General features: G+C 49.5%; 3 protein-coding genes across 3 annotated transcripts in view; all 3 read right to left on the bottom strand.

The window, feature by feature from the left end:
* Positions 1-5,657: 5,657 nt before the first annotated feature.
* LOC306768572 (multiple C2 and transmembrane domain-containing protein 1-like) lies at positions 5,658-38,762 on the bottom strand (the record flags this gene model as incomplete). Its single annotated transcript, XM_079256980.1, has 21 exons — positions 5,658-5,729; positions 8,230-8,327; positions 8,405-8,514; positions 8,606-8,715; positions 9,126-9,179; positions 9,553-9,663; positions 27,272-27,391; positions 27,501-27,575; positions 27,672-27,773; positions 31,126-31,228; positions 32,355-32,457; positions 32,534-32,627; positions 32,698-32,884; positions 32,962-33,092; positions 33,413-33,580; positions 33,957-33,995; positions 37,584-37,628; positions 37,797-37,920; positions 38,319-38,398; positions 38,487-38,629; positions 38,702-38,762. The coding sequence occupies 21 exons, from the start codon at positions 38,760-38,762 to the stop codon at positions 5,658-5,660; spliced, it is 2,130 nt and encodes a 709-aa protein (XP_079113106.1).
* Positions 38,763-54,256: 15,494 nt separating this feature from the next.
* Positions 54,257-58,679, bottom strand: rpl17 (ribosomal protein L17). Its single transcript, XM_079257083.1, has 7 exons — positions 58,618-58,679; positions 58,030-58,079; positions 57,809-57,849; positions 56,383-56,517; positions 56,107-56,205; positions 54,493-54,684; positions 54,257-54,328 (listed from the first exon to the last, which is right to left on the bottom strand). Exons 2-7 carry the CDS (start codon positions 58,067-58,069, stop codon positions 54,281-54,283), a joined length of 555 nt encoding a protein of 184 aa, XP_079113209.1. The 5' UTR covers positions 58,070-58,079; positions 58,618-58,679; the 3' UTR covers positions 54,257-54,280.
* Positions 58,680-62,287: 3,608 nt separating this feature from the next.
* mfhas1 (multifunctional ROCO family signaling regulator 1) overlaps positions 62,288-72,089 on the bottom strand; it is a 28,698-nt gene continuing 18,896 nt past the window's right edge. The window contains exon 2 of the mRNA XM_079257120.1: positions 62,288-62,462. Coding sequence (XP_079113246.1) covers positions 62,338-62,462 — 125 coding nt within the window. The 3' untranslated portion in view covers positions 62,288-62,337. The remainder of the gene's footprint in view (positions 62,463-72,089) is intronic.

Below are 72,089 nucleotides of genomic sequence, written 5' to 3' on the forward strand. Positions count from 1 at the left end.
AGCAAGAGTTGTAGTACTTGAAGCAGTAATGATTGTAGTACTTGAAGCAGTAATGGTTGTAGTACTTGAAGCAGTAATAGTTGTAGTAATTGAAGCAGTAATGGTTGTAGTACTTGAAGCAGTAATGGTTGTAGTACTTAGAAGCAGTAATTGTTGTATTACTTGGAAGCAGTAATGGTTGTACTACTTAAAGCAGTAATATTTGTAATACTTGAAGCAGGAATAGTTGTAGTACTTGAAGCAGTAATAGTTGTAGTACTTGAAGCAGTAATTGTACAGTACTTGAAGCAGTAATAGTTGTAGTACTTGAAGCAGTAACAGTTGTAGTACTTGAAACAGTAATGATTGTAGTACTTGAAGCAGTAATTGTTTTAGTACTTGAAGCAGTCATGGTTGTAGTACTTGAAGCAGTCATGGTTGTAGTACTTGAAACAGTAATGATTGTAGTACTTGAAGCAGTAATTGTTTTAGTACTTGAAGCAGTCATGGTTGTAGTACTTGAAGCAGTCATGGTTGTAGTACTTGAAGCAGTAATAGTTGTAGTACTTGAAGCAGTAATAGTTGTAGTACTTGAAGCAGTCATAGTTGTAGTACTTGAAGCAGTTATAGTTGTAGTACTTGAAGCAGTCATAGTTGTAGTACTTGAAGCAGTTATAGTTGTAGTACTTGAAGCAGTTATAGTTGTAGTACTTGAAGCAGTAATAGTTGTAGTACTTGAAGCAGTCATAGTTGTAGTACTTGAAGCAGTTATAGTTGTAGTACTTGAAGCAGTAATAGTTGTAGTACTTGAAGCAGTCATAGTTGTAGTACTTGAAGCAGTTATAGTTGTAGTACTTGAAGCAGTCATAGTTGTAGTACTTGAAGCAGTAATAGTTGTAGTACTTGAAGCAGTTATAGTTGTAGTACTTGAAGCAGTAATAGTTGTAGTACTTGAAGCAGTAATAGTTGTAGTACTTGAAGCAGAAATTGTATAGTACTTGAAGCAGTAATAGTTGTATTACTTGAAGCAGTCATAGTTGTAGTACTTGAAGCAGTAATAGTTGTAGTACTTGAAGCAGTAATAGTTGTAGTACTTGAAGCAGTCATAGTTGTAGTACTTGAAGCAGTCATAGTTGTAGTACTTGAAACAGTTATAGTTGTAGTACTTGAAGCAGTTATAGTTGTAGTACTTGAAGCAGTCATAGTTGTAGTACTTGAAGAAGTCATAGTTGTAGTACTTGAAGCAGTCATAGTTGTAGTACTTGAAGCAGTTATAGTTGTAGTACTTGAAGCAGTTATAGTTGTAGTACTTGAAGCAGTAATAGTTGTAGTACTTGAAGCAGTCATAGTTGTAGTACTTGAAGCAGTTATAGTTGTAGTACTTGAAGCAGTAATAGTTGTAGTACTTGAAGCAGTCATAGTTGTAGTACTTGAAGCAGTTATAGTTGTAGTACTTGAAGCAGTTATAGTTGTAGTACTTGAAGCAGTAATAGTTGTAGTACTTGAAGCAGTCATAGTTGTAGTACTTGAAGCAGTAATTGTATAGTACTTGAAGCAGTAATAGTTGTAGTAATTGAAGCAGTAATAGTTGTAGTACTTGAAGCAGTAACAGTTGTAGTACTTGAAGCAGTAATTGTTTTAGTACTTGAAGCAGTCATGGTTGTAGTACTTGAAGCAGTAATAGCTGTAGTACTTGAAGCAGTAATAGTTGTAGTACTTGAAACAGTAAGAGTTGTAGTACTTGAAGCAGTCATGGTTGTAGTACTTGAAGCAGTAATAGTTGTCATAGTTTAAGCAGTCATGGTTGTAGTACTTGAAGCAGTCATAGTTGTAGTACTTGAAGCAGTTATAGTTGTAGTACTTGAAGCAGTAACAGTTGTAGTACTTGAAACAGTAAGAGTTGTAGTACTTGAAGCAGTCATGGTTGTAGTACTTGAAGCAGTAATAGTTGTCATAGTTTAAGCAGTCATGGTTGTAGTACTTGAAGCAGTCATAGTTGTAGTACTTGAAGCAGTTATAGTTGTAGTACTTGAAGCAGTTATAGTTGTAGTACTTGAAGCAGTAATAGTTGTAGTACTTGAAGCAGTCATAGTTGTAGTACTTGAAGCAGTAATAGTTGTAGTACTTGAAGCAGTCATAGTTGTAGTACTTGAAGCAGGAATAGTTGTAGTACTTGAAGCAGTAATAGTTGTAGTACTTGAAGCAGTCATAGTTGTAGTACTTGAAGCAGTCATAGTTGTAGTACTTGAAGCAGTAATAGTTGTAGTACTTGAAACAGTAAGAGTTGTAGTACTTGAAGCAGTCATGGTTGTAGTACTTGAAGCAGTAATAGTTGTCATAGTTTAAGCAGTCATGGTTGTAGTACTTGAAGCAGTAATAGTTGTCATAGTTTAAGCAGTCATGGTTGTAGTACTTGAAGCAGTCATAGTTGTAGTACTTGAAGCAGTCATAGTTGTAGTACTTGAAGCAGTCATAGTTGTAGTACTTGGAAGTACTAACTGCTGTTTGGCGCCCTATGGTGGCCGAAGCTGTAAATTACAAGATGCATTCAGAGCCTGAAAGCAGTTTGAATGCTGTAATTACAAACATGTCAAAGTTCTTCCAGGCGTTTCTTCTAGACATGATGTCTGCATCACTTCACCTCCCTCTCCTTGTCCTCTCACACTCCCATCACTCAGGGTTTCCTCCTCATCTATTGATCAGGGCTGATTGATCCCATCAGGACTAAAACCGGCGGCTGACCTCCACATTCATGTCTGGTTCAGTATTTATCCACCGGTTTACAGGTAAACTGTTTAGTTTTTAAAATGTCTCATTGTTTTTTATTGTCTTTTCTACATTTATATGACAGATGGGTGAAAGTTGCTTTGGATGATGACTGTCTTCCGACCCGTGTGTCATGTGAGATAATTAAAATTAGATGTATAAAAACATGGAAAACTGGAGCTGAACTTCGTGTTTTCCATCTTATTTTTATGTGAACATCATTTCTGCAGAGTCAGCATCAAGCTGACGCAACACGAAAGAGAATCACATCAGACACAGGACACTGCAGGTCGTGTAGAAATATATTTCCTCTCTGTAAAGAGTTTACATGCTTTACATCAACGTAACATTCAGTGTGTCACAAATGCTGTTTCATTTATGCCGAGTCATGCAAAGCACGGACAGACATGCAAGAGATTCGACCCGAGACTGGGAACAAACTGGAAGACGGGAGGTTCCAACGGGAAGGAATGACACCTTGAGTTTGAGAAAACTGGAACAGGTCGAATGTCACATTTACAGCTCAGTTATTGTTTCAGGAGGAGCAGCTGCAGCTTTTCATCCTGCTGGGTCGAAACAGAATCCTGTCTGTCACATTTCCCACCCAATCAGACCATCACAGGTCAAAAAAACATCTTCATCTGGGTTTGCTTCAGGTAAATTTCTGTCAGAACTTGTTCAGAAATTTATATTATGTAAATATTTTGGCACTTCTCAGCTGCCGTAGGTTTAATAATATTATTTTTTTTATGGGAAAAAACTTAATCAAACTGCATTTTCAGGGTTGAAACAGGGTTTTCAATTTGGATATGAAGATTATGTAAATAGTCTGATGGAGCTGCTGCTGCTGTGACCTGAGGAGACTCAGTTATACATCATCATCATCAATCTGCTGGTCAATCAGATCATTTTCTGTCAGTATTTTTTGGTATCTTTGTTTTCTGTCATGTAAACAACATTTTCTTCAAGATAACTTAATAAATGTTGAATATTCTTTTCTGAAAAAAACCTTTCTTTGTCTTTTCTGCATTAAGTGACTTAAACGAGTAAATAAAATGTAAAAAACTTCAAATAAAGACTCCGTTTTATGGAAGCTCTGGAGAAATCAGGTTACAGAATGGCGGCAAACAGGAAGGCTTTTTTTCTCTAGTGTTCAGATATCAGCTGGGTCGACAACATCAGCAGCAAATGTCTAAAAACCAACATATAAAAAAACCCAGAAATCTTCAGCTGGTTTGTCCTGATAACGGTTTCCACTCAAAGTCATGAAAGTCGATGTTAGATAGATATCTGAGTGGTATCAGATGATACCAGCTGTGTTACTCTAGTCTTTATGCTGAAAGTCACAATGTGAGTACAATCTGGCTTTTGTAGCAGCGGATTTTAGAGTAAAAACGGAGTAAAACATTTACCTGTAGTCTGTTTAGCTCTCACATTAGCAGCTAATGCTAACACAGGCGGCTTGCAGGTTAGCAGCTTAAAAAAAAAAAATAAAAAAAATTAAAAAAAAAAAAATTATATATATATATATATATATATATATATATATATATATATATTAGCAGCTACTGCTAAAAGTGCAGGTTCCTACATTAGCAGCTAATGGTAAGACTGCTGGTTCCTATATTAGCAGGTAATGCTAAGACTGCAGGTTCCTACATTAGCAGCTAATGCTAAGACTGCAGGTTCCTACATTAGCAGCTAATGCTAAAAGTGCAGGTTCCTACATTAGCAGCAAATGCTAAAAGTGCAGGTTCCTACATTAGCAGCTAATGCTAAGACTGCAGGTTCCTACATTAGCAGGTAATGCTAAGACTACAGGTTCCTACATTAGCAGCTAACACTAAGATGATGGACTCTGTTCAGCAAACATTGACTATTTAGAAACTAACAGGAAGTGAACTCCGCGCTTCACGTCTGTACTCTAACATATCTGATAATGAAGCTGTAAATGTAGACGACTGTCTTTCTATCATATTCCAGAAGTGCATGTAGACATGTCAGATCAGCTTGTTCCACTAATCTGATTACCATCAGATATCTGATTTTGATGCTCATGTAAACGGACTCAGTATTTATAAAAATAATTATCTGCTAACGTCTTTAATATTCAAGCTGATTAGTGTTAGATGTAAATCCACCAAAGAATCCAGCTGAAGAAGGAAATTAGCGGTGACGCACACACTTCTCATTTTCACTATTTTATGCCATTTTCCAACATTTCTGCTGCTTTTTCTTCTGCTGCTGGGGAAACAGGCCGAGTTCAGCCCATGTTCCTGCTTTCCAACCTCAAAAACTTAAAATATTAAATAAGTAAGTATTAAGTAAAATATTAAGTAAAATATTAAAAATAAATCAGGAAAATAACTTTGAACCTGAGGAACTGCATTTATGTTAATCAGGTGGTAAATGGAGAAAATTGTGGAAGACCTATTTCTGGCCAAAAAACTTGAAATTATCCAAACAGATTTAGAGTCTAAAAAACATTTTTACAATCAGAGGACATTTCATTGGACTTGCTTTGGTTACCATAGCAACACCTCCTCCCTGACAACGGATGGCATGCATCTACAAAACAATGAAGGAGGTTTAGCATGCATGTTAGCGTGGATGTCGCCGGGCAGGAGCGTTCACTATCCCAAACGGCGACAACACGTCCGGCGACGCAGCGACTCATGCAACGGCAGCACGCCGCTGTCAACACGGCAACGACACGTCCGGCGACACACAACACAACACACATTCATAAACAACAAGTCTGAAATAAAAAACTGTCTTTTTTAGAAAAAAATCAGTATCTTTCCACAGAAACGTAAAAAACACCAACAGCTGCAGCTGCAGAATCGTTCAGATATACAAGAATACCGCATAGAAATAATATTGTTTACATTGTTTACAGTCTATGTTTACAGCTAGTTTAGGTTTGTCCTCCGACGTTTGTTGGGACTTTGTCCAGGATCCACTTTCAGCTCGTGATACTGCATCTGTCCAAAACAAACACAAGACGAAGAGGACCGTTTACACACATAACACGTCTAACATGCACATAAACAGAATCTCTTCTGCTAATATTTCATCCCCAGAGGAAGATAAACAACACAGAGCGAGACGTTTTACTGTTTCATGGAAAAATGAGCTGATTGGACACAGCGTTTCCATGGTTTCCATCCCTCTGACCACAAAACAGTTGTCCACTTTTTCTCAGAACATTTTAAAAGAGCTTTGGTCCAGAAAAGACGGTGTGCTTCTGGATCCTGTTCACATATGATGGAGCTTTAACCGGCGTTTGTGGATTTCAGGGGGAACTGTGTCCAGACAGACGTCTGGTTTTCGGTAGAGAGACCGAGACGTGCGGTGTCCCACAGGGGTCAGTGTCAGGCCCTTTGTTGTTTATCTTCTTTTTTTTAAAACATTTTTATTTTTGTTCTTGCACGGATCATACACAGAGTAATGCAACATCTCTAAGCAGCGAAAACATCTGCACTCACAAATATTCATAAAAAGCTTGGTTAAGTATACATCCAGCCATTATTTGTATTTAGCAGACAGAGACTCTAGTTTCTCTCAGTTCCGTCTGCCTCCCCCTTTCTCTTTCTTTTACCAACTACTCTCTTTTACTTCCCCTTTCTTTTCCATTAATCCATCCATTCATCTATCCATCCATCCTCCGCCACTTATCCGGGGTTGGGTCGCGGGGGCAGCAGCCTAAGCAGGGAAGCCCAGACTTCCCTCTCCCCAGCCACATTTGCCAACTCTGCGGGGGGGATCCCGAGGCGTTCCCAGGCCAGCCGAGAGATATAATCCCTCCAGCGTGTCCTGGGTCTTCCCTGGGGTCTCCTCCCAGAGGGACGTGCCTGGAACACCTCACCAGGGAGGCGTCCAGGAGGCATCCTGACCAGATGCCCGAGCCACCTCAACTGGTTCCTCTCCATGCGGAGGAGCAGCGGCTCTACTCTGATCTCCTCCCGGATGACCGAGCTCCTCACCCTATCTCTAAGGGAGAGCCCGGCCACCCTGCGGAGGAAACTCATTTTAGCCGCCTGTATACGAGATCTCCTTCTTTCGGTCACGACCCACAGCTCATGACCATAGGTGAGGGTAGGAACGTAGATCGACTGGTAAATCGAGAGCTTCGCCTTCTGGCTCAGCTCCTTCTTCACCATGACAGACCAGCGCAGAGTCCGCATTACTGCAGACGCCGCACCGATCCGTCTGTCCATCTCACGCTCCATCCTTCCCTCACTCGTGAACAAGACCCCGAGATATTTAAACTCCTCCACTTGAGGCAGGACCTCACTCCCGACCCGGAGAGGGCAATCCACCCTATTCCGGCTGAGGACCATGGTCTCAGATTTGGAGGTGCTGATTCTCATCCCAGTCGCTTCACACTCGGCCGCGAATCGCTCAAGTGAGAGCTGGAGATCACGACCAGATGAAGCCAACAGGACCACGTCATCTGCAAAAAGCAGGGACCCAATCCTGAGGCCACCAAGTCGGATCCCCTCAACACCTCGGCTGCGCCTAGAAATTCTGTCCATATAAGTTATGAACAGAATCGGTGATAAAGGACAGCCTTGGCGGAGTCCAACCCTCACCGGAAACGGATCCGACTTACTACCGGCAATGCGGACCAAGCTCTGACACCTGTCGTACAGGGACCGGACAGCTCGTACAAAGGGGTCCGGTACCCCATACTCCAGGAGTACCCCCCACAGAGCCCCCGCGGGACACGGTTGAACGTGCTCGTACCCCGCCCCCCAGGCCTGCCTCCAGAGGGCCCTAGTGACCTGCTTCGGGCAAGGGAACCCTAATACCCATGCTCGTCCTAATTATAGGGGTCTTTGAGCCACATGTGGTCTGGTCCCTCCCCTAGACACCTGTTTGTCAGGGGTGACCCTGCCAGGGGCATGAAGCACCCAACAACATAGGTATTGGGATCTTCCGGACAAACAAACGATACGCTACTACGATAAGGTGGCGGCTCAGGGAGGGGTCCATCGGTTCCAGACGTGATAAATCTGTTTTACGCTGTCTACCTTCCAGCAACGTCCACACGTTATACACAGATTCTGGAGGCATGGATGATATTTAAGCAGGTTTAGGGACAGATGCAGTTTATCTGAATTCATACTGTAGCAGATAGAGCTTCTCCAGCAAAACAGTTGGTTTTATCCATGAAAACATGTGTTTGGCAAACACTACAAGGTTTAAGTGGTTAAAAAGCATTTCTAACCCTGTTTTATATAACTTTTTTTCATATCATTATGTGTTTATCTCTATTGTTATTATTTAATGTGAAGCTATTTTTTAAGTTTAACTGATGTTTGGGAGATTATCTGATTCTCTGGTTTGCTTATGGACCTTGTGTTTTCTCAGCTCCAGCCTGAGGACCCCATTTTGCTGCTGTCCTCCTTCCCCACTCCCTGGCAGACACACTGAGGAGGTCTGTTCAGGCATTCCTGCCTACATAACTGGGTTACCCACCACTTGAACATCTGATGGCACTCTGGACAGGAAGTCAAGAAGCTCGTTGTTGTCGATCATGTACGGATCACGAAGCTTCTTTGTGAATTTGTTCACACCTGCAGAATAAAAGATCAGTGATGAGCAATCTGCAGCTACACTCGGTCCATCTGTCCATCTGTGTGGGGGGACTCACCCCAGGCAAGCACCAGGTACCGCAGAGGAATGAGGTAGAGGAGCAGAGTGGCCAAACATAAAGCAGTGATTGCCAGCCAGCTGAGGAAAGGCACTGTCCAGTTAAAGGTGCTGCAGGATAAACACAGGACATGTCAGTCCATGCTAGCTACACATGTAGGTGAGGGATTTTCTGTCCTCCGTGTGTCAGAAACATACGTACTTCTTCATTCGCTCTCCGAACGAGGCCACTTCGTCCAGAGCGCTCTGCACGCTGATGAACACGTCCTGGATGGCGTACAGTTTGTCCATGAAGCCTCTGTGTTCAGAGTCCTAGAGGGACGTGAAAGGACAGAATCTGTCAGAACCTCTGAGGAACCCAGATAAGTCCACATGTAGGTCTGTAAAAACCCAAACCGAACTAAAGTCGAATCCTGCAACTGTTTATAAAGTTCAATTTCACTGTTTCCAAAGAGGTTTAATCAGTTTCTGATGATCTGCAGTCAGGAGGAGGTCTGAACCCTGACTGGACCACACTGAGACCTGGTCCTCCTCCAGTCCGTCTGGTTCCTGCAGTCAGGAGGAGGTCTGAACCCTGACTGGACCACACTGAGACCTGGTCCTCCTCCAGTCCGTCTGGTTCCTGCAGTCAGGAGGAGGTCTCCAGGTGTTCAGCGGGATCTGTCCAGGTTCAGGACTTGGTGAGACCAGATGATCTGGGTGTACTTTGTGTTGTGAACTACCTTGTCTTCTTTGTCCTCCTCTTCATCCTCCCATTCAAACATGGCCTCCATGGACTGCAGCAGAGAAGAACCGGATTAATTCCAGGTGGAAACTGGGATGATGCAGGTCGTTCCCACAGAGTTTAACATCCTGGCAGCCTGGAGAACCAAGCTGCTGCATTTCCACCTTGCTGACATCGGATAACTTCTTCACATCATGTCTATGGACCGATAAGGTTTAGGGATGGTCTGATGATGTCAGAATGTGAAGAGGATGATGAAGGTTTAGCATGAGAACCTTCAGTTTGTTTCTATGTGGTTTATCATCTAGAGAACAGCTGAACACGAGCTTCAGACGTCCAGCTGGGTTCACCTGAGGAGGTGGATTTCTGCTCCATTCTGACATCATCCAACGTCCCAACTTCACATCATAGAAACGTTTCCTCACCACGGCGTCCATTTCTCTGCTGGAGGAGAAGAAGTAGTTCCAGACCAGCAGCAGCAGCAGGGCCAGAGGCAGCATGTAGAGCTCGAAGTTCCACACCACCACCACGAAGAGCTGGAGAACCAGGAGAACATCACGTCAGGAGAACATCACGCCGGGAGAAAATCACGCCAGGAGAACATCACGCCGGGAGAACATCACGCCAGGAGAACATCACGCCGGGAGAACATCACGCCAGGAGAACATCACGCCGGGAGAACATCACGCCGGGAGAACATCATGCCAGGAGAACATCATGCCAGGAGAACATCATGCCAAACAAGAACATCACGTCAGGAGAACAACACGTCAGGAGAACATCACACCGGGAGAACATCACGCCAGGAGAACATCACGCCGGGAGAACATCACGTCAGGAGGACATCACACCGGGAGAACATCACGCCAGGAGAACATCACGCAAGGAGAACATCACGCCAGGAGAACATCACGCCAGGAGAACATCGTGCCAGGAGAACATCATGCCAAACAAGAACATCACGTCAGGAGAACATCACGCCGGGAGAACATCACGCCGGGAGAACATCACGCCAGGAGAAAATCACGCCGGGAGAACATCACGCCAGGAGAACATCGTGCCAGGAGAACATCATGCCAAACAAGAACATCACGTCAGGAGAACATCACGCCAGGAGAACATCACGCCGAGAGAACATCACGCCAGGAGAACATCACGCCAGGAGAACAACACACCGGGAGAACATCACGCCAGGAGAACAACACGTCAGGAGAACATCACGCCAGGAGAACATCACGCCGGGAGAACATCACGCCGGGAGAACATCACGCCGGGAGAACATCACGCCAGGAGAACATCACGCCGGGAAAACATCACGCCAGGAGAACATCACGCCGGGAGAACATCACGCCAGGAGAACATCACGCCGGGAGAACATCACGCCGGGAGAACAACACGTCGGGAGAACATCACGCCGGGAGAACATCACGCCGGGAGAACATCACGCCGGGGGAACATCACGCCGGGAGAACATCACGCCGGGAGAACATCACGCCGGGAGAACATCACACCAGGAGAACATCACGCCAGGAGAACATCACGCCAGGAGAACAACACGTCAGGAGAACATCACGCCGGGAGAAAATCACGCCAGGAGAACATCACGCCGGGAGAACATCACGCCAGGAGAACATCACGCCGGGAGAACATCACGCCGGGAGAACATCACGCCGGGAGAACATCACGCCGGGAGAACATCATGCCAGGAGAACATCATGCCAGGAGAACATCATGCCAAACAAGAACATCACGTCAGGAGAACAACACGTCAGGAGAACATCACACCGGGAGAACATCACGCCAGGAGAACATCACGCCAGGAGAACATCACGCCGGGAGAACATCACGTCAGGAGGACATCACACCGGGAGAACATCACGCCAGGAGAACATCACGCCAGGAGAACATCACGCCAGGAGAACATCACGCCGGGAGAACATCACGCCAGGAGAAAATCACGCCGGGAGAACATCACGCCAGGAGAACATCGTGCCAGGAGAACATCATGCCAAACAAGAACATCACGTCAGGAGAACATCACGCCAGGAGAACATCACGCCGAGAGAACATCACGCCAGGAGAACATCACGCCAGGAGAACAACACACCGGGAGAACATCACGCCAGGAGAACAACACGTCAGGAGAACATCACACCGGGAGAACATCACGCCAGGAGAACATCACGCCGGGAGAACATCACGCCGGGAGAACATCACGCCGGGAGAACATCACGCCAGGAGAACATCACGCCGGGAAAACATCACGCCAGGAGAACATCACGCCGGGAGAACATCACGCCAGGAGAACATCACGCCGGGAGAACATCACACCGGGAGAACAACACGTCGGGAGAACATCACGCCGGGAGAACATCACGCCGGGAGAACATCACGCCGGGAGAACATCACGCCGGGAGAACATCACGCCGGGAGAACATCACACCAGGAGAACATCACGCCAGGAGAACATCACGCCAGGAGAACATCACGCCAGGAGAACATCATGCCAGGAGAACATCATGCCAAACAAGAACATCACGTCAGGAGAACATCACACCGGGAGAACATCACGCCGCGAGAACATCACGTCAGGAGAACATCACGCCAGGAGAACATCACGCCGCGAGAACATCACGCCAGGAGAACATCACACCGGGAGAACATCACACCAGGAGAACATCACGCTGGGAGAACATCACGCCAGGAGAACAACACGTCAGGAGAACATCACGCCAGGAGAACATCACGCCAGGAGAACAACACGTCAGGAGAACATCACGCCAGGAGAACATCACGCCAGGAGAACATCACGCCGGGAGAACATCACGCCAGGAGAACATCACGCCAGGAGAACATCACGCCGGGAGAACATCACGTCAGGAGAACATGTGTGTGTATGTATGTGTTTAGGACGCGCTGACGTTGCGGTAACGTATTGTGTCATTTCCTGTTTCCCTAGCATGTATCACTGCGGATTGCTACGAGCCGTTGGCTCCTTTAACTTCTTTCTAACTTCTATCTACTGTTAACCAACCACTCACTTTAGCGCATAATATCTTCCCAAACCACTGTTCTATATATTGCATTTATTTTTGGGATCTTTGGCTTTCTGTTTACTGACTTAAACAGCTCAAGCACTCGGTTTTAGCATGGCTGCTAGCTCTCTTCCCACACCCCAGTCCCCTGCCTTTTCTTGCTCGGTGTGTCTGATGTTTAGCTACTCCTCCGCCTCCTTTAGTGATAACGGTAGGTGTATTAAGTGTAGCAGCTCGGCAGCCTTGGAGGCGAGGCTCTGTGAGTTAGAAGCCCAGCTCCGCACTCAGTTAGGGAAGCAGTTAGTCAGCAAGCCCCCATTAGCCAGTGCGGAGCTACCAGCCAGGGCAGCCATCCCGAGCCGTCCCTCAGCAGTTCCCGCGCAGCCGGGAGCCGAGGCGGGCTGGACGACGGTCAGGCGGAAGCGTAGCCCCAAACCAAAACCCACTGGCCACCACCGACCTGTTCACGTTTCTAACAGATTTTCCCCGCTCGGTGACACACCCGCTGAGGCAGAAACCCTGATTATAGGTAGTTCCATAGTCAGAAACGTGGCTCTAGAGACACCGGGGACCATAGTCAAATGCATTCCTGGGGCCAGAGCGGGCGACGTCGAATCGTATTTGAAACTGCTGGCTAAGGCTAAACGTAAATACCGTAAGATTGTAATTCACGTCGGCGGTAACGACACCCGGTTACGCCAATCGGAGGTCACTAAAATTAATGTTGCTTCGGTGTGTAACTTTGCCAAGAGCATGTCGGACTCCGTAGTTTTCTCTGGTCCCTTGCCAAATTTAATCAGTGATGACATGTTTAGCCGCATGTCATCCTTCAACCGCTGGTTGTCTAGGTGGTGTCCCGATAACAACGTGGGTTTTATAGATAATTGGAGCGCTTTTTGGGGAAAGCCTGGTCTTATTAGGAGAGATGGCATCCATCCCACGTTGGATGGAGCCGCTCTCTTATCTAGCAATATGGACTCTTTTATTAGTCAGCTAAATTGACAACTCAGGGTTGGGACCAGGAGGCAGAATTGTAGTCCTACACACTTTTCTGCAGCTTCCCACCTGCCGCCGCCCACCCAAAACCCCATTCCGACCTTATACAACTTCCCAGCAGTAAGAATTAAACAACACAAAAACACTTCTGGGGTTAATCGTGAAAACCTCATAAAAATAAAAACAATGGATCTAATAAAATCTGAAAATAAGACAATAAAGTGTGGCCTACTGAATATTAGATCCCTCCCAAATAAGTCTTTATTAGTCAATGACTTGATAGGTGATCACCACATTGATTTATTCTGTCTTACGGAAACCTGGTTACAGCAAGAGGATTATGTTAGTATTAATGAAGCTACGCCAGCTAACTATTTAAACTTTCACATTCCTAGAACTACAGGCAGAGGAGGAGGTGTTGCAGCTATTTTTAAGTCAGAATTTTTAATTAATCCTAAGCACAAAACTAACTATAAATCCTTTGAATTCCTGACATTAAATTTATCTCATCCAAAATGGAATTCAGAGAAACCGCTCCTTTTAGCATTAGTGTATCGCCCACCTGGACCTTACTCCGAGTTTCTGACCGAATTCTCTGATCTCTTGTCTGAGTTAGTGCTGACTACTGATAAGGTCATTGTACTAGGTGATTTTAATATTCATGTTGATGATGAAAAAGATAGTTTAAACATTTCCTTTAGCTCTATTCTAAACTCAATTGGGTTTTCACAAAATGTCAATGGAGCCACTCACTCTCATGGTCACACTCTTGATCTGGTTCTAACATCTGGTATTGAGACTGATAAGCTCAAAGTATTTCCTCAAAACCCTGTCTTGTCCGATCACTTCTTATTAACCTTTGAATTCACTTTATTTGATTACTCACTGACCAAAAATAAATTCTACTATAGTAGATGTTTATCAGACAATAATATTACAAAATTTAAACAATCAATTGAATCAATTTTTTCACATCTACCATGTGTTAGCATGACCGAGAGTCCCCCTTTAAGCCTTACTCCTGCTCAGATTGATCAACATGCTGATACTATAACAGCTTCAATGCGTACAACCTTGGATAATGTTGCTCCCCTAAAGAAGAAGAAATTAGGTAAGATTATGAAGGCTCCCTGGTTTAATTCCCAGCTTCGAGCTCTAAAACAGGCATCAAGGCGTTTGGAAAACAGATGGCGTTCATCAGGACTAGAGGAGTCTCACTTAACCTGGAAAGAAAGTTTAAGCGTATACAAAAAAGCCTTACGTACGGCAAGAACAGCTTATTATTCATCATTGATAGAGGAAAACAAAAACAACCCTCGGTTTCTTTTCAGCACTGTAGCCAGGCTTACTAGGAGTCGGAGCGCTGTTGAGCCATGTATTCCTTTCTCACTTAGCTGTGATGATTTCATGTATTTTTTCAGGAATAAAATTGACACTATTAGAGATCAAATTGACAATATTCTTCCTTCTACTTATAATGTTGAGCCTGTTGTGGTCTCCGAAGCATCCTTAGAACCAGGATCTGACTTGTGTCTAAATAGTTTCTGTCCTGTCCAACCCTCTGAATTAACTAAAATAATAGCTTCATCTAAACCATCCACCTGTCTCTTAGACCCTCTCCCAACGAGCCTCTTTAAGGACATTTTCCCTTTAATTAATACATCACTACTAAATCTTATCAATATGTCTTTAGTGACAGGATATGTACCACAATCATTTAAAACTGCTGTAATCAAGCCTTTACTTAAAAAGCAATCTCTGGATCCAGAGGTGATAGCAAATTATAGACCTATATCTAACCTCCCGTTTATGTCCAAAATTCTGGAGAAAATAGTTTCAGCTCAGCTACATGCCCACCTGAGCAGAAATAATTTATGCGAGGAGTTTCAGTCAGGATTTAGAGCTCATCATAGCACTGAGACAGCATTGGTGAAAGTTACTAATGACCTTCTTATGGCCTCAGACAAAGGACTTGTGTCCGTACTTATCTTGCTTGATCTTAGTGCTGCATTTGATACAGTCGATCATAACATTCTGTTACAAAGACTAGAACAGGTGATTGGAATTACAGGTACAGCGTTAAGCTGGTTTAAATCATATTTATCTGATAGACTTCAGTTTGTTCATGTAAATGACAAGTCCTCCTCCCAAACTACAGTAAGTCATGGAGTTCCTCAAGGTTCTGTACTTGGACCAATACTCTTCACACTATATATGCTCCCTTTAGGCAAAATTATTAGACAGCATGGAATAAACTTTCATTGTTATGCAGATGATACTCAACTATACTTATCCTTTAAACCAGATGAAACAAATCAGCCCAATAGGCTACAAAATTGTCTCATAGACATAAAGACTTGGATGTCTAGAAATTTTCTCCTCTTAAACTCAGATAAGACTGAAGTAATTCTCGTTGGATCTGAAAAACTCAGAGCTAAATTTTCCGGTTTTGTAATGAACCTGGATGGCATTACTTTAGCTTCCAGTGCTACAGTGAGAAACCTTGGAGTAATATTTGACCCTGACCTGTCCTTTGGCCCACATGTTAAGCAGGTTACTAAAACAGCCTTCTTTCATTTACGTAATATAGCCAAAATTAGGGACATTCTGTCTCGGAGTGATGCAGAAAAACTGGTTCACGCTTTTGTTACTTCGAGACTAGATTACTGTAACTCTCTATTACTGGGCTGTCCTAAATATGCCCTGAAAAGCCTTCAGCTGATCCAGAATTCTGCAGCCAGAGTCCTGACCAGAACCAGCATGAGAGATCATATTTCTCCAGTTTTAGCCTCTCTTCATTGGCTGCCTGTTGAATCTAGAATAGAATTTAAAATCCTTCTCCTTACATATAAAGCCCTCCACAACCAGGCACCACTATATATCAAAGACCTCATTGTTCTTTATATACCAAGTAGAGTACTTCGTTCGCAGACTGCAGGCTTACTTGTGGTTCCTAGAGTCTCAAAGAGCCGAGCAGGAGGCAGAGCCTTTGGTTATCAGGCCCCTCTCTTATGGAATAAGCTCCCAGTTAGTGTTAGGGAAGCAGACACCCTCCCCACCTTTAAGACTAGGCTGAAGACTTATCTTTTTTATAAGTCCTATATCTAGGGATGGTTAGCATCCCTTAGTTATGCTGCTATAGGTTTAGACTGCTGAGGGACATTTCCTGATACACTGAGCTTCTTTCTTTTTCTCTTTATCTCTTTCTTTTACCCCCCCCCCCCCCCCCCCCCCCCAAAACAGTGTTGCATCATTAACATGTATGTCTCCTGTCTCAGCAGGTCTCCCTGGCCGGGAGTAGCAGTTCCTGTTGTCTGTTGTCTTTCTGTCCTCTTCCCCCCACACAGCAGAGGCAGATGGCTGCCTGTCCTGAGCCGGGTTCTGCCGGAGGTTTCCTTCCTGTTAAAAGGGAGTTTTTTCCTTCCCACTGTTGCCAGTGTGCTTGCTCAGGATGGGAGATTGAGTTGGACTCAACTCAATCTGTTGGTTTCCTTATATAGGCTGTTATGAATTGGCCTTCATTATGTTTTCCCCTCTGTCTGTAAAGCGTCTTGAGATGGCATTGCCGTGATTTGACGCTATATAAATAAAGTTGAATTGAATTGAATTGAATTGAACATCACGCCTGGAGAACATCACGCCGGGAGAAAATCACGCCGGGAGAACATCCCGCCAGGAGAACATCATGCCAGGAGAACATCATGCCAAACAAGAACATCACGTCAGGAGAACATCACGCCAGGAGAACAACACGTCAGGAGAACATCACACCGGGAGAACATCACGCCAGGAGAACATCACGCCGGGAGAACATCACGCCAGGAGAACAACACGTCAGGAGAACATCACACCGGGAGAACATCACGCCAGGAGAACATCACGCCGGGAGAACATCACGCCAGGAGAACATCATGCCAAACAAGAACATCACGTCAGGAGAACATCACGCCAGGAGAACATCACGCCGAGAGAACATCACGCCAGGAGAACATCACGCCAGGAGAACAACACACCGGGAGAACATCACGCCAGGAGAACAACACGTCAGGAGAACATCACACCGGGAGAACATCACGCCAGGAGAACATCACGCCGGGAGAACATCACGCCGGGAGAACATCACGCCGGGAGAACATCACGCCAGGAGAACATCACGCCGGGAAAACATCACGCCAGGAGAACATCACGCCGGGAGAACATCACGCCAGGAGAACATCACGCCGGGAGAACATCACGCCGGGAGAACAACACGTCGGGAGAACATCACGCCGGGAGAACATCACGCCGGGAGAACATCACGCCGGGGGAACATCACGCCGGGAGAACATCACGCCGGGAGAACATCACGCCGGGAGAACATCACGCCGGGAGAACATCACACCAGGAGAACATCACGCCAGGAGAACATCACGCCAGGAGAACATCACGCCAGGAGAACAACACGTCAGGAGAACATCACGCCGGGAGAAAATCACGCCAGGAGAACATCACGCCGGGAGAACATCACGCCAGGAGAACATCACGCCGGGAGAACATCACGCCGGGAGAACATCACGCCGGGAGAACATCACGCCGGGAGAACATCATGCCAGGAGAACATCATGCCAGGAGAACATCATGCCAAACAAGAACATCACGTCAGGAGAACAACACGTCAGGAGAACATCACACCGGGAGAACATCACGCCAGGAGAACATCACGCCAGGAGAACATCACGCCGGGAGAACATCACGTCAGGAGGACATCACACCGGGAGAACATCACGCCAGGAGAACATCACGCCAGGAGAACATCACGCCAGGAGAACATCACGCCGGGAGAACATCACGCCAGGAGAAAATCACGCCGGGAGAACATCACGCCAGGAGAACATCGTGCCAGGAGAACATCATGCCAAACAAGAACATCACGTCAGGAGAACATCACGCCAGGAGAACATCACGCCGAGAGAACATCACGCCAGGAGAACATCACGCCAGGAGAACAACACACCGGGAGAACATCACGCCAGGAGAACAACACGTCAGGAGAACATCACACCGGGAGAACATCACGCCAGGAGAACATCACGCCGGGAGAACATCACGCCGGGAGAACATCACGCCGGGAGAACATCACGCCAGGAGAACATCACGCCGGGAAAACATCACGCCAGGAGAACATCACGCCGGGAGAACATCACGCCAGGAGAACATCACGCCGGGAGAACATCACACCGGGAGAACAACACGTCGGGAGAACATCACGCCGGGAGAACATCACGCCGGGAGAACATCACGCCGGGAGAACATCACGCCGGGAGAACATCACGCCGGGAGAACATCACACCAGGAGAACATCACGCCAGGAGAACATCACGCCAGGAGAACATCACGCCAGGAGAACATCATGCCAGGAGAACATCATGCCAAACAAGAACATCACGTCAGGAGAACATCACACCGGGAGAACATCACGCCGCGAGAACATCACGTCAGGAGAACATCACGCCAGGAGAACATCACGCCGCGAGAACATCACGCCAGGAGAACATCACACCGGGAGAACATCACACCAGGAGAACATCACGCTGGGAGAACATCACGCCAGGAGAACAACACGTCAGGAGAACATCACGCCAGGAGAACATCACGCCAGGAGAACAACACGTCAGGAGAACATCACGCCAGGAGAACATCACGCCAGGAGAACATCACGCCGGGAGAACATCACGCCAGGAGAACATCACGCCAGGAGAACATCACGCCGGGAGAACATCACGTCAGGAGAACATGTGTGTGTATGTATGTGTTTAGGACGCGCTGACGTTGCGGTAACGTATTGTGTCATTTCCTGTTTCCCTAGCATGTATCACTGCGGATTGCTACGAGCCGTTGGCTCCTTTAACTTCTTTCTAACTTCTATCTACTGTTAACCAACCACTCACTTTAGCGCATAATATCTTCCCAAACCACTGTTCTATATATTGCATTTATTTTTGGGATCTTTGGCTTTCTGTTTACTGACTTAAACAGCTCAAGCACTCGGTTTTAGCATGGCTGCTAGCTCTCTTCCCACACCCCAGTCCCCTGCCTTTTCTTGCTCGGTGTGTCTGATGTTTAGCTACTCCTCCGCCTCCTTTAGTGATAACGGTAGGTGTATTAAGTGTAGCAGCTCGGCAGCCTTGGAGGCGAGGCTCTGTGAGTTAGAAGCCCAGCTCCGCACTCAGTTAGGGAAGCAGTTAGTCAGCAAGCCCCCATTAGCCAGTGCGGAGCTACCAGCCAGGGCAGCCATCCCGAGCCGTCCCTCAGCAGTTCCCGCGCAGCCGGGAGCCGAGGCGGGCTGGACGACGGTCAGGCGGAAGCGTAGCCCCAAACCAAAACCCACTGGCCACCACCGACCTGTTCACGTTTCTAACAGATTTTCCCCGCTCGGTGACACACCCGCTGAGGCAGAAACCCTGATTATAGGTAGTTCCATAGTCAGAAACGTGGCTCTAGAGACACCGGGGACCATAGTCAAATGCATTCCTGGGGCCAGAGCGGGCGACGTCGAATCGTATTTGAAACTGCTGGCTAAGGCTAAACGTAAATACCGTAAGATTGTAATTCACGTCGGCGGTAACGACACCCGGTTACGCCAATCGGAGGTCACTAAAATTAATGTTGCTTCGGTGTGTAACTTTGCCAAGAGCATGTCGGACTCCGTAGTTTTCTCTGGTCCCTTGCCAAATTTAATCAGTGATGACATGTTTAGCCGCATGTCATCCTTCAACCGCTGGTTGTCTAGGTGGTGTCCCGATAACAACGTGGGTTTTATAGATAATTGGAGCGCTTTTTGGGGAAAGCCTGGTCTTATTAGGAGAGATGGCATCCATCCCACGTTGGATGGAGCCGCTCTCTTATCTAGCAATATGGACTCTTTTATTAGTCAGCTAAATTGACAACTCAGGGTTGGGACCAGGAGGCAGAATTGTAGTCCTACACACTTTTCTGCAGCTTCCCACCTGCCGCCGCCCACCCAAAACCCCATTCCGACCTTATACAACTTCCCAGCAGTAAGAATTAAACAACACAAAAACACTTCTGGGGTTAATCGTGAAAACCTCATAAAAATAAAAACAATGGATCTAATAAAATCTGAAAATAAGACAATAAAGTGTGGCCTACTGAATATTAGATCCCTCCCAAATAAGTCTTTATTAGTCAATGACTTGATAGGTGATCACCACATTGATTTATTCTGTCTTACGGAAACCTGGTTACAGCAAGAGGATTATGTTAGTATTAATGAAGCTACGCCAGCTAACTATTTAAACTTTCACATTCCTAGAACTACAGGCAGAGGAGGAGGTGTTGCAGCTATTTTTAAGTCAGAATTTTTAATTAATCCTAAGCACAAAACTAACTATAAATCCTTTGAATTCCTGACATTAAATTTATCTCATCCAAAATGGAATTCAGAGAAACCGCTCCTTTTAGCATTAGTGTATCGCCCACCTGGACCTTACTCCGAGTTTCTGACCGAATTCTCTGATCTCTTGTCTGAGTTAGTGCTGACTACTGATAAGGTCATTGTACTAGGTGATTTTAATATTCATGTTGATGATGAAAAAGATAGTTTAAACATTTCCTTTAGCTCTATTCTAAACTCAATTGGGTTTTCACAAAATGTCAATGGAGCCACTCACTCTCATGGTCACACTCTTGATCTGGTTCTAACATCTGGTATTGAGACTGATAAGCTCAAAGTATTTCCTCAAAACCCTGTCTTGTCCGATCACTTCTTATTAACCTTTGAATTCACTTTATTTGATTACTCACTGACCAAAAATAAATTCTACTATAGTAGATGTTTATCAGACAATAATATTACAAAATTTAAACAATCAATTGAATCAATTTTTTCACATCTACCATGTGTTAGCATGACCGAGAGTCCCCCTTTAAGCCTTACTCCTGCTCAGATTGATCAACATGCTGATACTATAACAGCTTCAATGCGTACAACCTTGGATAATGTTGCTCCCCTAAAGAAGAAGAAATTAGGTAAGATTATGAAGGCTCCCTGGTTTAATTCCCAGCTTCGAGCTCTAAAACAGGCATCAAGGCGTTTGGAAAACAGATGGCGTTCATCAGGACTAGAGGAGTCTCACTTAACCTGGAAAGAAAGTTTAAGCGTATACAAAAAAGCCTTACGTACGGCAAGAACAGCTTATTATTCATCATTGATAGAGGAAAACAAAAACAACCCTCGGTTTCTTTTCAGCACTGTAGCCAGGCTTACTAGGAGTCGGAGCGCTGTGGAGCCATGTATTCCTTTCTCACTTAGCTGTGATGATTTCATGTATTTTTTCAGGAATAAAATTGACACTATTAGAGATCAAATTGACAATATTCTTCCTTCTACTTATAATGTTGAGCCTGTTGTGGTCTCCGAAGCATCCTTAGAACCAGGATCTGACTTGTGTCTAAATAGTTTCTGTCCTGTCCAACCCTCTGAATTAACTAAAATAATAGCTTCATCTAAACCATCCACCTGTCTCTTAGACCCTCTCCCAACGAGCCTCTTTAAGGACATTTTCCCTTTAATTAATACATCACTACTAAATCTTATCAATATGTCTTTAGTGACAGGATATGTACCACAATCATTTAAAACTGCTGTAATCAAGCCTTTACTTAAAAAGCAATCTCTGGATCCAGAGGTGATAGCAAATTATAGACCTATATCTAACCTCCCGTTTATGTCCAAAATTCTGGAGAAAATAGTTTCAGCTCAGCTACATGCCCACCTGAGCAGAAATAATTTATGCGAGGAGTTTCAGTCAGGATTTAGAGCTCATCATAGCACTGAGACAGCATTGGTGAAAGTTACTAATGACCTTCTTATGGCCTCAGACAAAGGACTTGTGTCCGTACTTATCTTGCTTGATCTTAGTGCTGCATTTGATACAGTCGATCATAACATTCTGTTACAAAGACTAGAACAGGTGATTGGAATTACAGGTACAGCGTTAAGCTGGTTTAAATCATATTTATCTGATAGACTTCAGTTTGTTCATGTAAATGACAAGTCCTCCTCCCAAACTACAGTAAGTCATGGAGTTCCTCAAGGTTCTGTACTTGGACCAATACTCTTCACACTATATATGCTCCCTTTAGGCAAAATTATTAGACAGCATGGAATAAACTTTCATTGTTATGCAGATGATACTCAACTATACTTATCCTTTAAACCAGATGAAACAAATCAGCCCAATAGGCTACAAAATTGTCTCATAGACATAAAGACTTGGATGTCTAGAAATTTTCTCCTCTTAAACTCAGATAAGACTGAAGTAATTCTCGTTGGATCTGAAAAACTCAGAGCTAAATTTTCCGGTTTTGTAATGAACCTGGATGGCATTACTTTAGCTTCCAGTGCTACAGTGAGAAACCTTGGAGTAATATTTGACCCTGACCTGTCCTTTGGCCCACATGTTAAGCAGGTTACTAAAACAGCCTTCTTTCATTTACGTAATATAGCCAAAATTAGGGACATTCTGTCTCGGAGTGATGCAGAAAAACTGGTTCACGCTTTTGTTACTTCGAGACTAGATTACTGTAACTCTCTATTACTGGGCTGTCCTAAATATGCCCTGAAAAGCCTTCAGCTGATCCAGAATTCTGCAGCCAGAGTCCTGACCAGAACCAGCATGAGAGATCATATTTCTCCAGTTTTAGCCTCTCTTCATTGGCTGCCTGTTGAATCTAGAATAGAATTTAAAATCCTTCTCCTTACATATAAAGCCCTCCACAACCAGGCACCACTATATATCAAAGACCTCATTGTTCTTTATATACCAAGTAGAGTACTTCGTTCGCAGACTGCAGGCTTACTTGTGGTTCCTAGAGTCTCAAAGAGCCGAGCAGGAGGCAGAGCCTTTGGTTATCAGGCCCCTCTCTTATGGAATAAGCTCCCAGTTAGTGTTAGGGAAGCAGACACCCTCCCCACCTTTAAGACTAGGCTGAAGACTTATCTTTTTTATAAGTCCTATATCTAGGGATGGTTAGCATCCCTTAGTTATGCTGCTATAGGTTTAGACTGCTGAGGGACATTTCCTGATACACTGAGCTTCTTTCTTTTTCTCTTTATCTCTTTCTTTTACCCCCCCCCCCCCCCCCCCCCCAAAACAGTGTTGCATCATTAACATGTATGTCTCCTGTCTCAGCAGGTCTCCCTGGCCGGGAGTAGCAGTTCCTGTTGTCTGTTGTCTTTCTGTCCTCTTCCCCCCACACAGCAGAGGCAGTTCTGCCGGAGGTTTCCTTCCTGTTAAAAGGGAGTTTTTTCCTTCCCACTGTCGCCAGTGTGCTTGCTCAGGATGGGAGATTGAGTTGGACTCAACTCAATCTGTTGGTTTCCTTATATAGGCTGTTATGAATTGGCCTTCATTATGTTTTCCCCTCTGTCTGTAAAGCGTCTTGAGATGGCATTGCCGTGATTTGACGCTATATAAATAAAGTTGAATTGAATTGAATTGAATTGAACATCACGCCTGGAGAACATCACGCCGGGAGAAAATCACGCCGGGAGAACATCCCGCCAGGAGAACATCATGCCAGGAGAACATCATGCCAAACAAGAACATCACGTCAGGAGAACATCACGCCAGGAGAACAACACGTCAGGAGAACATCACACCGGGAGAACATCACGCCAGGAGAACATCACGCCGGGAGAACATCACGCCAGGAGAACAACACGTCAGGAGAACATCACACCGGGAGAACATCACGCCAGGAGAACATCACGCCGGGAGAACATCACGCCAGGAGAACATCACGCCGGGAGAACATCACGCCGGGAGAACATCACACCGGGAGAACATCACGCCAGGAGAACATCACGCCAGGAGAACATCACGCCGGGAGAACATCACGCCAGGAGAACAACACGTCAGGAGAACATCACGCCAGGAGAACATCACGCCAGGAGAACATCACGCCGGGAGAACATCACGCCGGGACAACATCACGCCAGGAGAACATCACGCCGGGAGAACATCACGCCAGGAGAACATCACGCCGGGAGAACATCACGCCGGGAGAACATCACACCGGGAGAACATCACGCCGGGAGAACATCACGCCAGGAGAACAACACGTCAGGAGAACATCACGCCAGGAGAACATCACGCCGGGAGAACATCACGCCAGGAGAACATCACGCCAGGAGAACATCACGCCGGGAGAACATCACGCCAGGAGAACATCACGCCAGGAGAACATCACGCCGGGAGAACATCACGTCAGGAGGACATCAGGCCAGGAGAACATCACGCCAGGAGAACATCACGCCGGGAGAACATCACGTCAGGAGAACATCATGCCAGGAGAACATCATGCCAGGAGAACATCACGCCAGGAGAACATCACGCCGGGAGAACATCACGCCAGGAGAACATCACGCCAGGAGAACATCACGTCAGGAGAACATCACGCCAGGAGAACATCACGCCGAGAGAACATCACGCCAGGAGAACATCACGCCGAGAGAACATCATGCCAGGAGAACATCACGCCGGGAGAACATCACGTCAGGAGAACATCAGGCCAGGAGAACATCACGCCAGGAGAACATCACGCCGGGAGAAAATCACGCCGGGAGAACATCACGCCAGGAGAACATCATGCCAGGAGAACATCATGCCAAACAAGAACATCACGCCAGGAGAACATCATGCCAGGAGAACATCATGCCAACAAGAACATCATGCCAACAAGAACATCACGCCAGGAGAACATCATGCCAGGAGAACATCATGCCAAACAAGAACATCACGCCAGGAGAACATCATGCCAAACAAGAACATCACGCCAGGAGAACATCACGCCAGGAGAACATCACGTCAGGAGAACATCACGTCAGGAGAACATCACGCCAAACAAGAACATCACGTCAGGAGAACATCACGCCAGTAGAACATCACGTCAGGAGAACATCATGCCAGGAGAACATCATGCCAAACAAGAACATCATACCGGGAGAAAATCACACCGGGAGAACATCACGCCAGGAGAACATCATGCCAACAAGAACATCACGCCAGGAGAACATCATGCCAGGAGAACATCATGCCAAACAAGAACATCACGCCAGGAGAACATCACGCCAAACAAGAACATCACGCCAGGAGAACATCATGCCAGGAGAACATCATGCCAAACAAGAACATCACGCCAGGAGAACAACACGTCAGGAGAACATCACGCCAGGAGAACATCACGCCGGGAGAACATCACGCCGGGAGAACATCACGCCGGGAGAACATCACGCCAGGAGAACATCACGCCAGGAGAACATCACGCCGGGAGAACATCACGCCGGGAGAACATCACACCGGGAGAACATCACGCCAGGAGAACATCACGCCGGGAGAACAACACGTCAGGAGAACATCACGCCAGGAGAACATCACGTCAGGAGAACATCACGCCGGGAGAACATCACGCCAGGAGAACATCACGCCAGGAGAACATCACGCCGGGAGAACATCACGCCAGGAGAACATCACGCCAGGAGAACATCACGCCGGGAGAACATCACGTCAGGAGGACATCAGGCCAGGAGAACATCACGCCAGGAGAACATCACGCCGGGAGAACATCACGTCGGGAGAACATCATGCCAGGAGAACATCATGCCAGGAGAACATCATGCCAAACAAGAACATCACGTCAGGAGAACATCACGCCAGGAGAACATCACGCCGAGAGAACATCACGCCAGGAGAACATCACGCCAGGAGAACATCACGCCGAGAGAACATCATGCCAGGAGAACATCACGCCGGGAGAACATCACGTCAGGAGAACATCAGGCCAGGAGAACATCACGCCAGGAGAACATCACGCCGGGAGAAAATCACGCCGGGAGAACATCACGCCAGGAGAACATCATGCCAGGAGAACATCATGCCAAACAAGAACATCACGCCAGGAGAACATCATGCCAGGAGAACATCATGCCAACAAGAACATCATGCCAACAAGAACATCACGCCAGGAGAACATCATGCCAGGAGAACATCATGCCAAACAAGAACATCACGCCAGGAGAACATCATGCCAAACAAGAACATCACGCCAGGAGAACATCACGCCAGGAGAACATCACGTCAGGAGAACATCACGCCAAACAAGAACATCACGTCAGGAGAACATCACGCCAGTAGAACATCACGTCAGGAGAACATCATGCCAGGAGAACATCATGCCAAACAAGAACATCATACCGGGAGAAAATCACACCGGGAGAACATCACGCCAGGAGAACATCATGCCAACAAGAACATCACGCCAGGAGAACATCATGCCAGGAGAACATCATGCCAAACAAGAACATCACGCCAGGAGAACATCACGCCAAACAAGAACATCACGCCAGGAGAACATCATGCCAGGAGAACATCATGCCAAACAAGAACATCACGCCAGGAGAACATCACGTCAGGAGAACATCACGCCAAACAAGAACATCACGTCAGGAGAACATCACGCCAGTAGAACATCACGTCAGGAGAACATCACGCCAGGAGAACATCACGCCAGGAGAACATCATGCCAGGAGAACATCATGCCAAACAAGAACATCATACCGGGAGAAAATCACACCGGGAGAACATCACGCCAGGAGAACATCATGTCAGGAGAACTTGACGCCAGGAGAACATCACGCCAGGAGAACATCACGCCAAACAAGAATATCACGCCAGGAGAACATCACGTCACGAAAATATCACGCCAGGAGAACATCATGTCAGGAAATCATCACGCCGGGAGAACATCACACCAAACCAGAACATCACGTCAGGAGAACATCACGCCAAACAAGAACATCACGTCAGGAGAACATCACGCCAAACAAGAACATCACGTCAGGAGAACATCACGCCAAACAAGAACATCATACCGGGAGAACATCACGTCAGGAGAACATCACGCCAGTAGAACATCACGCCAGGAGAACATCACGCTGGGAGAGCATCATGCAACAGGTGTGTGTTACAGGTCTGTATTACAGGTGTGTATTGAAGGTGTGGGTTCCAGGTGTGTGTGTTACAGGTGTGTGTTCCAGGTGTGTGTTCCAGACCAAGAAGGAGAGGATGCTCCTCTTCGCCGACTCCCACTCGAAGCAGCTGTTGATGTAGGTACCGTAGCTGAGGAGGACCATGATGCACCGCTTGACCCGGTTAAAGTTCTGCTGCAGCAGCTGAAAAAACAAAGTTCTACCATGTTCTCATCATCGTATCAACCAATGAAACATGTTTTCTGACCAACCAACACGTTAACCTGTGCATCATGTTTCCCAACACACACACCTGCTTGGAGACCTTGGTCTCCTCCTCCATGTACTTCTGCTCTGCAGGAACCACCGTCCTCAGCGCAGCTTTGACCTGACATGAAGCAAATCCATGTTTTCATGTTTGCAGCAGCTTCCTGCAGCTGATGATGATGGTGGTGATGATGGTGGGCTCATCTTCAGGACTCACCGTGTTGTAGATGACTTCGATCTCCAGAAAGAGGACTCCCTTGCTGGGGCCGGTCAGCTCCTTGTTCTTCAGCAGGTACGCCCTCTGCTGGCCGTTCTGGACCTGACAGACAGGACCAGTTTAAGCTGGTTTCAGGCTCTAATGCTCACCATGTGTAATGAAACACTTTTATTTATCTTGCAGGATCGTAGGAAGTCGGCAAATAATGAACACACGCAAACTCTTTGCCCCAATGATTAAATCAGCGTTTTATTAATCAGGCAGCACAAGAGCAAGCAATACATCATTGGTTAAAGCACTTGCAGTTTCCAGCCCTTACCGTAACGCGATCGGTTGGGGAGCCCACAACCCCGGTAGAGAGTGCCAAAACCAGCTGGGTGTCCTGATCAGATAGACCCGCAGCAGACTCCCTCAATGAGCATGAATCCACGCCATATAGTATGATTTCAGTCCATAGTAAAACATAACCCTTTTGATGTTCAATCACTGTTTTAAGAAAAAGGCATCTGCAGTGATAGAAAAAGTCTGTATTCAACATTTTTTAACATAGATCCACAGTAAAAACAGAATAAAGCTCATTTACCTTCCGCTTCACCAAATAGCATCAAGTTAAAGTCTCAAGAAAAAAAAAAAAAAAAATTTTAAAGGGATTTCCACACCCTTTTTTTTTTTTGTATTGATGTATTGCTTGCTCTTGTGCTGCCTGATTAATAAAACGCTGATTTAATCATTGGGGCAAAGAGTTTGCGTGTGTTCATTATTCGCCGACTTCCTACGATCCTGCAAGATAAATAAGTGTTTCATTACATTTTGGCGTCACAAACAGGATTCTAAGGAAGCTGTAAATAATGTCTGCTTTTGAGAAGCTGTTTTCACGGAAAACGGCTGTTGAGTCTGAACCTCCGACTGACGCGAGCTGCGTTGGGTGGGGGGGGGGGCGGTGGCAGAGTGTGGGGTTACCACTCAGAGCGGGAGGGAGACGCCCTGGGCCGTGGTCTGAGGTTGTGAGCACCGCCACACCAGCGGAATTAACAGAGGTTTTGCAGAAAATACCTGTTAATGATAAAGCACCTTTATCGTCGGTGCAGCGGCGCATGTGGATTTGTGCCAACGCATGGCGGCGGAGCGTGAAGAAGGGTGAGATAATTCAGAGGGAGTCTGCTGCGGGTCTATCTGATCAGGACGCCCAGCTGGTTTTGGCACTCTCTACCGGGGTTGTGGGCTCCCCAACCGATCGCGTTACGGTAAGAGCTGGAAACTGCAAGTGCTTTAACCAATGATGTATTGCTTGCTCTTGTGCTGCCTGATTAATAAAACGCTGATTTAATCATTGGGGCAAAGAGTTTGCGTGTGTTCATTATTTGCCGACTTCCTACGATCCTGCAAGATAAATGAAAGTGTTTCATTACACCATGGAAACCATGAAGATCCTCTGATGACTGATGAGAGGAGCTCCAGTAAGACAGGAAGAAGTTCAGCTTCGTTGTACTTTTTGTCTCATGAATGACTGAACTTAGCTGATTAGAAACCAGCAGAATGGATGCAGAAATTTTTCCAAGGTGTCCATGAATGCACCACAGAACATGGACATCCCTAATTCTTCACTGTGAGACTGAATGAAACAGGATGCACAAAAACCAGATCCTGTCTGGTGAAATATGATCAAATCTGTGAGTGATGGTTTAGTCCCCTGGAGTCTGTCACCCCAAATAATAATAAATACTAACTAACTAACTGACTGACTGACTGATAGAAACAGAAACCATTTGCTTCTGAATATTATTTGTGGTATTGTGGAATTATGTGGTAATTGTTCTGTTACATGAATTTTTGAAGTTTTTATAAAAATGACAAAAGTGAAATAATCAGATTTTCCTCAGAATTTTTCATAAAACATGGAAGTTTGCACAATTTTTTTCTTCTTATTATAAATAATGAATGTTTTGTTTTCCAAATGACTGTGATTACTGTTAATAATGTCTTAATAACAGTAATGAGATGAACATGAATAGGCATGTTCATTTAATCATTTGATCATTCTAACACCAACTGAGCTGCATCATTTATATATACACACGTAGTTCACCGAGTTAAATCGCTGTATTATCGTTCCGTCACCACAGCAACACGTTACATTTGTCAGCTGATTCAGATCAGCTGCTTTTAACAGAATGGGAGAAAAATGCAAATTTATTATGAAATGTTTCCTCTGTGGGCCCATGGTTTAAGTGGATTAAACAACTCGGATCCGTGCATTAGATGGTTATTATGTACATCCGCTGCGCATCGTGGTGTTCTAAACTCCGCGTTGTACATTATAACCGTCTAATGGACGGCTCCTCCTCGTTTCATTCTAACCAAAGAAAAGGATTCATAACATCTCTGCGTTGATCCTGAAAGGATCAAAAGGGGGAAATGTGGTGGGAATTATGCGTATAGTGTAGTTTTAATATGCTACTCATTTACTACGTTTTTTTAGGTAGTACAAGATATATATTCTGCATAGTTAGAGTAGTTCAGTAAGCTTGCCTTAGTAGATTCATGCATAAAACTAAGTGACCAGATTCAAATTTGGAAAGATATACTTCTCACCAGATAAATCAGCAAGTAGGTGGAGATCCCGCTGTGATCGACCGAAACCGCTGACTGTGGCCCTCATCATTCTTTAAGCCTATCCAAGGTTTGAAGATAAATCTGTTTGGATTCAGGCTGCCTACTTCTTAGTCTGGTCCCAGCGGAAACACGTGAGATCCCACTTCTGACACCAAACTGTTGTAGAATTTATCTGATGAGAAATTAATCTAGAGAGCTACCATGCTCTGTCCAGTTTATTGACAATGCACAGATGTTGCGGGCGAGAGGTCTCAAGAGCTTTGCCCTTGCTCAGAGTGTTACAGCGATCTTTAGGCATACACAAACAACCTTTGCCTGGCAGCACTAGTCAAAACAACTGCCAGCTTGAAGATAACAACAGTCAAAGCTGAAACAGGCCTTGAACAGAACACTTAGTTTTATGCATGAATCTACTAAAGCAAGCTTACTGAACTACTCTAAACTATGCAGAATATATATCTTGTACTACATAAAAGAAACTTAATAAATGAGTAACATATTAAAACTACACTATACGCATAATTCCCACCATAACGAGGCAGTGGAAGGGTTAAATATCCTCATCCTCCATCTTTAACGAGACTTTAAAATGTCCTATTTACTAGATTTAAACATGTTTTATTGATGTTTTATTGGTGATCCGCTGATAATCTGACAAAACTTTAGAAATGTTAAGGGAATAGGGAAGCGCCATGACAGTCGGCCATCTTAAATGTACGGCTGCCAGAAAGGGACAAACAGCAGCTAAACTGAAGCATCAACATGGGGCTGGGTTTCTGAACTGGGTCCAGGCTTATGAGGTTCTCAGCCGAACTGGGAACTGTGGTTTCCTGAGACTTACTTTTAACAGAGGGATGGCTACTTTTCCCAGGAAATCGGCGCTCCGGTCTCTGTCCTCATCAAACACCGTCACCTCCAGAACCGAGTGGACGTCTTTGACATTACTGGGGACAGAGAAGATGTGAGATGAGCCGACTCTTCTTTAAACCTCGTTGTCTGTCAAGAACACTTAACTGGACACAAAAAACCCAGAAAACCGTCCTCTGGTCTGATGTGGTCCACCAGAAACCCAGAGAGACCGTCCTCCGGTCTGATTTGGTCCACCAGAAACCCAGAGAGACCGTCCTCCGGTCTGATGTGGTCCACCAGAAACCCAGAGAGACCGTCCTCCGGTCTGATGTGGTCCACCAGAAACCCAGAGAGACCGTCCTCCGGTCTGATGTGGTCCACCAGAAACCCAGAGAGACCGTCCTCGGGTCTGATGTGGTTGTAATATTCTAGAAAATCAGGCTTAAAGCTGGGGTAGGTTCTCCTGCTCAGAGACATGTTACTCTGGGTGAAGTGGTTCCTCGTCCTGATAGTAGTCTATACATTCTGTAATCATGAACAATAAGAAATATAGTTAGACCCCTCAGTTTACTGTAAATCTGTAAAAACTCTGACCAATCCAAACGTTCTGACCCAAATGGAGTTGTTCATTTCTTATATTTCGTAAGCTTCTTCTCCCGGCTCCCCTCCTCCCCCTCCAGCAGTGCATACCTGATAGCCACACCCTGCATATAAACAGCGTGTTAGGATGAAAATACAAAGTAGTGAAGAAGAAACTCGAAAGGCAGACATGGCTGAGAAAATGCAGGAAGGATTTCCCAACCCGGCTCGGTTTATTTGCTTCCTCCTGCTAAACAGCCGAGAAAGAGAAAATCGTTGGTGGAAAAAGCTGTTAATAAAAAAGCCTCGGATCACGCAAGGAGCAGAACCAGAGGGGGAGGAGCCAAGACAGGGGAGGGGCCAATACAGGGGGAGGAGCCAAAAACAGGAGGGGTCAATAAATGGGAGGGACCAAGGCAGGAGGAGGGGCCAATACAATGGGAAGGAGTCCAGACAGGGGGAGGAGCCTAGGTAGGAGGAGGAGCCAAGAAAGGGGGATGGAGCCAAGACAGGGCGCTAGCTCCCCAACATTACCTACCCGTTTTAACTGTTAAAAATGACAATATAAATATGAAATCACGTTGTTACAATAAAATATATTCAGTGGCCTTTAGAAGATATTAACAACAGCAGCGGACGTACAAGGTGAAGACCTTGTTCCACTCTGGGTTCAGGTTCTTGTAGACGGTGTGCGTCTGCAGGCGGTCGTTGTTCAGCTCCAGGACGCAGAAGGGATCGCTTTTCCCTGCGAGGACCACAGCGTTAGAGTCTCTCCGAAGCTCCACGCATTGCTTCTAATGAAAGGAAGGGTGCGGTCATACCGGTCACGTCTGCAGCCATCAGTCCTTCGGCTCTCAGCACCTTCACCTGCACGACGCCGACATCCTTCAGGTTGGAGAACGACCTCCTCGCGCCCTGAAGAACACAGTTCTGGCCATCAGTCTCTGCACATGCTCAGTAGAACTGACCTCAGGGCGAGGCTTACGTAGCGTTGGAGGATCTCTCTGCGCTCCTGCGGGTCGTCCAGCGGTGTGACGGACAGGTCGGCGATGGAGACGGCGGCTGAGGCGGTCAGCGTGACCAGCAGCACCACGAAGCCCCGGGACTCCTCCAGGGGCAGCTCCAGGTGATGGGTCTGCTCCTTTCGGAGGGTGGAGAGGTCCAGCTGGCAGCTGGGACGCAAACAACCTGATAAAGCAGCGATCAAAGCCGAACTGCAGTGGATCAGAGGCGGGACGTTCACACTGACCGTCCAATGAAGTCGTCTCTCCTCCCGGTGTCTCTGTCCCACACCGTGATCTCCAGGACACCACCCGTCTCCTCGTACAGGTGGAGATCAAACTGCTCCCTCCACTGAGGACTCAGAGTCTTTGGCACGGTCTGAAAACACAAACCCCACTTAGCCTCCACCCGTTTAACCAGTCTCATCTCCACCTGTCTAGTCTCCATCTTCTAGCCCTTCATGTCTCCACCCGTCTAAAATTTCCTCTACTCTAACCTAATCGGTTTCCACCTTAATAACCCAGCCGGTCTCCACCTGTCTAACCAGTCTGTCTCTACACTACTAACCCAGTAACCCTCCATCTACCTGTCACAGCTCCACCCACCTAACCCGGTCTTCTCCATCCATCTCACACAGCTAGACTCCACCTGTCTAACCTGGCCGTTTTCTAGTCTCCACCCGTCTCGGCTCCACCCACCTTGCTCTTGTACTTCTGGGGCCCCAGCCTGAACTTGACATAGGGGTCGCTCAGCCCGTTGGGGTCCATGGGTGTGAGGTTCCGCCCTTCAATCAGGGCGATGCTGACGATTCCTCTCCAGAGCTGAGACTTGCGGTGGACGTCAGAGAGACGGAGGGACTGCTGCTGCTGGTCCAGACAGGAAGACGTCAGCGAACAGAAACATGTCCACCAACCGCTAGCATGGAGCAGGTGCACACATTCATCCTGTTTCCTGGGTGTTTCCAGGCCAAACATCTGATCCTTCATCTGGTCAGATTAGAGTCACGGAGCCGAGTCCGGTTCTGCTGCTGCCCGTCTCGGACCAGGACTCGCTTGGAAAAGCGGTTTTTCATCTTAGAGGGATCTTTGTTATTCTGACTAGTTTTGGCCTGAAAACAAACAGCAAAGCAGTAACACGCCAACAACACCAAGCAGGTTTCTGAACTGGCAACGCAGACGGGACCATGGAGCTACAGTGATGATGATGATGATGATGATGACGATGACGATGACGATGGTTTACCTTGGTGGAGCGTTTCCAGGACCTCCTGAGCAGCATGGTCTGAACATACATTAAAACAGGTTATTTAAACTGCAGTTGCAGGATTTCTGCTTCTAAACAACAAGACAGAAGGAAGTTTGAGCCACTAGGGGGCGCTACGGGACCGCCAGCAGGAACATGATGAAGAGGAGGACTTTGCTTCCCTCCTCTTCATCTCCGCCTCCCTCCTGTCTCTACGGATACAGCAGCCTCAGTCTGGCCCATATTCATCTCTGTCCCGAATAAAACATGGAGACGGGCTGGATGTCTGGACAGGTACGCTGACGGAGGAGGACCGCAGAAACCAGTAAAACCAGCAGCTGTTTACTGGTTTTCCGCTGCGGGAGGAGGACTGCAAAAACCAGTAAAACCAGCAGCTGTTTACTGGTTTCCGCTGCGGGAGGAGGACCGCAGAAACCAGTAAAACCAGCAGCTGTTTACTGGTTTATGATGAATGCCACTAAGCTCCTCCTCTGTGTCTAACGGCGTTTTGAAGCTGAACTCAGAAAATAAAAACATATTTAATCGTCTGCTGTAATAAATTTTACATATCCACTGAGCTTGAGCAAACCTGAGGAACCTCCACCTGCCCCCGTCAGCCCCATGGCACCTCCACCTGCCCCCCGTCAGCCCCATGGCACTTCCACCTGCCCCCCGTCAGCCCCATGGCACCTCCACCTGCCCCCCGTCAGCCCCATGGCACTTCCACCTGCCCCCCGTCAGCCCCATGGCACCTCCACCTGCCCCCCGTCAGCCCCATGGCACCTCCACCTGCCCCCCGTCAGCCCCATGGCACCTCCACCTGCCCCCCGTCAGCCCCATGGCACCTCCACCTGCCCCCCGTCAGCCCCATGGCACCTCCACCTGCCCCCCGTCAGCCCCATGGCACTTCCACCTGCCCCCCGTCAGCCCCATGGCACCTCCACCTGCCCCCCGTCAGCCCCATGGCACCTCCACCTGCCCCCCGTCAGCCCCATGGCACCTCCATCTGCCCCCCGTCAGCCCCATGGCACCTCCACCTGCCCCCCGTCAGCCCCATGGCACCTCCACCTGCCCCCCGTCAGCCCCATGGAACTTCCACCTACCCCCAGTCAGCCCCATGGAACTTCCACCTGCCCCCGTCAGCCCCATGGCACTTCCACCTACCCCCAGTCAGCCCCATGGAACTTCCACCTGCCCCCGTCAGCCCCATGGCACCTCCACCTGCCCCCCGTCAGCCCCATGGAACTTCCACCTACCCCCAGTCAGCCCCATGGAACCTCCACCTGCCCCCGTCAGCCCCATGGCACTTCCACCTACCCCCAGTCAGCCCCATGGAACTTCCACCTGCCCCCGTCAGCCCCATGGCACCTCCACCTGCCCCCCGTCAGCCCCATGGCACTTCCACCTACCCCCAGTCAGCCCCATGGCACCTCCACCTGCCCCCCGTCAGCCCCATGGCACCTCCACCTGCCCCCCGTCAGCCCCATGGCACCTCCACCTGCCCCTCATCAGCCCCATGGAACTTCCACCTGCCCCCCGTCAGCCCCATGGCACCTCCACCTACCCCCCCGTCAGCCCCATGGCACCTCCACCTACCCCCCCGTCAGCCCCATGGCACCTCCACCTACCCCCCCCGTCAGCCCCATGGAACCTCCACCTGCCCCCCGTCAGCCCCATGGAACTTCCACCTGCCCCCGTCAGCCCCATGGCACCTCCACCTGCCCCCCGTCAGCCCCATGGCACCTCCACCTACCCCCCCGTCAGCCCCATGGCACTTCCACCTACCCCCCCGTCAGCCCCATGGCACCTCCACCTACCCCCCCGTCAGCCCCATGGAACCTCCACCTGCCCCCCGTCAGCCCCATGGAACTTCCACCTGCCCCCGTCAGCCCCATGGCACCTCCACCTGCCCCCCGTCAGCCCCATGGCACCTCCACCTGCCCCTCATCAGCCCCATGGAACTTCCACCTGCCCCCCGTCAGCCCCATGGCACCGCCACCTGCCCCCCGTCAGCCCCATGGAACCTCCACCTGCCCCCCGTCAGCCCCATGGAACCTCCACCTGCCCCCCGTCAGCCCCATGGCACTTCCACCTGCCCCCCGTCAGCCCCATGGCACCTCCACCTGCCCCCCGTCAGCCCCATGGCACCTCCACCTGCCCCCCGTCAGCCCCATGGAACCTCCACCTGCCCCCCGTCAGCCCCATGGCACCTCCACCTGCCCCCCGTCAGCCCCATGGCACCTCCACCTGCCCCCCGTCAGCCCCATGGCACCTCCACCTGCCCCCCGTCAGCCCCATGGAACTTCCACCTGCCCCCCATCAATATCACATCTGCTGTTTTTGTGAACAATTTTAATGTGAAAGTTTTGCAGAAATGTTTTTGTTTTGGTTTTACTTGTTTTTGTTTTTGCCGTTACTTCAGACAAGCACACAGAAGGTCAGAGTTGCCATGGAGACGATAACCCGTGACGCCAGCTTTTGTAGGTACGGCGGTTTTAGAAAGGAGGCACCCGGTGTCATTCTGTTCCTGTTGGTTCAGTTTTTCCTCTGGGTCCTGGATCTCTGAGGATCTTCGCTGGGCGCGGTGCCTTTTCATCACTTTGAGCTGGTTAAAGATGGTTCAGATTCTTCTAGAAACCTGAACTCACACCTGGTCTGGTCCAGCAGGGGTCCTGTCATGTGACTGCCAGGCTGTAACCTGATTGGCTGGAGTTGTCACATGACTCTTGGTGAATTGGATTTTGAACCTGAGCAACTGATCAGCTCTCTGACAGATCATCACTGTTGCATTCTGGGAAACGTAGTCTGAGCGTCTGATCAATGATCCAGATTGATCTTCGTCCTCGGCTGACAATCTTCCTCCGGCGGATCCTGCTCTTCAGCAGCAAGGATGATGAAGCAACAGCTTCTATAATTCATTGTCTTTGTTTTATTCATGAAGGACAAAGCGTCCAGACACACAAACCGTCCTGTTAGGACCCATCAGTCCAGATGTTTGTCTCTGAATGTCCACCAGGACGCTTCCAGTCGCTCTTTTTCAGCTATACGTAAAGATTTATAAACGTAAAAATCATTTTTATTTTACGTGCAGCTCTGTAAAATCTACATTCATCCTCTTGTTCTAGTTTCAGGATAAAAACTGATTTTTCTATTTGCTCTGAACGTTCAATCAGCTTTGCTACTGATCGAAAGCAGAACATTTCTAATCATTTAATTTCAAGCCTTTAAATGACGTCACAGTTTTCATGATGGAAATCAGACTTTAAAGGGTTAAAATAATAGATTCTCTTATTGAGCATAGATCTGTGGACAGGCAGAAGAATTACCTGCATGCACTGAATAAAAAGCTTTATTGTGCATTTTTTATTTAAAACGAGGGAATTTTCCTCCTGATGGGGAGGTGTGGTGGAATTAGGGTTAGGATAAATTCTACGACAGGAGGAAATAAAAACACCACAGCACCGCGTGTTTACAGTTATTCGTGCGTTATAAACAATGTTTTTGACACATAAACGAACATGGAAAGGAGACGTAAAGATGCCTGAAACAGGAACCATCGTCCTATCAGAGGGGAGGATGAGGAGACGGTTGCTAGGCTACGGGACGTCCCTACGAGGCTGAACTCACTTTGTTTACATACGGTTTCCATCGATACGGCTTGACCTCACCATTCTGCAGGAAACAAACAACATTCCGCTCATTAACTCGCTCTGTGTCTCGTCTTCCTCGCGGTTCTGCAGCATCTAGAATCTGGAATATTGATTTAAAGACCAACGACGTGAGGCGTGTGACCTGCCAACCAGCCGCAGCTGGAGGCAGAAAGCTGCTCTCCAGACGTACCGCCGGTTCCCGCTGCTCCTCCACAGGACTGTTTTTAGGCGTCAGGGTGACGGCCAGGTCCAGGGAACCCAGGTCCTGGTCCGGATACTGAGGGTCCTTCAGAACCAGAGTCACAGGTATCGTCCTGAAACACAACATCATCATAAGTCTCTTAACCACGTTGTCTCCCAGGAGACCGATCATGTAAAACCATGAAGAACATGTGAAAGACCACGTCTCAGGCTCCTGTCCTCAGTCTGGACGAAGGAGACAGGAACCGAAGGTCAGTAGAACTGCTGCATGTTAGTAACGAGTTGGTGGGGACACAGAACAGCTGAGGGGATGGAATGGAGTGGGACGAACCAGAATGTCCACCAGGACACAACACAAATTTATAAACCCCAAAAATAAACAGAGACATAATACGACTGCAAAGAGACACAAAACGAGACATGCAACAGGCAGAAGAGACACTAAACGTCCACAAAAGGACACAACATGACAAGACGAGACACAAACAGCCAATCAGGACGCCGAACAGACCTCTGCTGCTCTAGAGACTCCAGGTACAGATAAGCTGAACCCATGAAGTCGTCTTGAAGACCAAAGTCATAGTCAAAGACCTGCAGGACAGCAAGACAAAGTCTCCTCTGATTGGTGGGTTCGTTGTGGACGCGGAAGGACGGACGTCCCGCGTGTCCACATCTTTACCTTCACATACAGAGGTTCATTCAGGCTGTCCACGATCAGCGTGGTCTTCTCGTCCCACGCCGGGTTGAGGTTTTTGTGGATGGTCCTGCTCCTGAACACCTCTCTGCCCGCCAGCTTGAACTTCACGTAGGGGTCGCTGGTCCCTGGAAGACAGAAGAAGAAGAACTTAGAGATCCTAGCGAGCTGGAGGAGCAGAAGAAGAAGTGGGACTGCACCTCCTCTGTCCCGGATGGCCAGGTTGTGTCCCCTCTTTAGCTCAATGTCCAGCTTGTACATCCCTGAGAAGGGGACGGCCGACTCGGCAGGAACCCCCGAGGAGCACGAGGCGCCCTGCAGGCAGAGACAGAGGCGTTAATAACCACCTGACTCTCCATCTGCACCCTGTCAGCCCAGCAGAGAAGACTCACCAACAGGGTCTCTGGTTCTGGTCTGACAGAGACGCTGTCCCTCCCCGTCCACACCCAACCCTAACAGTCGTCTCTGCAGTCGCCACCAACAGGAAGTTACACCATCCAAGCAACCAGCCAATCACAGCGCTGGTTACCTTGCCTCATTTCCTCATCAGAAAACCTCAGAGACGGGAAGACGGCGAGACAGGAAGACGGGAAGACGGCGAGACAGGAAGACGGGAAGACGGCGAGACAGGAAGACGGGAAGACGGTGAGACGGGAAGACGGCGAGACGGGAAGACGGCGAGACGGTGAGACGGGAAGACGGCGAGACAGGAAGACGGCGAGACAGGAAGACGGGAAGACGGCGAGACAGGAAGACGGGAAGACGGTGAGACGGGAAGACGGGAAGACGGCGAGACAGGAAGACGGTGAGACGGGAAGACGGCGAGACAGGAAGACGGGAAGACGGCGAGACAGGAAGACGGTGAGACGGGAAGACGGCGAGACGGGAAGACGGCGAGACAGGAAGACGGGAAGACGGTGAGACGGTGAGATGGGAAGACGGCGAGACGGCGAGACGGGAAGACGGCGAGACGGGAAGACGGCGAGACGGAAACACGGCGAGACGGGAAGACGGCGAGACGGAAACACGGCGAGACGGGAAGACGGCGAGACGGGAAGATGGCGAGACAGGAGGACGGGAAGACGGCGAGACGGGAAGACGGCGAGACGGGAAGACGGCGAGACAGGAGGACGGGAAGACGGCGAGACGGGAAGACGGCGAGACGGGAAGACGGCGAGACAGGATGACGGCGAGACGGGAAGACGTTCCGATGATAGAGTCCGACTGGCGGGAAGAAAACCATCCATCCAGCAGCTCAGACGTCCAGATGCCAAACAAGTTCCGGCCCAGTTCTGACCCAGTTCCAGCCCAGTTCTGACCCAGTTCCGGCCCAGTTCTGGCTCAGTTCTGACCCAGTTCCGGCCCAGTTCTGGCTCAGTTCCGGCCCAGTTCTGGCTCAGTTCTGACCCAGTTCCGGCCCAGTTCTTGCCCAGTTCCGGCTCAGTTCCAGCCCAGTTCCGGCCCAGTTCTGGCCCAGTTCTGGCCCAGTTCCAGCCCAGTTCTGGCCCAGTTCTGACCAAGTTCCAGTCCAGTTCCAGCCCAGTTCTGACCCAGTTCTGGCCCAGTTCTGACCAAGTTCCAGCCCAGTTCTGGCCCAGTTCTGACCCAGTTCCAGCCCAGTTCTGACCCAGTTCTGGCCCAGTTCTGACCCAGTTCTGGCCCAGTTCTGGCCCAGTTCTGACTCAGTTCTGACCCAGTTCCGGCCCAGTTCTGGCTCAGTTCCAGCCCAGTTCTGACCCAGTTCTGACTCAGTTCTGACCCAGTTCCGGCCCAGTTCTGGCTCAGTTCCGGCCCAGTTCTGACTCAGTTCTGACCCAGTTCCGGCCCAGTTCTGGCTCAGTTCCGGCCCAGTTCTGACCCAGTTCTGGCCCAGTTCTGGGGTGTTTGGCCCATACTAGTACGAACAGCGTTAGACACACAAAAGTTTTGCTTCTTCTTGTTTTTATTCCTGAATCTGAAAAATCCAGAATGTGTAAAAGAAGAAAAACCAGAAGTGGTTCAGAGGAAAACCAGGTTTTCTGTGGAGGTGAAGCCTTGTTTCAGAAATAATGAAGGGATACTGAAGACGGTTTTTATCTGTCTCAGAAGACCTCCGGGCCACCGTAGTTCAGGAACATGACTAAAAAGCTCATTAACAGTTAACTAATCAGCTTATAAATGTGTTATTAATGATATTTTGAGCCGATTTAAGATGAACAAGCAGGGAAACATGTAAACATGCAGGACTCTGGACTGGAGGACCAGAGGTTTAGAGACATCTGGACCCATCAGAACCGCAGAAACCATCAAACAATCTAAAACTACAGGAAGTCGAAGCAACTTCAGCTTCAGTTCTAGTCCCGGCCCGGGTTCTAGTCTCGGCCCGGGTTCTAGTCTCGGCCCGGGTTCTAGTCCCGGCCCGGGTTCTAGTCTCGGCCCGGGTTCTAGTCTCTGCCCGGGTTCTAGTCCCGGCCTGGGTTCTAGTCTCGGCCCGGGTTCTGGTCCCGGCCTGGGTTCTAGTCCCGGCCCGGGTTCTAGTCCCGGCTCGGGTTCTAGTCCCGGCCCGGGTTCTAGTCCCGGCCTGGGTTCTAGTCTCGGCCTGAGTTTTAGTCCCGGCCTGGGTTCTAGTCCCGGCCCGGGTTCTAGTCTCGGCCCGGGTTCTAGTCCCGGCCCGGGTTCTAGTCTCGGCCCGGGTTCTAGTCTCTGCCCGGGTTCTAGTCCCGGCCTGGGTTCTAGTCTCGGCCTGGGTTCTAGTCTCGGCCCGGTTCTGGTCCCGGCCCGGGTTCTAGTCCCGGCCCGGGTTCTAGTCCCGGCTCGGGTTCTAGTCCCGGCCCGGGTTCTAGTCCCGGCCCGGGTTCTAGTCTCGGCCTGAGTTTTAGTCCCGGCCTGGGTTCTAGTCTCGGCCCGGTTCTGGTCCCGGCCCGGGTTCTAGTCCCGGCCCGGGTTCTAGTCCCGGCTCGGGTTCTAGTCCCGGCCCGGGTTCTAGTCCCGGCCTGGGTTCTAGTCTCGGCCTGAGTTTTAGTCCCGGCCTGGGTTCTAGTCCCGGCCCGGGTTCTAGTCCCGGCCCGGGTTCTAGTCTCGGCCTGAGTTTTAGTCCCGGCCTGGGTTCTAGTCCCGGCCTGGGTTCTAGTCTCGGCCTGAGTTGTTGTCTCGGCCTGAGTTTTTGTCCCGGCCTGAGTTTTAGTCCCGGCCTGGGTTCTAGTCCGGCCCTGGGTTCTAGTCCCGGCTCGGGTTCTAGTCCCGGCTCGGGTTCTAGTCCCAGAAGAGTCCAATCACAGGAAGAAACGTTCAAAAGAAGAAAAACCAGAGAAACTAAACGGAAACTTTCTGCCTCGATCTGCTGCCGCTCTGAACCGTTACTAGCATGATGAAACCGTCCTGACCACGGAAACCTCTGAGATGTTCTGGTCCGCTGTCAGCAAACTGCAGGAAGTCCGGCAGGAAGTCCAGCAGGAAGTCCGGCAGGAACTCCGCAGGAAGTCCGGCAGAAAGTCCGGCAGGAACTCCGGCAGGAAGTCCGGCAGGAACTCCGGCAGGAACTCCGGCAGGAAGTCCGGCAGGAACTCCGGCAGGAAGTCCGGCAGGAACTCCGGCAGGAAGTCCGGCAGGAAGTCCAGCAGGAAGTCCGGCAGGAACTCCGCAGGAAGTCCGGCAGAAAGTCCGGCAGGAACTCCGGCAGGAAGTCCGGCAGGAAGTCCGGCAGGAAATCCGGCAGGAAATCCGGCAGGAAGTCCGGCAGGAAATCCGGCAGGAAGTCCGGCAGGAAGTCCAGCAGGAAGAGGACAGAATGGCGAGAGAGAAGCAGCAGATGTTGTGAGAAGCCACGATGTTCAACAAGAAGATAAAGCAGCCAGGATGAGGCGTTCAAGGTCGACAAAACCTCACAGCTGTGTGGACAAATAAAAACCCTCCCAGCATGGAAAAGAAAAGAAATACCAACCAGGTCATTAAAACCACGGTCTACGTGTCAGACGGTCTGGGTCTTAGTTCAGAACAGTCCACTTAGAAAAGACCGAATCAGAACTGAAGCAGTCTGGCGTGATGGGAACGTTTGGCGGAGGGGAAAACGTGGCAGACTGGATCAGGACTCCTGCAGGGTTAGGAATGGTGGATGGAAGATAAACTGCATGAATCTCCTGGATCTATTCTGGTCCTTGATCCGGTCTCTGGTCCAGGTTCTGCTGCAGCTGCCTGACATCTGAGCTGCGTCTGACATGACCTAAGTCAGAGTTCGGATCAGGACGAGCGAGAAGGAAGCAGCCAATGAGGACGGTTCCAGGCTGAGTTTACAGAGGATTAATGGCGTGCTGCTAAATCAGGAAGCAAAGCGCCGAGCTCAGACCAGCGTCCCTTCCCATCAGAGGCACGTCTATTTACAGCAGGAGAGTCCAGGTCCGGTCCTGGAGATCTACCATCTTCTCCATCACACCTGATCTCCTCATCCTCGTGTCACCCGGCCGCAGGACTGGACCTGAGCAGACCTGCTGGGTCTGTTCCCCAGCAGCAGCCTCGTTATTTCCTCTGCTCGCCTCGAAAAAGCTGCAAAATGCTGAACGTTTCCTGTCAGAGGAGCAGAGAGAAGGCTTGTCCTGCTACATGAGTCCTTCACACCGACAAGCCGATAGCAACCCTCAGCTCAGCTGCAGTCACATGTCACAACCTGCAGTTACATCAGAAACATTCAGTTTCACACCAGAACGTCAGAGGAAGAAGCTGTTCCCGTCAGTCAGCTTCTCTCTTCAGTGTGAGGAAACACCCTGAAGCCGACCCGTCTGCATGCCGCTTCAGGCCTGCAGCTGGGGAGGGTCAGTCCCCCCATCAGACCCGGTGAGGTCCAGGTTCTAGGAAGGGTCTGCAGGACGACACTTCCTGTCAGACTTTCCACCAATCAGAGAGCTTAAACTGACGGTAACGTCCAATCAGGAGCAGCCAAAGATCAACAAGTGATGAGAAAAGCAGGAAAATAATGATCCTCTATGGCTGGAATAAAGCCAGGAAGACGTTTGGGATGCAGCTGAGGTGGAGGTGCTGCAGTGAGGATAGCAGGTGGATAGTAGCAGGAAGACGTGTGGAAACATGGAGACAGTGTGTGTGTGTGTGTGTGTGTGTGTGTGTGTGTGTGTGTGTGTGTTTCAGACATGAGAGAATGATGTGCAGACGAGAAAAGACTTGGTCACTGCTGATCTATGTGTGTTATTTCTACAAACTTCTGGTTGCTCTTTATGCTGCTTTATCTGTTCATACATTCATTTTACATCATTTTAGCCTCAGAATCTGACAGCTGAGTCTGGAAACATGTTTCCATGGAAACATCACGTCTCCATGGAAACATCACGTCTGCATGGAAACATCACGTCCCCATGGAAACGTCACGTCTCCATGGAAACATCACGTCTCCATGGAAACATCACGTCTGCATGGAAACATCACGTCCCCATGGAAACGTCACGTCTCCATGGAAACATCACGTCTCCATGGAAACATCACGTCTCCATGGAAACGTCACGTCTCCATGGAAATGTCACGTCTCCATGGAAACATCACGTCCCCATGGAAACGTCACGTCTCCATGGAAACATCACGTCTCCATGGAAACATCACGTCTCCATGGAAACATCACGTCTGCATGGAAACATCACGTCTCCATGGAAACGTCACGTCTCCATGGAAATGTCACGTCTCCATGGAAACGTCACGTCTCCATGGAAACGTCACGTCTCCATGACGTTTCCATGGAGACGTGACGTTTCCATGGGGACGTGACGTTTCCATGCAGACGAAACGTCTCCATGGAAACGTCACGTCTCCATGGAAACGTCACGTCTCCATGGAAACGTCACCGTGGAAATCAGGTGCTAACTGGGTTTAGTTTGGAGATTTAAGGGTTAAAAGACATGAAATGTTGAACATAAACGAATATTTCCAGAAACCTCCAGTCTGACTCAGGAACCCGTCTGGATCTCTGGCTCCATCAGTCAGCATCGATCGGGTCACATCGGACCTGATGGATCTGACTGATCCTGTAAAGTCAGGCAGGTTGTAGAGACGTCTGCTAAACAGATGGACGTCTCCTTCTTTTCTACCCAGTCGAAACACAATCAAGTTTCTCTACATCTTCTGCTTGTCAGGCAGCAGCATTCCCTCTGCAGGCTGGACGAGCTCACCGGCAGCATCCGTCTACACGACGAGGCCAGGGAGAGGGAGGCATCTCCAGACACACAGCTCAGCAAGCGTTGGATCGCTACACGGCGCTGAGCCACCGGGGCCTCGCCGCTCAGGAGATCCAGCGTCGGGCTGGACACCGAGGAGGACTCCAGGGACGCAGGGGAAGGTTTCTCTCACAGCACCAGGACTGTGTGGGAAAATGTCTGACAGGCAGCGACTCTGAGGCTGGAATGAGGAGGAGGAGGAGGAGGAGGAAGGTCTGAGCTGGTGGATGGACGTTAATCCGCCTCCAGAGGATTAAACCTGACGGGGAAATGCTCTGCAGGGTCTGCTGGCAGGAGCCGGCTGATTACTGATTACATCTTCAGGTGTCGTCATGACGACACCTCTGCAGGACTATAGCGTCATCTGGAGGAAAGGTTCCCACCAGGACTCCCAGTCATCAGTTTTAGTAGAAATTCCAGCGACACCAGAATGAGGACGTTTATCTGCAGGAACTGAAGACTTTCTGATAAGCAGACGTGTGAAGGTCTCCATGGAGGCCTGGGAATCCTGCATCTAAAGCCAGACGCTGCTCTCTGCATGTTCAGCTTATCCTGGTTTCCACCCCGCAGACGGGACAGACAGCGAGACGAGGAAGACGAGCGGTCTTCACCATAAGCTGGTTTTCAGTCTGGAATCATCCATTTACTAACTGGATCCAGGTTTGGACAAACGTCAGTTCATAATGTCACTCAGAACCGGAACATTTTCCAACCAGAGTTACCTGCTGACCGGTGAGGGTGCCAAGATTAGGTATATCATCAGGATCCACCTGAAAGGTTCAGTCTTGGCAACCAGGACGAGTGGTGGTTCTTCACTTTGGTCCAAAACTCCATCAGAGACTCCTTAATAAATATTTCTGTCAGACTGTAAAAGAAGTTTGGTTTTGCAGTGATATGGAACCAAAACGTTTCCTTCAACCACGAACGACGACAGGTTTCAGACACGTTCCCATCAGCCGTTCTGATCAGAGTCTGTTTGGTCGGAAAGTCGCTTCGTTTGGGGAAATGTGAACGCACAAAACGAATTCTGATCCGGTCCAAAGAAGCGACTCGGTCCGCCTACAAACGCAGGTCTCGGCTCGTTTCAAGCGGACCAAATACAGGAAGCGGACTACAAACCAAGTCCCTTCCTGCATGTGGTGTAGCATTGCATTGTGGGTAAATCCATAGCGATGGCGTTAAGGGTCCTCTGCCTCGTCTGGTGTTCATACTGCGTCCATTGTTGCAGTGGATTTCTGCAGGATACTTGCATAAGACACAATAAAAACCCAAAACAGCCATAGTTTGGTCTCCATGTTTAACTGGCAGGTGGAGGAAACAGAGTTTTCTTCTTCACGCCGGTCTGGTCCTCTCTTCTGATAAATACTAGTGCAGCGCCACCTCTGGTGGGAATGGGGAGATATTATTCTAATGGTTTGGCTAGTTTGACCAAAGTGCAGCGTGAACACGATCCGCATGGATACACCCCCCTACAGCTGGACCCAGTCCCCAACCGGACCTAGTCCCCGACCGGACCGAGTCTCCGACCGGACCGAGTCTCCAACCGGACCGAGTCTCCGACCGGACCGAGTCTCCAACCGGACCGAGTCTCCAACCGGACCGAGTCTAGCGGACCATCCTGATGCCTGAAACTGTCTGATGGGCTTCAGCTTCAACACAGATTCTCCTCCAGACAGAAATATCTTCATCACAAGCTTCTGGTTTTCTGTCAGAGTGAGACATCCACTTTGCATATCTGTGGTTCTGAGAGGTTTCAGAAGCAGGTCCAGAAGATAAAAAGCTCAAAAATGACCTCACCTCCTGTTTCAGTTTGGCTCATTGCTCATCGAGAATCACCATCGCTGTGTTTTTAAGTGTCTGATGGAAGGAAAGCAGGAAAACCGATGTGTGAATAAACGACGACGCTCCTCCAGACAGCAGATCGTCCTGCTGCATCTTCAGCTCTGGAGGCTTCTGTTTGCTCCCGTTTTCCCTCCAGGTGACTCCTGGAGACCTTCCAGCTCCTCTTCCTGCGCTTCCACAGAGACAGACGAAGCCGGGTCTCCGTGTGCTAGTCTACAATCTTTCCCTGAATTCCAAGAGCTTCGCTGGGAACGTGTGTTCGTTGTTGCAGCAGGAAGTCAATCGGCTCCATCTTCCTAAGAAATGAGGCGGATCCGGGAACGATCGGTGGAAACAGTTTCTACTGCAGACGCTGCTGCTCCACCGAAAACGGAAACTCTTCAGGTTCACACGTCTGTGCTGCTGGTTCAGCCTGGTTTTAGCCTGGTTTGGCCTGGTTCAGTCTGGTTCGGACTGGTTCGGACTGGTTTGGCCTGTTTCAGCCTCGTTCAGACTGGTTTGGCCTGTTTCAGCCTCGTTCAGACTGGTTTGGCCTGGTTAAGCCTGGTTCGGCTTGGTTCAGACTGGTTTAACCTGGTTTGGCCTCGTTCAGACTGGTTCGGCCTGGTTCAGACTGGTTTGGCCTGGTTAAGCCTGGTTTGGCCTGTTTCAGCCTGGTTTGGACTGGTTTGGCCTGGTCAAGCCTGGTTTGGCCTGGTTCAGACTGGCTTAACCTGGTTTGGCCTGGTTCAGACTGGTTTAACCTGGTTTGGCCTGGTTCAGTCTGGTTTGGCCTGTTTCAGCCTGGTTCGGCCTGGTTTGGCCTGGTTAAGCCTGGTTTGGCCTGGTTCAGACTGGCTTAACCTGGTTTGGCCTGGTTCAGACTGGTTTAACCTGGTTTGGCCTGGTTAAGCCTGGTTTGGCCTGGTTCAGACTGGCTTAACCTGGTTTGGCCTGGTTCAGACTGGTTTAACCTGGTTTGGCCTGGTTCAGTCTGGTTTGGCCTGTTTCAGCCTGGTTCGGCCTGGTTAAGCCTGGTTTGGCCTGGTTCAGACTGGCTTAACCTGGTTTGGCCTGGTTCAGACTGGTTTAACCTGGTTTGGCCTGGTTAAGCCTGGTTCGGCCTCCAGTACGATGAGGAACAGCAGGAATCAGGGGATTCCAGACTGAACCAAGCTGAAATAAACCGGTCAGACGGGTCCGAGTTAGGGTCTGGTCTGACCTGGTCTGGTCCGGTCCGGTCTGGTTTCCAGATGTTCCAGCTGCAGGCCATGATGTCCTGCTTCCAGCTGAGCGATGGAGGAATTAAATCCGAACAGTCTTCGGTAAAATGAGAGAAAGATGAAGTTCCAGCAGAGGGAACAAACATGCGTGGTTCCTGTTTCCGACAGTTCCTGAACGCATCATTCAGGAAACTGATCTACTTCCTATTTCTGATCTCAGATCAATGAGCCAGAAGTATTGATGAAACACTTCCGGTTATTGATCCACAAACAATCTTATCTGCAGGTTTGTTGCGTCACGTGACTTTTCACCTGTCCACACAGGCGCGTGCGCGCACAGCATCATGCACCCAAACACCCGGGAAAGTGTGGTCCAGATCCCGGTCCAGGACCCGCAGGAGGACTCACCGGAGGATCGGTTCCGCTCTCCGGACGCGTCCGTGCCGCGCCGCCGCCGCTGGCAGGGTCGGCCAGACTCTCCAAACCCGCGGAGCCCAGAGAGGAGCTCTTGTGGTGGGACTGCACCAGCTGGGCCACCGTGGGTTTCTTCATGCTGCTGGGTTTGCGCTTCATGGAGGAGTGCAGCTTCTCCCGGAGCGGCGCGGTGCCGCTCCCCGCCGCCTTGCCGCAGAGCGGAGCCTCGCGCGCCTCCGCGTCCGCCGACGAGAAGAGCAGGTCGGGCTGCGAGGAGGAGATGACCCGGTCCAGGACGGCGGTCTCCTTCCGCTTCATCCTCCTGAACATCCACATGCCGCGCTCCTTCTTGTCCTCTGGGTCTGCCCCCCCCAGCTTGGGGTCTGCCCCCCCCAGCTTGGCGTCTCGCGCCCCCAGCTTGGCGTCTCGCGCCCCCAGCTTGGGGCTGAGCAGCGGCTTGGCTTTGGCTTGGAGCTGCTTCCACATGGTGGTCTCATTCTGGCCCACTTCGCTGCGCTCCATCCCGGTCTCTGAGCGCTTCAGCCGGCTCACGCGGTTACGCAACGTCCTCCACGCGGAGGCATCACGCCGCCAGAGGCGCGAGGACTCGTCACGTTCCGCTGCACAGCTGTCAGCAAGCTCCCACGGACCCACGGAGATTTATACACCAGCAGGAGAGACGGCAGGGCCGGTCATAGAGCCTCATCACGGGGGCCCCACTCACCCCCCCCCCCCCCCCCCCCCCCCCCCCCCCCCCCAACAGGGGCGCCGCCAGGAATTCTGGGCCCAATGGAAGACCCCACCGCTTGTTGGCAAATTTAACTTTATTTTTGCTGCAGCAGCTTCAAGCAGATAAAAATATCTTTTCATGGGAATAATAAAGATCTGTGATCACAATGTTTAATTAGGCTGTTTAAATATTCATGATCATCTTAACACAGGCGGCTGTAGGAAACTCAGTGTTTCCAACCAACTACTTCCAGTAAAACCAGTACAGTCTGTTGTTTATTTCATACAGTTATAAAATTATGTTTTTCAGTTTCTTTAAAAATGTGTTTAATTTCATATGATTTCAAATGATAAAAAAATTCTCAGACAAACTGTAATGATGCCAACTGGCCTGAACACAACGCTCACCTTCTTTACTGGGACAGGGAGGGGACACGATTAATTATGTTAATAATTAGTTAATATTGATATAGATATATCTTGCTAAATATTTACTAGCAGTGAATACACGTTGGTTAGTTCTCTGAGGTTTGTGGCGTCTTTACATCAGAACCTTTCACACAAACATAAACTTTTAAACCAACATAAATAATGCCCCCTCCCTGAGCCGTCACCTTATCGTGGTGGAGGGGTTTGTGTGTTCCGAAGATCCTAGCTGCTATGTTGTCGGGGGCTTCACGCCCCTGGTAGGGTCACCCATGGCAAACCGGTGTCTAGGGGAGGGACCAGACCAAGTACAGCTCATAGACCTCTATGATGACGACCAACCTGGACATAAATGTTCCCTTGCTGTCCTGGTCGCGGAACAGTGGACCAGCTCTATACCCTCTTTGGGGTCCTGGAGGGGGCATGGGAGTTTGCCCAACCAGTCTACATGTGCTTTGTGGACCTGGAGAAGGCGTTCGACCGTGTCCCCCGGGGGCTCCTGTGGGGGGGTACTCCGGGAGTATGGGGTACCAGACCCCCTTGTACGAGCTGTCCGGTCCCTGTACGACAGGTGTCAGAGCTTGGTCCGCATTGCCGGTAGTAAGTCGGATTCGTTTCCGGTGAGGGTTGGACTCCGCCAAGGCTGCCCTTTATCACCGATTCTGTTCATAACTTATATGGACAGAATTTCTAGGTGCAGCCGAGGTGTTGAGGGGATCCGACTTGGTGGCCTCAGGATTGGGTCCCTGCTTTTTGCAGATGACGTGGTCCTGTTGGCTTCATCTGGTCGTGATCTCCAGCTCTCGCTCGAGCGATTCGCGGCCGAGTGTGAAGCGGCTGGGAAGAGAATCAGCACCTCCAAATCTGAGACCATGGTCCTCAGCCGGAATAGGGTGGATTGCCCTCTCGGGGTCGGGAGTCAGGTCCTGCCTCAAGTGGAGGAGTTTAAATATCTCGGGGTCTTGTTCACGAGTGAGGGAAAGATGGAGCGTGGGATGGACAGACGGATCGGTGCGGCGTCTGCAGTAATGCGGACTCTGCGCCGGTCTGTCGTGGTGAAGAAGGAGCTGAGTCAGAAGGCGAAGCTCTCGATTTACCAGTTGATCTACGTTCCTACCCTCACCTATGGTCATGAGCTGTGGGTCGTGACCGAAAGAAGGAGATCTCGTATACAGGCAGCTGAAATGAGTTTCTCCGCAGGGTGGCCGGGCTCTCCCTTAGAGATAGGGTGAGGAGCTCGGTCATCCGGGAGGAGATCAGAGTAGAGCCGCTGCTCCTCCGCATCGAGAGGAACCAGTTGAGGTGGCTCGGGCATCTGGTCAGGATGCCTCCTGGACCTCCCTGGTGAGGTGTTCCAGGCACGTCCCTCTGGGAGGAGACCCCGGGGAAGACCCAGGACACGCTGGAGGGATTATATCTCTCGGCTGGCCTGGGAACGCCTCGGGATCCCCCCGCAGAGTTGGCAAATGTGGCTGGGGAGAGGGAAGTCTGGGCTTCCCTGCTTAGGCTGCTGCCCCCGCGACCCGACCCCGGATAAGCGGCAGAAGATGGATGGATGGTAAATAATGTCTGCAGAACATTTCATCAGTTGGTCACCATGGTGATGTGGATCATAGAGGGGATCATGAGCAGGGAAACCCCGTTTACATAAAACCCACATTCAGGTCATCAGTCTGTCGACGTTACGCAACCACTGCTGTCATGGATTATTCAGGGTGATGATGAGGAGGCTCCTTCATCTCTACACGGCAGCCCGGTGGCAGCAGGGAATACATTACTGCAGACTGACAGCTGCTGTGTGGGACAAGGGGGGCCTCTTCAGGAGAAGCCCTCTGCTGATGCGGGCTCATCTCTGCAGTTCTTTACATGGGACGCCATGTCCCAGGTTACTGGTTATACGCGGTCCAAGCTGCCTGCTGCTGTCGATACAGTTGCTACGTTACAGATTTCACCGTTTCCAGGAGCAGAAGTTGACCCTGGAATAAATCTAACTTCCACGCGGAAGCTGTCAGTCGGCAGTCAGAGCAGTCCTTCTGCCATCGGCTCCTCTCTGTAGAACCACAACAGGAGGAACATGATTCAGGATCATCACAGGAAACACAGATCAGGATCCCAGATCCAGCAGGTCTGGTTCTGATGGAACCCGTATTCTGGTCAAGACCTGGTTCAGCTGATGGAAACCTGCAGGACCTGGTTTTCATCAGCTTCGATCCAGGGGCCGACTACTGGGAGGAGATCCAGGGGCCGGCTTCTGGGACCAGTTCCAGGGACCGACTACTGGGACGAGATCCAGGGGCCGGCTTCTGGGACCAGTTCCAGGGACCGACTACTGGGACGAGATCCAGGGGCCGGCTTCTGGGACCAGTTCCAGGGACCGACTACTGGGACGAGATCCAGGGGCCGGCTTCTGGGACCAGTTCCAGGGACCGACTACTGGGACGAGATCCAGGGGCCGGCTTCTGGGACCAGTTCCAGGGACCGACTACTGGGACGAGATCCAGGGGCCGGCTTCTGGGACCAGTTCCAGGGGCCGACTACTGGGAGGAGATCCAGGGGCCGGCTTCTGGGACCAGTTCCTGGGGCCGACTACTGGGAGGAGATCCAGGGACAGACTACTGGGACCAGATCCAGGGACAGACTACTGGGACCAGATCCAGGGACAGACTACTGGGACCAGATCCAGGGACAGACTACTGGGACCAGATCCAGGGACAGACTACTGGGACCAGATCCAGGGACAGACTACTGGGACCAGATCCAGGGGCCGACTACTGGGACCAGATCCAGGGGCCGGCTTCTGGGACCAGTTCCTGGGGCCGACTACTGGGACCAGATCCAGGGGCCGACTACTGGAACCAGATCCAGGGGCCGACTACTGGGACCAGATCCAGGGGCAGACTACTGGGACCAGATCCAGGGGCAGACTACTGGGACCAGATCCAGGGACAGACTACTGGGACCAGATCCAGGGGCCGACTACTGGGACCAGATCCAGGGACAGACTACTGGGACCAGATCCAGGGGCCGACTACTGGGACCAGATCCAGGGGCCGACTACTGGGACCAGATCCAGGGGCCGACTACTGGGACCAGATCCAGGGGCAGACTACTGGGACCAGATCCAGGGGCAGACTACTGGGACCAGATCCAGGGGCCGACTACTGGGACCAGATCCAGGGACCGACTACTGGGACCAGATCAGTAAAGCACCATGACCTATAAACGGTTTAGACCCCGATCCAGATGTTTATCAAGTTTTTTTTCTTTTCCATTTATAGAAACTAAAATTGGAGAAAAAGCTTCACCTGATTTTATTTTTATTGAAACTTTATAGAATATTTGTGTTTTTATATAAAATAATTCAGTGAATAAACTTTAAACGTTTATTTTCAACATGTTGACGTGTTTTAATCCAGTTTTACGTCACGGTGATAAAACTCACCGGTGGACCAGATCAGAGCCTCTGCCGGCCCAGTTCTGGTCCTCGGGCCGCATTTTTAACATCCGCTTCCTGGTTAAAAAATGTCTTAAAAAACCCTGATAGTATCTGGAATATCTTCCCAAATCTTTAAAATAAAAACTTTTAAAAACTTGGAGGTCTAAAATTCCTTTCAATATTCTGTTGATAAACTTCCATAAACAGGTTCTGTAATGTTTGTTGTTTCTGTCTGTTAGGTGTCTTCGTTACAGATGTTGTCTGTGGAACAATGCCTGTTTCAGATACAAACACTGGTTTGACAACATCCAGCTTGTGAGACAGCTGGTCAGTGATATTCATCTGAAGAATTTAGGAGCAAATATAATGTTCCTGGACCTCAAGATGGATCTAGCAGTTATTAAAGCCCCCCATCAGGTATCATGGCTCCATCCCGCTGGGATCCAGACATACCTCCTTTAACAGAACTAACTAGTGTTAGTGAGAAATTTAACAATGCTTTCATCAGAAAACTCATGACTAAAACCACTGCAGCTGCTGGATACAGATGGAACAGATGACTAAACGCTTTATTTACTCTTCCCTACAAATCTATTCTGCCCAACAAGGTTAAAGAACTCGTCTTCAGAATTAACATTATCCTGTTGATACTCTCATCTATAAATACATGTTTACATGATAAACGCAACTTTTGCCAAAATGAATCTGAAACCATAAAACGTATTCTGTTGATGTGTTCATGGATCTGATTTCTGGACTTTCAGTTCGATCTAAAGAAACATTTCAGGTAAAGATTTACTTTTCAACGAGTCCGACCTGCGACTTTCAGAAAACTCCACCAATAATAAGTCATGTCTTCAACTTCCTGATTATTTCAGTCAAGTTTCACATACATAAAATGAATTACTTGGAAATACTTTTTCTGTGATCTATGGACTTGTTTTCATGGGATCCCAAAATAGTACTGTACCTAAAACATGGTAAACTTTTACATCTGCAAACTGTACGACATCACTGGTTGGTTCTCCTTGTAAAATACCGTTTTATCTGTTCTCCTTTTTAATGATCATCTTCGTGACTACACTGTAAAAACTTTCTGAAAACTTAAAAAATCTGCTTCCTGAAACAAACTGGACGTAGTTTCCTCCATCAGTTGCCATTGTAACAGTCCAACTGCTTCCTGATGCGGAGCATGCCGCAGTCAGATGGACGTAACCATGGAGACGGGTCCCCTTCGTGAAGCGGTCACATGGACGTAACCATGGAGACGGGTCCCCTTCATGAAGCGGTCACATGGACGTAACCATGGAGACGGGTCCCCATAGGACACATGGATCTTTTTTTTTTTTTAAAAGATTTGAGTGGACCTGTAGAGTCCAGACCAGGACCAGGACCGTGAGAGGAATAAGAGACACTGGGACCAGGACCAGGTCTATGTAAGGAATAAGAGACACTGGGACCAGGACCAGGTCTGGGACCAGGACTATGTAAGGAATAAGAGACACTGGGAGACCGGACTGGGAGAACTGGTTTTATTGGGATCTACTCGCGCGCCATCAGCTTCTGCTTCTTCAGCTTCTTCTGGGAAACCTGCAGACAGAAACCTGGTTATTACATCATCACTGATGAAGGTCCCGCTCCTCTTCATCACGGCGCTCAGATCTATCGATTGTTTTCATGGAGAATCCAAAGGTGTCCTAAGAGGTCATCACCGCACCGGGACCAGAACCGGACCAGACCCCCAGGACCCGTACCTTCTTCTTCTGGGCCACCTCCTCCTCCGGCTTGGGGACGATCTGCTCCTTCTCCGTCAGGATCATCTCGATGTGACACGGCGAGCTCATGTACGGGTTGATGCGGCCGTGCGCGCGGTACGTGCGCCTCCTCATCTTGGGGGCCTTGTTGACCTGGATGTGTTCGATGACCAGAGAGTCCACGTCCAGACCCTGAAAGCAGAACCGGAGCAGGAAGTCAGAACTGCACAGCCAGACCCAGAACCAGTCCCTCTGACCCAGAACCAGACCCAAACCCCCGACCCGGAGCCAGATCCAGACCTGATGGCAACACGGCGCCATGTTTTCCCGCTGCTGCTGGACAACAAGTGGATCGCTGAAGTCCCGATCCAAACTAAATACGATCCAGGGATGACGATGGGAAACGTGGAGAGGACCCGGTGATGAGTCACATTGGAACCAGAGAACCAGTACAACACCGGTCCACGTCCCAGTAAAGCTGCTGGAAGCTTTGTCTTTAAATCAGAAGCAAACGGACGAAACGGCAATGAAAACCCGTTCCTCCGACTGAAACGTCCAGAAGAGGGAAACACACCGACTTTCCCACGAACACGGGAAGGCGGCGAGAGGCGCCAACGCCTCGGCCAATCAGCAACTGGAACCAAACGAGTCGTTAGAAACCCTGGCGAGTTTTTCCTCGCCGCAACAGGATGACCCGTACGGACGGCGCCGGGTCAGACTGCAGTGTGAAAAACGCCTCACAGTCCTGATGGTTGTCATAGTTACGGCGGCTGATGTTTCACGGCGCGACGCCATCCATCCATCCATCTTCTGCCGCTTATCCGGGGTCGGGTCGCGGGGGCAGCAGCCTAAGCAGGGAAGCCCAGACTTCCCTCTCCCCAGACACATTTGCCAACTCTGCGGGGGGGATCCTGAGGCGTTCCCAGGCCAGCCGAGAGATGTAATCCCTCCAGCGTGTCCTGGGTCTTCCCCGGGGTCTCCTCCCAGAGGGACGTGCCTGGAACACCTCACCAGGGAGGTCCAGGAGGCATCCTGACCAGATGCCCGAGCCACCTCAACTGGTTCCTCTCGATGTGGAGGAGCAGCGGCTCTACTCTGATCTCCTCCAGGATGACCGAGCTCCTCACCCTATCTCTAAGGGAGAGCCCGGCCACCCTGCGGAGGAAACCCATTTCAGCCGCCTGTATACGAGATCTCCTTCTTTCGGTCACGACCCACAGCTCATGACCATAGGTGAGGGAAGGAACGTAGATCGACTGGTAAATGGAGAGCTTCACCTCTCGTTTAAATGAAGCGTGAAGGCTGAAAGCAGGAAACTTCCCGTCTGTCCTTCACGCTCGCCGTGTCCAACCAACCCCCCCACTCCACTGGCCAATCAGAGGACAGAACCACCTTCCCCCGCCTCCAGCTGGTCCGTTTCCACGGCGCCACCATCTTCCCAGAGGAGGGAACCAACCCGTTTCGCTGACAGACGGTCACGGTAAAGTTCTCCATGGTGCGACCAGGAGAACGTCTCCGGAGACGCCAGGCGGGCGTTTCCCACCAGACCGGTTCTGGTCCAGGTTTTCCAGCAGAACCTGGACTTCCGCTGAAAGGGGGCGGTCCCAAACTCACCTTGAGCTCCGCGTTGCTCTCAGCGTTCTTCAGCATGTGCAGCAGGAACTCGGCGCTCTTCTTGGGCCAACGTCCCTGTGTCCAGCCGAACTGTTTGGCCTGGAAACGAGACGACGTTTCAGTGGAGACGGTTCGCACACACACACACGTACGCGCACACACACACCCCAGCGCTGCTCAGACTAACATTAGTTTCATCATCAATCCAAAGGTGTCCTAAGAAGGTCATCACGGCAGCCTGGACCCTCTAGCTGGCGGCCCCCCCCCACGCCTCACCTGAGCGCAGCGGCCGACGCCGCCGTTGTAGCGGCGGAACGGGACGCACTGATGCTTCACCACCACGTCCCTCAGGTACTTGTTGGCCTTGCGGATGTGCATGCCTTTGATGGCCTGGGCCGTCTCGCGGGTGTTCTGGACAACAAGACAGGACGGGTTTTATTCCCAGCATGAGACGCCGGTCGCCATGGCAACACTGTGGCTTCATCAAGTCTGATCCACATCTTCCACCGTTCGGTTCAAACAGACTTTATAAAATACTTTTCATAGTTTCACCGTTAAGAGGATAAATCAGGAACAAACAGAAATCTTGTCAAACTGAGACGAGGCTGAAAACAAGTTAAAACATGAAACTAAACATAAAAGTTATTCCAGTGAAAAACTCGTATGAAATATGAAAACCAACCAGAATCTTATTACGTTTAACATAAAATTTTCCTGCATCTTTTTAAAACATATTAAACCAAAACTAACCTAAAATACAGAAAACACACGAACACCACGCTCAGCAACACGAAGCACAGAGAACTCATTCATCTTTTCTCATTCATAAAATCTGGACTTTATGTCATTAACAGAAAACTTTCTTCAGCTAATAAAATCTACTTTTCTCCTTTTAATCAGTTTTCAGCTGAAAAATGATAAAATCGACTTTTTTCTGTCTGAATTTTTTTTTTGGAAACATTTTTCCAAGTTGTTTCAGATAAAACCCTGAAAACTCTGAAGCAAAATGATCGATATCTCTGCTGTAACATGATGTCAGAGCAGGTCTGGACGATGAATCGGGTTTTAATCTCAGTACGATCTGGGTTTCCATCGATGATAAAACTAAAAGGGTGTGATTATTTTTCTCTCTGCAGTTTCCTCTCCTGCTGTCTTCAGCTGCTAATCGAGCGTCTCTGGCGTTGCAGCGCTGTGCTGTAAACTCCTCCCACAGCCGCTTTGCTTTCATTCAGACACTGTTGCCAACTTGGAGACTTTCTCGCTAAATCTGGAGACTTTTTTTGTTAAAAGCGACAAATCTAGCAGCTTTTACTGGAGTTATTAGAGACTTTTCTGGTGTTTTGGCGACTGACTTGAAGGCACATATTGTTCTGTGCCGTGAGAAATGATCCAATTTGACCTAATTGGTCTAAAAAACACAGCTGTGTTCATCCAAACAAGCCCCAGTGAAAGAGAATAAAATTCCTTCTTCTTGTGTTTATCTGATTTCTATTCCAGAGGCTTTGACGAGGTGGACTTTATTTTCACAATATACTTTTTTTTTTTTTTAAAAATATATATATTTTGGTTTGTGATGTGCCTTATGACTTTTAGGTGAAATTCAGTGTCCCTTGGCTCAAAAAAGGTAATAAAACACTTATCTGATCGCATCGACCTGTTATCAATAAGCAGGACAACACGGACACCGAAGCGTCCCGCTTACCTTGAAGTGGACCCGGAGGTTTGAGCCCCTCGCCTTACATGCTGAAACACAGAACAGATGTTTAACTTCAACCTGAACCTCAGATTCATCCAGTTTCTCTGTTTTTTCTACAACAGCTCAGTTTGTTCGTTCAGTTCTTTTCATGTTTTATCCAAAGGTGTCCTAAGATGTCATCACAGCCGTTACCAGGGAAACAAGCAGGTTTCTCGCTCTTTACTCACATTTAGTGGGGTTCTCTGGGTCGAGAGAGTAGCGGACCATTTTCAGATACCTGCAGGAACACAGAACAGGAGAACCTCAGACATGACCAGGAGAACCTCAGACATGACCAGGAGAACCCCAGAAATGACCAGGAGAACCCCAGATATGACCAGGAGAACCTCAGATATGAGGATTTTCAGGAGCACCTCGTCTTTCTGCTCCTCATGAGTCCTGCTAGCTTGTTAGCTTCTTCTCTGCACACCACCGCTTGTAGCTTTATTAAAACGGCATTAAAACACTACAAACGGCCACAACCAGCATTAAAAGCAGATAACTGAGGAGGAAACCTTGTTATTGATTAAAAAGCAGATAAAATGACTTTATAGTGCAACCTGCAGCCAACATGGCGGAACGTTCAGCCGCCAAACCGGCGACCTGAATAAAAGCTAAATAAAACAAAAGCTGCGCTTCCTCGCACTAACATATGAAATCATCCAGACAAATCAACACAGAGCAGGAAGAAAACGCGGGATAAGTAAAGTAGATGAAGCAGATTTAGGGTAGATTAGAGACAGATTGTTGATTGAGACGCGGCGCGGAGCTCCTACCTCTGAGGCCGCGAAAGGAAGAGGAAGCAGCGGATCCTGCGCTCCTGTTTTCTGCCTGCTGGACGGTTCACCGCCCCCTGGCGGTCAGGCGGAGGCGGTGCAGCTCGGCGCAGTGACGCGGAGCGGCCAGCAGTGGTCGCTGTTTCACACTAACAACAGTACATCCGCAACCTTCTATTCAGGACATTTGTGGACACTGTCTCTGTTGTTCCTTTTTCTGCAAAATATTTAAGATCTGGACTTGGAGTTATAATTATTAAAGTTTTATTATGATACAAGACGATCCCTTAAAAAAGATATGTTCGATTATTTTCTGGATCAATGGATTGATGTGAAATAAAAACTAACTGAAGCATGGCTGCATGTTGAGTTTTCTAATGTTCCCGCCTAGTAAACTGAGAATAAATCTGATGTTGGATCAGGATATAATGGAAGGTTTATGGATTATTTTAACGATTTTCTTATAAAAAGCAGCTTTGTCTGAGTTTATCAGAAGTTATACAGGTGATTATAGGATGCATGATGTATTGATTCTACAACATAAAACTGCAGTTTTTATTCATAACCTCCACCGAGGAATATGCTGGACCGCCTTTGCCGCCAGATGCTCGGAGTCCAGCCTACATCTGGTTTAAAGCACAGCAGGACCTGGTTTTTATTTGCTTCTATGTTTTATTTGTCTGTTTGCAGGAATTTTAGCTGTTTTCACCTGTAATAATGAAAAAATAATATTAATAATAATAACATTTTATTTCCAATAAGTTTGTAAATAAACATCTGTAATACTGTGTAAACGATAAATTCCACATCACACACAGACGAGTTAAAGCCACGTGTCGCTTTATTTGGTTTTCAGGTTTGACATGTATATAAAAGCCCACGTGCACGCTCCCTGCCAGCCGTGCACGTCATTGCACCGTAAATATGTCTGAGCGTCGTAGAAAAATAAAGCTTTTATTTACAAAACTGATCCAGCTGCAACTTCAGACCTGAACGGAGGAGGGAGTGAGGAGGAGGAGGAGGCAGTGAGGAGTTCCGTGGCTTCAGAATGTACAAACATCAGCTCATCTCCTGCTGAACAACCAGAGTTCAGGTGATTTAACAACATTCAGAATCCGACCGGTTCTGGCAGGTTCTGCAGCTCAGACCGGGACCAGCGGGTTCTGCAGCTCAGACCGGGACCAGCGGGTTCTGCAGCTCAGACCGGGACCAGCGGGTTCTTCAGCTCAGACCGGGACCAGCGGGTTCTGCAGCTCAGACCGCGACCAGCGGGTTCTGCAGCTCAGACCGCGACCAGCGGGTTCTTCAGCTCAGACCGGGACCAGCGGGTTCTGCAGCTCAGACCGGGACCAGCGGGTTCTGCAGCTCAGACCGGGACCAGCGGGTTCTGCAGCTCAGACCGCGACCAGCGGGTTCTGCAGCTCAGACCGCGACCAGCGGGTTCTGCAGCTCAGACCGCGACCAGCGGGTTCTGCAGCTCAGACCGCGACCAGCGGGTTCTGCAGCTCAGACCGGGACCAGCGGGTTCTGCAGCTCAGACCGCGACCAGCGGGTTCTGCAGCTCAGACCGCGACCAGCGGGTTCTGCAGCTCAGACCGGGACCAGCGGGTTCTGCAGCTCAGACCGGGACCTGGACGTGTTTATTGCTACGTTTTACATCCTGAACACTTCCAGAAATGTCCACAAGGGGGTGTTCATGTTTCTATTTTCTATGATCCAGAGACTTGATGATAAATAATCCGTGATGACATCATTATCTACCACATCTTTATCGCCATGACGACTATGGTCTGCTCGGAACATGGAAACATGCTGACATCCGCATGGCAGATCACTGCATCATCCTTCAGGGACGGAGATATCCTCCGTCTGTCCTCAGTCCGCTGCTTCTCCACTTTCCTTACAAACCATAAACAGTAAAATCTGGTGTAAAAAGCCGCAGGAAGTTCCTGGAAGATCCTGGATTCAGCAGCAGCAGAAGCTGGAGAAGCAGCGTGAGGCAGCAAACCTGCTGCTCACTCTGGAGAAAACAAAGAAAACATTTATTTTATTCTTATAATTTATTCATGAAATTATTTATCACCAATATCAACACATGTAAACATGACAAAAGATAATGTAAACATGATGCTCTCACAGTGCGGATGGAGACAGAATAAAAACACCACAGAAGAAGAAAAACACTCCGTATCCCAGAGCCTGGAACATGCGGAAAATTTTCCTAAAGTTGTGGAAAGTTGAACATTTATTCTGTTCTGGAGATTAAAAGCTGATTAAATCATTGCAGCTTCACATTTAACCGGCTGCTTTCAACTTTACTGGCTGTTTTTCTCCTGATGCTAATTAGCTGCTAGGCTATACCTGCTAGGCTATGTCTGCTAGGTTATGTCAGCTAGGCTATGTCTGCTAGGTTATGTCAGCTAGGCTATGTCTGCTATGCGCCGTCTGCTAGGCTATGCCTGCTAGGAACCGTCTGCTAGGCTATGCCTGCTAGGCACTGTCTGCTAGGCGCAGTCTGCTAGGCTATGCCTGCTAGGCTATGCCTGCTAGGCACCGTCTGCTAGGCTATGCCTGCTAGGCTATGCCTGCTAGGCGCTGTCTGCTAGGCGCTGTCTGCTAGGCGCTGTCTGCTAGGCGCTGTCTGCTAGGCTATGTCTGCTATGCGCCGTCTGCTAGGCTATGCCTGCTAGGCGCTGTCTGCTAGGCTATGCCTGCTAGGCGCCGTCTGCTAGGCTATGCCTGCTAGGCGCCGTCTGCTAGGCTATGCCTGCTAGGCGCCGTCTGCTAGGCTATGCCTGCTAGGCGCCGTCTGCTATGCGTCGTCTGGTAGGCGACATCTGCTATGCGTCGTCTGCTATGCGACGTCTGCTAGGCTATGCCTGCTAGGCTACATCTGCTAGGCGACGTCTGCTAGGTTATGTCAGCTAAGCTACGTCAGCTAGGTTATGTTTGCTAGGCGACATCTGCTAGGTTATGTCAGCTAAGCTACGTCAGCTAGGTTATGTCTGCTAGGCGACATCTGCTAGGTTATGTCAGCTAAGCTACGTCAGCTAGGCTATGTCTGCTAGGTGATGTCTGCTAGGAGATGTCAGCTAAGCTACGTCAGCTAGGTTATGTCTGCTAGGCGACATCTGCTAGGTTATGTCAGCTAAGCTACGTCAGCTAGGTTATGTTTGCTAGGCGACATCTGCTAGGTTATGTCAGCTAAGCTACGTCAGCTAGGTTATGTTTGCTAGGCGACATCTGCTAGGTTATGTCAGCTAAGCTACGTCAGCTAGGTTATGTCTGCTAGGCGACATCTGCTAGGTTATGTCAGCTAAGCTACGTCAGCTAGGCTATGTCTGCTAGGTGATGTCTGCTAGGAGATGTCAGCTAGGCTACGCTTGCTAGGCTATGTTTGCAAGGCTATGTCTGCTAGGCAACGCTTGCTAGGCTACGCTTGCTGTGCGACGTCTGCTAGGCATGTACTTTGTCTAAAATTCATTAAAAATAATCATTTTAAAAAGTGTTTTAATTTAAATGAAAACTACGGAGCTGTCTACGTCTGGTTTCCAGGACGTAGACAGCTCCGAATCAAACAGACAAGCTTCATGTTTTTACCGTTAAAGCTGCGACGCAGTGAGACGAAGCTGCAGGAGGAGGTGATCGAGGAGGAGAGAGAAGGGGTCAGCTGATGGAGGAGGTGGGATCCAGCAGGGTGAGGCGATGAGGGTCAGCGGGTCACTTAGGGCTGGTGGCGGTGGGGGTGGGGGGGTAAACCAGAGCCACGTTGACCCTCTCCGATCCGTTCTTTGGACAGATTATCTCAGTCAGACCATCAGGTCGAGGTTGGCTCAGGAGCTCACCTGCAGCAACACACACACACACACACACACACACACACACACACACACACACACACACACACACACACACACACACACACCATTAATACACACATTTTCCAGTTCAGACTTAGTCCCTAACCTGCCTGCTGACGATGATGCAGACCCCCTCCTGGTGAAGGTAAAATCCCCCAGCAGGAGGCGCCCAGAATTCCTCGAACAGCCCCTTTACCCTGAGTTCTGTCTCACAGGAGGCTTGCTACATTTCTAGATCAGGGTTTTTTGGACCTGGAGGACCAGAGTCCTGCAGGTTTTCCTGATCCCCCAGACTGAAGCTACAAGCTCTGTGTGAAGACAAAAAGCTACTGGATCAGGTTGGTTTAAATCAGATGTGTTGGAGCAGGAAACAAAGTTTAACACGCCTGTTCTAGTTGGTCTGAACCGGGACCACAGATCTGAACCAGATCCCCAGGTCTAACACTTCGGTCAGTTCTTTACTTTCTTTACAAACATGTCGACAGAATGATGGACATAAATAAAGGATCAAAACTTCTGATCCACCACCGTTCATTGAGCTAAAGTCCAGCCGCCTGTCAACATGAACTCAGGGAGAAACATTCCCTCCAGCTTGCAGAGCAGCCATTGTTGTCTGTGTGTGTGTGTGTGTGTGTGTGTGTGTGTCCTTGGTGAGTTCATGCTCCCAGAGATTAAAATAAAGTCTGTTTCCAGCTTCCTGAGTTACGGCTAAGCTTCACATCTGTTCTGCAGGAAAACAACAACAATCTGCAGCCTGACGATCAGCTGACCTGTTTTCCAGGTCCAATGTGGGCTTAGTTCCAGAACCTTTTGATTCGGATAGACGCAGCTGAAAACCTCACCTCTGCTTTGCCACATCATAAAGGATCCGTCAGATGTTCAACACAATGTTGTGAGAAAAGAGACTTCTTTCTGTGGATGAACAAAGCTGCTGAACATGTGCTGAACATCAGCCGAACATGTAAGAAACATCTGCCGGCCGAACATGTGCCAAACATCAGCCGAACATGTGCCAAACATCAGCCGAACATGTGCCAAACATCAGCCGAACATGTGCCAAACATCAGCCGAACATGTGCCAAACATCAGCCGAACATGTGCTGAACATCAGCCGAACATGTAAGAAACATCTGCCGGCCGAACATGTGCCAAACATCAGCCGAACACGTGCCAAACATCAGCCGAACACGTGCCAAACATCAGCCGAACATGTGCCAAACATCAGCCGAACACGTGCCAAACATCAGCCGAACATGTGCTGAACATAAGCCGAACATGTACCAAACATCTGCCGGCCGAACATGTGCCAAACATCAGCCGAACATGTACCAAACATCTGCCGGCCGAACATGTGCCAAACATCAGCCGAACATGTGCCAAACATCAGCCGAACACGTACCAAACATCAGCCGAACACGTGCCAAACATCAGCCGAACACGTGCCAAACATCAGCCGAACATGTGCCAAACATCAGCCGAACACGTACCAAACATCAGCCGAACATGTGCCAAACATCAGCCGAACACGTACCAAACATCAGCCGAACATGTGCCAAACATCAGCCGAACACGTACCAAACATCAGCCGAACACGTGCCAAACATCAGCCGAACACCTACCAAACATCAGCCGAACACGTGCCAAACATCAGCCGAACACGTACCAAACATCAGCCGAACACCTACCAAACATCAGCCGAACACGTGCCAAACATCAGCCGAACACCTACCAAACATCAGCCGAACACGTGCCAAACATCAGCCGAACATGTGCCAAACATCAGCCGAACACGTACCAAACATCAGCCGAACACGTACCAAACATCAGCCGAACACGTGCCAAACATCAGCCGAACACGTGCCAAACATCAGCCGAACACGTACCAAACATCAGCCGAACATGTGCCAAACATCAGCCGAACACGTACCAAACATCAGCCGAACATGTGCCAAACATCAGCCGAACACGTACCAAACATCAGCCGAACACGTGCCAAACATCAGCCGAACACCTACCAAACATCAGCCGAACACGTGCCAAACATCAGCCGAACACGTACCAAACATCAGCCGAACACCTACCAAACATCAGCCGAACACGTGCCAAACATCAGCCGAACACCTACCAAACATCAGCCGAACACGTGCCAAACATCAGCCGAACATGTGCCAAACATCAGCCGAACACGTACCAAACATCAGCCGAACACCTACCAAACATCAGCCGAACATGTGCCAAACATCAGCCGAACATGTGCCAAACATCAGCCGAACATGTGCCAAACATCAGCCGAACATGTGCCAAACATCAGCCGAACATGTGCCAAACATCAGCCGAACATGTACCAAACATCTGCCGGCCGAACATGTGCCAAACATCAGCCGAACATGTGCCAAACATCAGCCGAACACGTGCCAAACATCAGCCGAACACCTACCAAACATCAGCCGAACATGTGCCAAACATCAGCCGAACATGTGCCAAACATCAGCCGAACATGTGCCAAACATCAGCCGAACATGTGCCAAACATCAGCCGAACACGTGCCAAACATCAGCCGAACATGTGCCAAACATCAGCCGAACACGTGCCAAACATCAGCCGAACACATGCCAAACATCAGCCGAACATGTGCCAAACATCAGCCGAACATGTGCCAAACATCAGCCGAACATGTGCCAAACATCAGCCGAACATGTGCTGAACATAAGCCGAACATGTACCAAACATCTGCCGGCCGAACATGTGCCAAACATCAGCCGAACACCTACCAAACATCAGCCGAACACGTGCCAAACATCAGCCGAACACGTGCCAAACATCAGCCGAACACGTACCAAACATCAGCCGAACACGTACCAAACATCAGCCGAACACGTGCCAAACATCAGCCGAACACGTGCCAAACATCAGCCGAACACGTACCAAACATCAGCCGAACACGTACCAAACATCAGCCGAACACGTGCCAAACATCAGCCGAACACGTACCAAACATCAGCCGAACACGTGCCAAACATCAGCCGAACACGTACCAAACATCAGCCGAACACGTGCCAAACATCAGCCGAACACGTGCCAAACATCAGCCGAACATGTGCCAAACATCAGCCGAACATGTAAGAAACATCTGCCGGCCGAACATGTACCAAACATCAGCCGAACACGTGCCAAACATCAGCCGAACACGTACCAAACATCAGCCGAACACGTGCCAAACATCAGCCGAACATGTGCCAAACATCAGCCGAACACGTGCCAAACATCAGCCGAACACGTGCCAAACATCAGCCGAACACGTGCCAAACATCAGCCGAACACGTGCCAAACATCAGCCGAACACGTGCCAAACATCAGCCGAACACGTGCCAAACATCAGCCGAACACGTGCCAAACATCAGCCGAACACGTGCCGAACATCAGCCGAACACGTGCCGAACATCAGCCGAACACGTGCCGAACATCAGCCGAACACGTACCAAACATCAGCCGAACACGTACCAAACATCAGCCGAACACGTGCCAAACATCAGCCGAACACGTACCAAACATCAGCCGAACACGTGCCAAACATCAGCCGAACACGTGCCAAACATCAGCCGAACACGTGCCGAACATCAGCCGAACACGTGCCAAACATCAGCCGAACACGTACCAAACATCAGCCGAACACGTGCCAAACATCAGCCGAACACGTGCCAAACATCAGCCGAACACGTGCCAAACATCAGCCGAACACGTGCCAAACATCAATGGAACATCAGCCAAACGTCGGCCGACCGATAGCCAAACATCTGTTGAACATCAGCTGAACATGTACCAAACATGGGGGTCATGATGATGAAGATGATGATGATGAAGAGGCTGATGAAGAGGATGATGATGATGAAGAGGCTGATGATGATGAAGAGGATGACGATGATGATGATGAAGAGGATGAATATGATGATGATGATGATGAGATTACTCAGCAGTAAAAGCCTGGTTTTCAGGCCACGAAGAGCTCAGCAATGATCCGATGACCCACACTGATCCGCCTGCTTCCCGAGCCACACGCCACGCCAACCCGCTGCCAACGAGCCGCGCTCACGCCAGCAGTCTGGACTCTGCAGCTGGTGACCTGCCACATGTCAGAGGATCCACGATGAAACTCCTCCAGCTATAGTCCCAGAGCGGGAGCAGATTCCCAGGAAGCTGTTTCACTGCTGGTAAAAACCTCTAAAATCCCATCTTTCCCTAATGGTCGGATTGTCTGATGGTCTGGGGGTCTGATGGTCTGATGGTCTGATGGTCTGGTGGTCTGATGGTCTGATGGTCTGGTGGTCTGATGGTCTGGTGGTCTGGTGGTCTGGTGGTCTGATGGTCTGGTGGTCTGATGGTCTGATGGTCTGGTGGTCTGGTGGTCTGATGGTCTGGTGGTCTGATGGTCTGGTGGTCTGGTGGTCTGATGGTCTGATGGTCTGGTGGTCTGATGGTCTGATGGTCTGGTGGTCTGATGGTCTGGTGGTCTGGTGGTCTGATGGTCTGGTGGTCTGATGGTCTGATGGTCTGGTGGTCTGATGGTCTGGGGGTCTGGTGGTCTGATGGTCTGGGGGTCTGGTGGTCTGGGGGTCTGGGGGTCTGGTGGTCTGATGGTCTGGGGGTCTGATGGTCTGGTGGTCTGATGGTCTGATGGTCTGGTGGTCTGGGGGTCTGATGGTCTGGGGGTCTGATGGTCTGATGGTCTGGTGGTCTGGGGGTCTGATGGTCTGGTGGTCTGGGGGTCTGATGGTCTGGTGGTCTGGTGGTCTGGGGGTCTGGTGGTCTGATGGTCTGGGGGTCTGGGGGTCTGGTGGTCTGATGGTCTGATGGTCTGGTGGTCTGGTGGTCTGGGGGTCTGATGGTCTGGTGGTCTGGGGGTCTGGTGGTCTGGGGGTCTGATGGTCTGATGGTCTGGTGGTCTGGGGGTCTGATGGTCTGGTGGTCTGATGGTCTGATGGTCTGGGGGTCTGATGGTCTGGGGGTCTGATGGTCTGGGGGTCTGGGGGTCTGATGGTCTGGGGGTCTGATGGTCTGATGGTCTGGGGGTCTGATGGTCTGGGGGTCTGGTGGTCTGATGGTCTGGGGGTCTGGGGGTCTGATGGTCTGGTGGTCTGATGGTCTGGGGGTCTGGTGGTCTGGTGGTCTGGGGGTCTGATGGTCTGATGGTCTGGTGGTCTGGGGGTCTGGGGGTCTGATGGTCTGGGGGTCTGATGGTCTGATGGTCTGGTGGTCTGGGGGTCTGATGGTCTGGGGGTCTGGTGGTCTGGGGGTCTGATGGTCTGATGGTCTGGTGGTCTGATGGTCTGATGGTCTGGTGGTCTGGTGGTCTGATGGTCTGGTGGTCTGATGGTCTGGGGGTCTGGTGGTCTGATGGTCTGGTGGTCTGATGGTCTGGGGGTCTGGTGGTCTGATGGTCTGATGGTCTGATGGTCTGGTGGTCTGATGGTCTGATGGTCTGGTGGTCTGGTGGTCTGATGGTCTGGTGGTCTGATGGTCTGGGGGTCTGGTGGTCTGATGGTCTGATGGTCTGATGGTCTGGTGGTCTGATGGTCTGATGGTCTGGTGGTCTGGTGGTCTGATGGTCTGGTGGTCTGGACTGACTCCAGTTTTCTGCGACGTGTTTCTCCGTAGGGACGACGACGTTTTTGTTTCAGGAGCTGAAAAGGATTTTTTAACTTCATGCAGGAAAGTTTTCCTCCTGCTGACAGTCAGACGTTCATCGCTGGAAACATCCGGATGGATCAGGCCTAAGAACTCCTCCTCGTCTACCTCCTCCTCCTCGTCTACCTCCTCCTCCTCCTCGTCTACCTCCTCCTCCTCGTCCTCCTCGTCTACCTCCTCCTCCTCCTCCTCGTCTACCTCCTCCTCCTCGTCTACCTCCTCCTCCTCCTCGTCTACCTCCTCCTCCTCCTCGTCCTCCTCGTCTACCTCCTCCTCCTCCTCCTCGTCTACCTCCTCCTCGTCCTCCTCGTCTACCTCCTCCTCCTCGTCCTCCTCGTCTACCTCCTCCTCCTCGTCGTCTACCTCCTCCCCCTCCTCCTCGTCGTCTACCTCCTCCCCCTCCTCCTCGTCGTCTACCTCCTCCCCCTCCTCCTCGTCTACCTCCTCCTCCTCCTCGTCTACCTCCTCCTCCTCGTCTACCTCCTCCTCCTCCTCGTCCTCCTCGTCTACCTCCTCCTCCTCGTCTACCTCCTCCTCCTCGTCCTCCTCGTCTACCTCCTCCTCCTCGTCGTCTACCTCCTCCCCCTCCTCCTCGTCGTCTACCTCCTCCCCCTCCTCCTCGTCGTCTACCTCCTCCCCCTCCTATTCCTCCTCGTCTACCTCCTCCTCCCCCTCCTATTCCTCCTCGTCTACCTCCTCCTCCCCCTCCTATTCCTCCTCGTCTACCTCCTCCTCCTCGTCTACCTCCTCCTCCCCCTCCTATTCCTCCTCGTCTACCTCCTCCTCCCCCTCCTATTCCTCCTCGTCTACCTCCTCCTCCTCGTCTACCTCCTCCTCCCCCTCCTATTCCTCCTCGTCTACCTCCTCCTCCCCCTCCTATTCCTCGTCGTCTACCTCCTCCTCCCCCTCCTATTCCTCCTCGTCTACCTCCTCCACCCCCTCCTATTCCTCCTCGTCTACCTCCTCCACCCCCTCCTATTCCTCCTCGTCTACCTCCTCCACCCCCTCCTATTCCTCCTCGTCTACCTCCTCCACCCCCTCCTATTCCTCCTCGTCTACCTCCTCCTCCTCCTCTTCCTCCTCCTGCTTCTGACAGCTGCAGCCATAAAAGGAGAGGGCCTCCTGTCCTGGGCGTCTCCAGGAATCTCCCACTGGGATGTGTGTTACTGGGAGTCCTGGAACACGCCGGCTTCCCGTTAGACTTCCTCCTCTGTGACGTGAGGAAGATGAAGATATTCTTCATCTTTACATCAAAGTAAAACTGCAGATTTTCACTCGTTTAAAAAATAAAGATCAGATGTTCATCGTCTTCCTCACATCCTCATCGTCTTCCTCACATCGTCTTCCTCACATCCTCATCGTCTTCCTCACATCGTCTTCCTCACATCCTCATCGTTCGTCTTCCTCACATCGTCTTCCTCACATCCTCGTCTTCCTCACATCGTCTTCCTCACATTCTCATCGTCTTCCTCACATCCTCATCGTCTTCCTCACATCCTCATCGTCTTCCTCACATTCTCATAGTCTTCCTCACATCCTCATCGTCTTCCTCACATTCTCATCGTCTTCCTCACATTCTCATAGTCTTCCTCACATCCTCATCGTCTTCCTCACATTCTCATCGTCTTCCTCACATCCTCATCGTCTTCCTCACATTCTCATAGTCTTCCTCACATCCTCATCGTCTTCCTCACATCCTCGTCTTCCTCACATCCTCATTGTCTTCCTCACATTCTCATCGTCTTCCTCACATTCTCATCGTCTTCCTCACATTCTCATCGTCTTCCTCACATTCTCATCGTCTTCCTCACATTCTCATCGTCTTCCTCACATCCTCATCGTCTTCCTCACATCCTCATCGTCTTCCTCACATCCTCATCGTCTTCCTCACATTCTCATCGTCTTCCTCACATCCTCATCGTCTTCCTCACATCCTCATCGTCTTCCTCACATTCTCATCGTCTTCCTCACATTCTCATCGTCTTCCTCACATCCTCATCGTCTTCCTCACATTCTCATCGTCTTCCTCACATTCTCATCGTCTTCCTCACATTCTCATCGTCTTCCTCACATTCTCATCGTCTTCCTCACATTCTCATCGTCTTCCTCACATCGTCTTCCTCACATTCTCATCGTCTTCCTCACATTCTCATCGTCTTCCTCACATTCTCATCGTCTTCCTCACATCGTCTTCCTCACATTCTCATCGTCTTCCTCACATCGTCTTCCTCACATCCTCATCGTCTTCCTCACATTCTCATCGTCTTCCTCACATTCTCATCGTCTTCCTCACATCCTCATCGTCTTCCTCACATTCTCATCGTCTTCCTCACATCGTCTTCCTCACATTGTCTTCCTCACATCCTCATCGCCTTCCTCACATCCTCATCGTCTTCCTCACATTCTCATCGTCTTCCTCACATTCTCATCGTCTTCCTCACATTCTCATCGTCTTCCTCACATCCTCATCGTCTTCCTCACATTCTCATCGTCTTCCTCACATCGTCTTCCTCACATTCTCATCGTCTTCCTCACATCGTCTTCCTCACATCCTCATCGTCTTCCTCACATCCTCATCGTCTTCCTCACATCGTCTTCCTCACATCCTCATCGTCTTCCTCACATTCTCATCGTCTTCCTCACATCCTCATCGTCTTCCTCACATTCTCATCGTCTTCCTCACATCGTCTTCCTCACATTCTCATCGTCTTCCTCACATCGTCTTCCTCACATTCTCATCGTCTTCCTCACATCGTCTTCCTCACATCCTCATCGTCTTCCTCACATCCTCATCGTCTTCCTCACATTCTCATCGTCTTCCTCACATCGTCTTCCTCACATCCTCATCGTCTTCCTCACATTCTCATAGTCTTCCTCACATCCTCATCGTCTTCCTCACATTCTCATCGTCTTCCTCACATCCTCATCGTCTTCCTCACATTCTCATCGTCTTCCTCACATCGTCTTCCTCACATCCTCACCGTCTTCCTCACATTCTCATCGTCTTCCTCACATTCTCATCGTCTTCCTCACATCCTCATCGTCTTCCTCACATCCTCATCGTCTTCCTCACATCGTCTTCCTCACATCCTCATCGTCGTCCTCACATCGTCTTCCTCACATCCTCATCGTCTTCCTCACATTGTCTTCCTCACATTCTCATCGTCTTCCTCACATTCTCATCGTCTTCCTCACATCCTCATCGTCTTCCTCACATTCTCATCGTCTTCCTCACATTCTCATCGTCTTCCTCACATCCTCATCGTCTTCCTCACATTCTCATCGTCTTCCTCACATCCTCATCGTCTTCCTCACATTCTCATCGTCTTCCTCACATTGTCTTCCTCACATTCTCATCGTCTTCCTCACATCCTCATCGTCTTCCTCACATTGTCTTCCTCACATCCACATTGTCTTCCTCACATCCTCATCGTCTTCCTCACATTGTCTTCCTCACATCCACATTGTCTTCCTCACATCCACATCGTCTTCCTCACATCCTCATCGTCTTCCTCTCATCCTCATCGTCTTCCTCTCATCCTCATCGTCTTCCTCACATCCTCATCGTCTTCCTCACATTGTCTTCCTCACATCCACATTGTCTTCCTCACATCCTCATCGTCTTCCTCACATTGTCTTCCTCACATCCACATCGTCTTCCTCACATCCTCATCGTCTTCCTCTCATCCACATCGTCTTCCTCACATCCTCATCGTCTTCCTCTCATCCACATCGTCTTCCTCACATCCTCATCGTCTTCCTCTCATCCACATCGTCTTCCTCACATCCTCATCGTCTTCCTCTCATCCACATCGTCTTCCTCACATCCTCATCGTCTTCCTCTCATCCTCATCGTCTTCCTCACATCCTCATCGTCTTCCTCACATTGTCTTCCTCACATCCACATTGTCTTCCTCACATCCACATTGT

The sequence above is a fragment of the Telmatherina bonti genome (assembly GCF_933228915.1).
Source record: "Telmatherina bonti genome assembly, chromosome: 17".
Classification (NCBI taxonomy): Eukaryota; Metazoa; Chordata; class Actinopteri; order Atheriniformes; family Telmatherinidae; genus Telmatherina; species Telmatherina bonti.

Coding starts and splice junctions, on each gene's coding strand:
- rpl17 (XM_079257083.1), bottom strand. CDS start 58,069: ATGGTCCGCTACTCTCTCGACCCAGAGAACCCCACTAAAT. Junction 54,685..56,106: donor AGAGCAACGCGGAGCTCAAG/GTGAGTTTGGGA, acceptor TTCTGCTTTCAG/GGTCTGGACGTGGACTCTCT. Junction 54,329..54,492: donor AGGTGGCCCAGAAGAAGAAG/GTACGGGTCCTG, acceptor TTCTGTCTGCAG/GTTTCCCAGAAGAAGCTGAA.